General features: G+C 35.0%; 18 non-coding genes across 18 annotated transcripts; all 18 read right to left on the bottom strand.

Annotated features, from left to right (window-relative positions):
- Nucleotides 1-2,526: 2,526 nt before the first annotated feature.
- On the bottom strand, nucleotides 2,527-2,608 carry TRNAS-GCU (transfer RNA serine (anticodon GCU)). The gene has a single exon. It is a non-coding gene; the product is annotated as a tRNA-Ser (tRNA).
- Nucleotides 2,609-3,660: 1,052 nt separating this feature from the next.
- On the bottom strand, nucleotides 3,661-3,742 carry TRNAS-GCU (transfer RNA serine (anticodon GCU)). Its single transcript has one exon. It is a non-coding gene; the product is annotated as a tRNA-Ser (tRNA).
- A 16,001-nt stretch (nucleotides 3,743-19,743) lies between these two features.
- TRNAS-GCU (transfer RNA serine (anticodon GCU)) lies at nucleotides 19,744-19,825 on the bottom strand. The gene has a single exon. It is a non-coding gene; the product is annotated as a tRNA-Ser (tRNA).
- A 2,203-nt stretch (nucleotides 19,826-22,028) lies between these two features.
- On the bottom strand, nucleotides 22,029-22,110 carry TRNAS-GCU (transfer RNA serine (anticodon GCU)). Its single transcript has one exon. It is a non-coding gene; the product is annotated as a tRNA-Ser (tRNA).
- Nucleotides 22,111-23,162: 1,052 nt separating this feature from the next.
- TRNAS-GCU (transfer RNA serine (anticodon GCU)) lies at nucleotides 23,163-23,244 on the bottom strand. The gene has a single exon. It is a non-coding gene; the product is annotated as a tRNA-Ser (tRNA).
- Nucleotides 23,245-27,641: 4,397 nt separating this feature from the next.
- TRNAS-GCU (transfer RNA serine (anticodon GCU)) lies at nucleotides 27,642-27,723 on the bottom strand. The gene has a single exon. It is a non-coding gene; the product is annotated as a tRNA-Ser (tRNA).
- A 1,052-nt stretch (nucleotides 27,724-28,775) lies between these two features.
- On the bottom strand, nucleotides 28,776-28,857 carry TRNAS-GCU (transfer RNA serine (anticodon GCU)). Its single transcript has one exon. It is a non-coding gene; the product is annotated as a tRNA-Ser (tRNA).
- Nucleotides 28,858-32,159: 3,302 nt separating this feature from the next.
- On the bottom strand, nucleotides 32,160-32,241 carry TRNAS-GCU (transfer RNA serine (anticodon GCU)). Its single transcript has one exon. It is a non-coding gene; the product is annotated as a tRNA-Ser (tRNA).
- Nucleotides 32,242-32,674: 433 nt separating this feature from the next.
- On the bottom strand, nucleotides 32,675-32,756 carry TRNAS-GCU (transfer RNA serine (anticodon GCU)). Its single transcript has one exon. It is a non-coding gene; the product is annotated as a tRNA-Ser (tRNA).
- A 3,955-nt stretch (nucleotides 32,757-36,711) lies between these two features.
- On the bottom strand, nucleotides 36,712-36,793 carry TRNAS-GCU (transfer RNA serine (anticodon GCU)). The gene has a single exon. It is a non-coding gene; the product is annotated as a tRNA-Ser (tRNA).
- A 433-nt stretch (nucleotides 36,794-37,226) lies between these two features.
- TRNAS-GCU (transfer RNA serine (anticodon GCU)) lies at nucleotides 37,227-37,308 on the bottom strand. Its single transcript has one exon. It is a non-coding gene; the product is annotated as a tRNA-Ser (tRNA).
- A 1,584-nt stretch (nucleotides 37,309-38,892) lies between these two features.
- TRNAS-GCU (transfer RNA serine (anticodon GCU)) lies at nucleotides 38,893-38,974 on the bottom strand. Its single transcript has one exon. It is a non-coding gene; the product is annotated as a tRNA-Ser (tRNA).
- A 2,823-nt stretch (nucleotides 38,975-41,797) lies between these two features.
- TRNAS-GCU (transfer RNA serine (anticodon GCU)) lies at nucleotides 41,798-41,879 on the bottom strand. Its single transcript has one exon. It is a non-coding gene; the product is annotated as a tRNA-Ser (tRNA).
- Nucleotides 41,880-46,368: 4,489 nt separating this feature from the next.
- On the bottom strand, nucleotides 46,369-46,450 carry TRNAS-GCU (transfer RNA serine (anticodon GCU)). The gene has a single exon. It is a non-coding gene; the product is annotated as a tRNA-Ser (tRNA).
- A 6,234-nt stretch (nucleotides 46,451-52,684) lies between these two features.
- On the bottom strand, nucleotides 52,685-52,766 carry TRNAS-GCU (transfer RNA serine (anticodon GCU)). Its single transcript has one exon. It is a non-coding gene; the product is annotated as a tRNA-Ser (tRNA).
- A 5,083-nt stretch (nucleotides 52,767-57,849) lies between these two features.
- Nucleotides 57,850-57,931, bottom strand: TRNAN-GUU (transfer RNA asparagine (anticodon GUU)). The gene has a single exon. It is a non-coding gene; the product is annotated as a tRNA-Asn (tRNA).
- Nucleotides 57,932-60,043: 2,112 nt separating this feature from the next.
- TRNAN-GUU (transfer RNA asparagine (anticodon GUU)) lies at nucleotides 60,044-60,125 on the bottom strand. The gene has a single exon. It is a non-coding gene; the product is annotated as a tRNA-Asn (tRNA).
- A 3,749-nt stretch (nucleotides 60,126-63,874) lies between these two features.
- TRNAS-GCU (transfer RNA serine (anticodon GCU)) lies at nucleotides 63,875-63,956 on the bottom strand. Its single transcript has one exon. It is a non-coding gene; the product is annotated as a tRNA-Ser (tRNA).
- Between the last annotated feature and the right edge of the window lie 8,133 nt (nucleotides 63,957-72,089).

Below are 72,089 nucleotides of genomic sequence, written 5' to 3'. Positions count from 1 at the left end.
CACAAATGACAAAAAATGATAACATACACATTTGGCCAATGACATGACTTCTACTATAACAGTAATGGTAGATTTTCACTAAATGTGTTCTATGTATGTCTTTAATGAAAAGCATTGTTCATTGACGTAGATTTCTTAATTGAATTAGTTTATTTTTGACATTTGAGTGTCAGCTTCACTTAAGAAGCATTATTTGCAAAATTCCATTTCCAAGGAAAAAATTCCAAACCAACAAGATTTGAACCCATGCGTGCAGAACACAATGGATTAGCAGTCCATCGCCTTAACCACTCGGCCACCTCGTCTTTCTGGCACAAATAAAGATGAGTTGTCTGACACCACTTGTCATATTTTAAATCATTTCTTTATACATTGTTGGTTGTGTTCTCAGCAATATCACAGGCTTGTTAGCAAGTCCTCTTTCAAGTGAGCCTTTGCTTAAATTACATTTATTTTACATTAAACGTAACCTATATTTGTGAACTACTACACCATCATGTTGATCCATCACAAACGACAAAAAATCATAACACACATTTGGCTTAGATTTTCACTAAATGACATGACTTCTACGACTTCTACTATAACAGTAATGGTAGATTTTCACTAAGTGTGTTCTATGTATGTCTTTAATGAAAAGCATTGTTCATTGAAGTAGATTTCTTTATTGAATTAGTTAATTTTTTACATTTCAGTGTCATCTTCACTTATGAAGCATTATTTGCAAAAATTCCATTTCCAAGCAAACAATTCCAAACCGACGAGGATGGGATTGGAACCCATGAATGCAAAACACAATGGATTGTGCTCTGCACACATGGGTTCAAATCCAATCCTCGTCGGTTTGGAATTGTTTGCTTGGAAAAGGAATTTTTACATATAATGCTTCATAAGTAAAGTGAAGTGAAGTGAAGTCAATCGCCTTAACCACTCGGCCACCTCATCTTTCTGGCACAAATAAAGAAGGATTTTCTGTCACCACTTGTCTTGTTTTAAATCAATTCTTTATACATTATTGGTTGTGTTCTCATCAATATCACAGGCTTGTTAGCATGTCCACTTTCAAGTGAGCCTTTGCTTAAAGAACATTTATTTTACTTTAGACATAACCTATATTTGTGAACTACTACACCATCATGTTGATCCATCACAAACGACAAAAAATCATAACATACACATTTGGCCAATGACATGACTTCTACTATAACAGTAATGGTAGATTTTCCTTAAATGTGTTCTATGTATGTCTTTAATGAAAAGCATTGTTCATTGACGTAGATTTCTTAATTGAATTAGTTTATTTTTGACATTTGAGTGTCAGCTTCACTTAAGAAGCATTATTTGCAAAATTCCATTTCCAAGGAAAAAATTCCAAACCAACAAGATTTGAACCCATGCGTGCAGAACACAATGGATTAGCAGTCCATCGCCTTAACCACTCGGCCACCTAGTCTTTCTGGCACAAATAAAGATGAGTTGTCTGACACCACTTGTCATATTTTAAATGATTTCTTTATACATTGTTGGTTGTGTTCTCAGCAATATCACAGGCTTGTTAGCAAGTCCTCTTTCAAGTGAGCCTTTGCTTAAATTACATTTATTTTACATTAAACGTAACCTATATTTGTGAACTACTACACCATCATGTTGATCCATCACAAACGACAAAAAATCATAACACACATTTGGCTTAGATTTTCACTAAATGACATGACTTCTACGACTTCTACTATAACAGTAATGGTAGATTTTCACTAAGTGTGTTCTATGTATGTCTTTAATGAAAAGCATTGTTCATTGAAGTAGATTTCTTAATTGAATTAGTTTATTTTTGACATTTCAGTGTCAGCTTCACTTATGAAGCATTATTTGCAAAAATTCGATTTCCAAGCAAACAATTCCAAACCAACGAGGATGGGATTGGAACCCATGAATGCAGAGCACAATGGTTTGTGCTCTGCACGCATGTGTTCAAATCCAATCCTCGTCGGTTTGGAATTGTTTGCTTGGAAAAGGAATTTTTACATATAATGCTTCATAAGTAAAGTGAAGTGAAGTGAAGTCAATCGCCTTAACCACTCGGCCACCTCATCTTTCTGGCACAAATAAAGAAGGATTTTCTGACACCACTTGTCTTGTTTTAAATCAATTCTTTATACATTATTGGTTGTGTTCTCATCAATATCACAGGCTTGTTAGCATGTCCACTTTCAAGTGAGCCTTTGCTTAAAGAACATTTATTTTACTTTAGACATAAACTATATTTGTGAACTACTACACCATCTTGTTGATCCATCACAAACGACAAAAAATCATAACATACACATTTGGCCAATGACATGACTTCTACTATAACAGTAATGGTAGATTTTCACTAAATGTGTGCTATGTATGTGTTTAATGAAAAGCATTGTTCATTGAAGTAGATTTCTTAATTGAATTAGTTTATTTTTGACATTTAAGTGTTAGCTTCACTTATGAAGCATTATTTGCAAAAATTCCATTTCCAAGCAAAGAACTCCAAACCGACGAGGATGGGATTTGAACCCATGCGTGCAGAGCACAATGGATTAGCAGTCCATCGCCTTAACCACTCGGCCACCTCGTCTTTCTGGCACAAATGAAGAAGGGTTTTCTGACACCACTTGTCATATTTTAAATCATTTCTTTATACATTGTTGGTTGTGTTCTCAGCAATATCACAGGCTTGTTAGCAAGTCCACTTTCAAGTGAGCTTTTGCTTAAAGAACATTTATTTTACTTTAAACTTAACCTATATTTGTGAACTACTACACCATCATGTTGATCCATCACAAACGACAAAAAATCATAACATACACATCTGGCCAATGACATGACTACTACTATAACAGTAATGGTAGATTTTCACTAAATGTGTTCTATGTATGTCTTTAATGAAAAGTATTGTTCATTGAAGTAGATTTCTTAATTGAATTAGGTTTTTTTTTACATTTGAGTGTCAGCTTCACTTATGAAGCATTATTTGCAAAAATTCCATTTCCAAGCAAACAATTCCAAACCGACGAGGATGGGATTGGAACCCATTAATGCAGAGCACAATGGACTGTGATCTGCATGCATGGGTTCCAATCCCATCCTCGTCGGTTTGGAATTGTTTGCTTGGAAATGGAATTTTTGCAAATAATGCTTCATAAGTAAAGTGAAGTGAAGTGAAGTCCATCGCCTTAACCACTCGGCCACCTCATCTTTCTGGCACAAATAAAGAAGGGTTTTCTAACACCAGTTGTCATATTTGTAATCAATTCTTTATACATTGTTGGTTGTGTTCTCAGCAATATCACAGGCTTGTTAGCAAGTCCACTTTCAAGTGAGCTTTTGCTTAAAGAACATTTATTTCACTTTAAACGTAACCTATATTTGTGAACTACTACACCATCATGTTGATCCATCACAAATGACAAAAAATCATAACTTACAGATCTGGCCAATTACATCACTTCTACTATAACAGTAATGGTAGATTTCACTAAATGTGTGCTATGTATGTCTTTAATGAAAAGCATTGTTCTTTGAAGTAGATTTCTTCATTGAATTAGTTTATTTTTGACATTTGAGTGTTAGCTTCACTTATGAAGCATTATTTGCAAAAATTCCATTTCCAAGCAAACAACTCCAAACCGACAAGGATGGGATTTGAACCCATGCGTGCAGAGCACAATGGATTAGCAGTCCATCGCCTTAACCACTCGGCCACCTCGTCTTTCTGGCACAAATAAAGAAGGGTTTTCTAACACCACTTGTCTTGTTTTAAATCAATTCTTTATACATTGTTGGTTGTGTTCTCATCAATATCACAGGCTTGTTAGCAAGTCCACTTTCAAGTGAGCTTTTGCTTAAAGAACATTTATTTTACTTTAAACTTAACCTATATTTGTGAACTACTACACCATCATGTTGATCCATCACAAACGACAAAAAATCATAACATACACATCTGGCCAATGACATGACTACTACTATAACAGTAATGGTAGATTTTCACTAAATGTGTTCTATGTATGTCTTTAATGAAAAGTATTGTTCATTGACGTAGATTTCTTAATTGAATTAGTTTTTTTTTGACATTTGAGTGTCAGCTTCACTTAAGAAGCATTATTTGCAATATTCCATTTCCAAGGAAAAAATTCCAAACCAACAAGATTTGAACCCATGCGTGCAGAACACAATGGATTAGCAGTCCATCGCCTTAACCACTCGGCCACCTCGTCTTTCTGGCACAAATAAAGATGAATTGTCTGACACCACTTGTCATATTTTAAATCATTTCTTTATACATTGTTGGTTGTGTTCTCAGCAATATCACAGGCTTGTTAGCAAGTCCTCTTTCAAGTGAGCCTTTGCTTAAATTACATTTATTTTACTTTAAACGTAACCTATATTTGTGAACTACTACACCATCATGTTGATCCATCACAAACGACAAAAAATCATAACACACACATTTGGCTTAGATTTTCACTAAATGACATGACTTCTACGACTTCTACTATAACAGTAATGGTAGATTTTCACTAAGTGTGTTCTATGTATGTCTTTAATGAAAAGCATTGTTCATTGAAGTAGATTTCTTAATTGAATTAGTTTCTTTTTGACATTTCAGTGTCAGCTTCACTTATGAAGCATTATTTGCAAAAATTCCATTTCCAAGCAAACAATTCCAAACCGACGAGGATGGGATTGGAACCCATGAATGCAGAGCACAATGGATTAGCAGTCCATCGCCTTAACCACTCGGCCACCTCGTCTTTCTGGCACAAATAAAGAAGGGTTTTCTAACACCAGTTGTCTTGTTTTAAATCAATTCTTTATACATTATTGGTTGTGTTCTCATCAATATCACAGGCTTGTTAGCATGTCCCCTTTCAAGTGAGCCTTTGCTTAAAGAACATTTATTTTACTTTAGACATAACCTATATTTGTGAACTACTACAAGATCATGTTGATCCATCACAAACGACAAAAAATCATAACATACACATTTGGCCAATGACATGACTTCTACTATAACAGTAATGGAAGATTTTCCTTAAATGTGTTCTATGTATGTCTTTAATGAAAAGCATTGTTCATTGACGTAGATTTCTTAAATGAATTAGTTTATTTTTGACATTTGAGTGTCAGCTTCACTTAAGAAGCATTATTTGCAAAATTCCATTTCCAAGGAAAAAATTCCAAACCAACAAGATTTGAACCCATGCGTGCAGAACACAATGGATTAGCAGTCCATCGCCTTAACCACTCGGCCACCTCGTCTTTCTGGCACAAATAAAGATGAGTTGTCTGACACCACTTGTCATATTTTAAATCATTTCTTTATACATTGTTGGTTGTGTTCTCAGCAATATCACAGGCTTGTTAGCAAGTCCTCTTTCAAGTGAGCCTTTGCTTAAATTACATTTATTTTACATTAAACGTAACCTATATTTGTGAACTACTACACCATCATGTTGATCCATCACAAACGACAAAAAATCATAACACACATTTGGCTTAGATTTTCACTAAATGACATGACTTCTACGACTTCTACTATAACAGTAATGGTAGATTTTCACTAAGTGTGTTCTATGTATGTCTTTAATGAAAAGCATTGTTCATTGAAGTAGATTTCTTAATTGAATTAGTTTATTTTTGACATTTCAGTGTCAGCTTCACTTATGAAGCATTATTTGCAAAAATTCCATTTCCAAGCAAACAATTCCAAACCGACGAGGATGGGATTGGAACCCATGAATGCAGAACACAATGGATTGTGCTCTGCACGCATGGGTTCAAATCCAATCCTCGTCGGTTTGGAATTGTTTGCTTGGAAAAGGAATTTTTACATATAATGCTTCATAAGTAAAGTGAAGTGAAGTCAATCGCCTTAACCACTCGGCCACCTCATCTTTCTGGCACAAATAAAGAAGGATTTTCTGTCACCACTTGTCTTGTTTTAAATCAATTCTTTATACATTATTGGTTGTGTTCTCATCAATATCACAGGCTTGTTAGCATGTCCACTTTCAAGTGAGCCTTTGCTTAAAGAACATTTATTTTACTTTAGACATAAACTATATTTGTGAACTACTACACCATCTTGTTGATCCATCACAAACGACAAAAAATCATAACATACACATTTGGCCAATGACATGACTTCTACTATAACAGTAATGGTAGATTTTCAATAAATGTGTGCTATGTATGTCTTTAATGAAAAGCATTGTTCATTGAAGTAGATTTCTTAATTGAATTAGTTTATTTTTGACATTTAAGTGTTAGTTTCACTTATGAAGCATTATTTGCAAAAATTCCATTTCCAAGCAAACAATTCCAAACCAACAAGATTTGAACTCATGCGTGCATAACACAATGGATTAGCAGTCCATCGCCTTAACCACTCGGCCACCTCGTCTTTCTGGCACAAATAAAGATGAATTGTCTGACACCACTTGTCATATTTTAAATCATTTCTTTATACATTGTTGGTTGTGTTCTCAGCAATATCACAGGCTTGTTAGCAAGTCCTCTTTCAAGTGAGCCTTTGCTTAAATTACATTTATTTTACTTTAAACGTAACCTATATTTGTGAACTACTACACCATCATGTTGATCCATCACAAACGACAAAAAATCATAACACACACATTTGGCTTAGATTTTCACTAAATGACATGACTTCTACGACTTCTACTATAACAGTAATGGTAGATTTTCACTAAGTGTGTTCTATGTATGTCTTTAATGAAAAGCATTGTTCATTGAAGTAGATTTCTTAATTGAATTAGTTTATTTTTGACATTTCAGTGTCAGCTTCACTTATGAAGCATTATTTGCAAAAAATCCATTTCCAAGCAAACAATTCCAAACCGACGAGGATGGGATTGGAACCCATGAATGCAGAACACAATGGATTGTGCTCTGCACGCATGGGTTCAAATCCAATCCTCGTCGGTTTGGAATTGTTTGCTTGGAAAAGGAATTTTTACATATAATGCTTCATAAGTAAAGTGAAGTGAAGTGAAGTCAATCGCCTTAACCACTCGGCCACCTCATCTTTCTGGCACAAATAAAGAAGGATTTTCTGTCACCACTTGTCTTGTTTTAAATCAATTCTTTATACATTATTGGTTGTGTTCTCATCAATATCACAGGCTTGTTAGCATGTCCACTTTCAAGTGAGCCTTTGCTTAAAGAACATTTATTTTACTTTAGACATAAACTATATTTGTGAACTACTACACCATCTTGTTGATCCATCACAAACGACAAAAAATCATAACATACACATTTGGCCAATGACATGACTTCTACTATAACAGTAATGGTAGATTTTCACTAAATGTGTGCTATGTATGTCTTTAATGAAAAGCATTGTTCATTGAAGTAGATTTCTTAATTGAATTAGTTTATTTTTGACATTTAAGTGTTAGTTTCACTTATGAAGCATTATTTGCAAAAATTCCATTTCCAAGCAAACAATTCCAAACCAACAAGATTTGAACCCATGCGTGCATAACACAATGGATTAGCAGTCCATCGCCTTAACCACTCGGCCACCTCGTCTTTCTGGCACAAATAAAGATGAATTGTCTGACACCACTTGTCATATTTTAAATCATTTCTTTATACATTGTTGGTTGTGTTCTCAGCAATATCACAGGCTTGTTAGCAAGTCCTCTTTCAAGTGAGCCTTTGCTTAAATTACATTTATTTTACTTTAAACGTAACCTATATTTGTGAACTACTACACCATCATGTTGATCCATCACAAACGACAAAAAATCATAACACACACATTTGGCTTAGATTTTCACTAAATGACATGACTTCTACGACTTCTACTATAACAGTAATGGTAGATTTTCACTAAGTGTGTTCTATGTATGTCTTTAATGAAAAGCATTGTTCATTGAAGTAGATTTCTTAATTGAATTAGTTTATTTTTGACATTTCAGTGTCAGCTTCACTTATGAAGCATTATTTGCAAAAAATCCATTTCCAAGCAAACAATTCCAAACCGACGAGGATGGGATTGGAACCCATGAATGCAGAGCACAATGGATTAGCAGTCCATCGCCTTAACCACTCGGCCACCTCGTCTTTCTGGCACAAATAAAGAAGGGTTTTCTAACACCACTTGTCTTGTTTTAAATCAATTCTTTATACATTATTGGTTGTGTTCTCATCAATATCACAGGCTTGTTAGCATGTCCCCTTTCAAGTGAGCCTTTGCTTAAAGAACATTTATTTTACTTTAGACATAACCTATATTTGTGAACTACTACACGATCATGTTGATCCATCACAAACGACAAAAAATCATAACATACACATTTGGCCAATGACATGACTTCTACTATAACAGTAATGGAAGATTTTCCTTAAATGTGTTCTATGTATGTCTTTAATGAAAAGCATTGTTCATTGACGTAGATTTCTTAATTGAATTAGTTTATTTTTGACATTTGAGTGTCAGCTTCACTTAAGAAGCATTATTTGCAAAATTCCATTTCCAAGGAAAAAATTCCAAACCAACAAGATTTGAACCCATGCGTGCAGAACACAATGGATTAGCAGTCCATCGCCTTAACCACTCGGCCACCTCGTCTTTCTGGCACAAATAAAGATGAGTTGTCTGACACCACTTGTCATATTTTAAATAATTTCTTTATACATTGTTGGTTGTGTTCTCAGCAATATCACAGGCTTGTTAGCAAGTCCACTTTCAAGTGAGCCTTTGCTTAAAGAACATTTATTTTACTTTAAATGTAACCTATATTTGTGAACTACTACACGATCATGTTGATCCATCACAAACGACAAAAAATCATAACACACACATTTGGCTTTGATTTTCACTAAATGACATGACTTCTACGACTTCTACTATAACAGTAATGGTAGATTTTCACTAAGAGTGTTCTATGTATGTCTTTAATGAAAAGCATTGTTCATTGAAGTAGATTTCTTAATTGAATTAGTTTATTTTTGACATTTCAGTGTCAGCTTCACTTATGAAGCATTATTTGCAAAAATTCGATTTCCAAGCAAACAATTCCAAACCGACGAGGATGGGATTGGAACCCATGAATGCAGAGCACAATGGATTGTGCTCTGCACGCATGGGTTCAAATCCAATCCTCGTCTGTTTGGAATTGTTTGCTTGGAAAAGGAATTTTTACAAATAATGCTTCATAAGTAAAGTGAAGTGAAGTGAAGTCAATCGCCTTAACCACTCGGCCACCTCATCTTTCTGGCACAAATAAAGAAGGATTTTCTGACACCACTTGTCTTGTTTTAAATCAATTCTTTATACATTATTGGTTGTGTTCTCATCAATATCACAGGCTTGTTAGCAAGTCCTCTTTCAAGTGAGCCTTTGCTTAAAGAACATTTATTTTACTTTAGACATAAACTACATTTGTGAACTACTACACCATCTTGTTGATCCATCACAAACGACAAAAAATCATAACATACACATTTGGCCAATGACATGACTTCTACAATAACAGTAATGGTAGATTTTCACTAAATGTGTGCTATGTATGTCTTTAATGAAAAGCATTGTTCATTGAAGTAGATTTCTTATTGAATTAGTTTATTTTTGACATTTAAGTGTTAGCTTCACTTATGAAGCATTATTTGCAAAAATTCCATTTCCAAGCAAACAATTCCAAACCAACAAGATTTGAACCCATGCGTGCAGAACACAATGGATTAGCAGTCCATCGCCTTAACCACTCGGCCACCTCGTCTTTCTGGCACAAATAAAGATGAGTTGTCTGACACCACTTGTCATATTTTAAATCATTTCTTTATACATTGTTGGTTGTGTTCTCAGCAATATCACAGGCTTGTTAGCAAGTCCTCTTTCAAGTGAGCCTTTGCTTAAATTACATTTATTTTACATTAAACGTAACCTATATTTGTGAACTACTACACCATCATGTTGATCCATCACAAACGACAAAAAATCATAACACACATTTGGCTTAGATTTTCACTAAATGACATGACTTCTACGACTTCTAATATAACAGTAATGGTAGATTTTCACTAAGTGTGTTCTATGTATGTCTTTAATGAAAAGCATTGTTCATTGAAGTAGATTTCTTAATTGAATTAGTTAATTTTTGACATTTCAGTGTCAGCTTCACTTATGAAGCATTATTTGCAAAAATTCCATTTCCAAGCAAACAGTTCCAAACCGACGAGGATGGGATTGGAACCCATGAATGCAGAACACAATGGATTGTGCTCTGCACGCATGGGTTCAAATCCAATCCTCGTCGGTTTGGAATTGTTTGCTTGGAAAAGGAATTTTTACATATAATGCTTCATAAGTAAAGTGAAGTGAAGTGAAGTCAATCGCCTTAACCACTCGGCCACCTCATCTTTCTGGCACAAATAAAGAAGGATTTTCTGTCACCACTTGTCTTGTTTTAAATCAATTCTTTATACATTATTGGTTGTGTTCTCATCAATATCACAGGCTTGTTAGCATGTCCACTTTCAAGTGAGCCTTTGCTTAAAGAACATTTATTTTACTTTAGACATAAACTATATTTGTGAACTACTACACCATCTTGTTGATCCATCACAAACGACAAAAAATCATAACATACACATTTGGCCAATGACATGACTTCTACTATAACAGTAATGGTAGATTTTCACTAAATGTGTGCTATGTATGTCTTTAATGAAAAGCATTGTTCATTGAAGTAGATTTCTTAATTGAATTAGTTTATTTTTGACATTTAAGTGTTAGTTTCACTTATGAAGCATTATTTGCAAAAATTCCATTTCCAAGCAAACAATTCCAAACCAACAAGATTTGAACCCATGCGTGCATAACACAATGGATTAGCAGTCCATCGCCTTAACCACTCGGCCACCTCGTCTTTCTGGCACAAATAAAGATGAATTGTCTGACACCACTTGTCATATTTTAAATCATTTCTTTATACATTGTTGGTTGTGTTCTCAGCAATATCACAGGCTTGTTAGCAAGTCCTCTTTCAAGTGAGCCTTTGCTTAAATTACATTTATTTTACTTTAAACGTAACCTATATTTGTGAACTACTACACCATCATGTTGATCCATCACAAACGACAAAAAATCATAACACACACATTTGGCTTAGATTTTCACTAAATGACATGACTTCTACGACTTCTACTATAACAGTAATGGTAGATTTTCACTAAGTGTGTTCTATGTATGTCTTTAATGAAAAGCATTGTTCATTGAAGTAGATTTCTTAATTGAATTAGTTTATTTTTGACATTTCAGTGTCAGCTTCACTTATGAAGCATTATTTGCAAAAAATCCATTTCCAAGCAAACAATTCCAAACCGACGAGGATGGGATTGGAACCCATGAATGCAGAACACAATGGATTGTGCTCTGCACGCATGGGTTCAAATCCAATCCTCGTCGGTTTGGAATTGTTTGCTTGGAAATGGAATTTTTACATATAATGCTTCATAAGTAAAGTGAAGTGAAGTGAAGTCAATCGCCTTAACCACTCGGCCACCTCATCTTTCTGGCACAAATAAAGAAGGATTTTCTGTCACCACTTGTCTTGTTTTAAATCAATTCTTTATACATTATTGGTTGTGTTCTCATCAATATCACAGGCTTGTTAGCATGTCCACTTTCAAGTGAGCCTTTGCTTAAAGAACATTTATTTTACTTTAGACATAAACTATATTTGTGAACTACTACACCATCTTGTTGATCCATCACAAACGACAAAAAATCATAACATACACATTTGGCCAATGACATGACTTCTACTATAACAGTAATGGTAGATTTTCACTAAATGTGTGCTATGTATGTCTTTAATGAAAAGCATTGTTCATTGAAGTAGATTTCTTAATTGAATTAGTTTATTTTTGACATTTAAGTGTTAGTTTCACTTATGAAGCATTATTTGCAAAAATTCCATTTCCAAGCAAACAATTCCAAACCAACAAGATTTGAACCCATGCGTGCATAACACAATGGATTAGCAGTCCATCGCCTTAACCACTCGGCCACCTCGTCTTTCTGGCACAAATAAAGATGAATTGTCTGACACCACTTGTCATATTTTAAATCATTTCTTTATACATTGTTGGTTGTGTTCTCAGCAATATCACAGGCTTGTTAGCAAGTCCTCTTTCAAGTGAGCCTTTGCTTAAATTACATTTATTTTACTTTAAACGTAACCTATATTTGTGAACTACTACACCATCATGTTGATCCATCACAAACGACAAAAAATCATAACACACACATTTGGCTTAGATTTTCACTAAATGACATGACTTCTACGACTTCTACTATAACAGTAATGGTAGATTTTCACTAAGTGTGTTCTATGTATGTCTTTAATGAAAAGCATTGTTCATTGAAGTAGATTTCTTAATTGAATTAGTTTATTTTTGACATTTCAGTGTCAGCTTCACTTATGAAGCACTATTTGCAAAAAATCCATTTCCAAGCAAACAATTCCAAACCGACGAGGATGGGATTGGAACCCATGAATGCAGAACACAATGGATTAGCAGTCCATCGCCTTAACCACTCGGCCACCTCGTCTTTCTGGCACAAATAAAGAAGGGTTTTCTAACACCAGTTGTCTTGTTTTAAATCAATTCTTTATACATTATTGGTTGTGTTCTCATCAATATCACAGGCTTGTTAGCATGTCCCCTTTCAAGTGAGCCTTTGCTTAAAGAACATTTATTTTACTTTAGACATAACCTATATTTGTGAACTACTACACGATCATGTTGATCCATCACAAACGACAAAAAATCATAACATACACATTTGGCCAATGACATGACTTCTACTATAACAGTAATGGAAGATTTTCCTTAAATGTGTTCTATGTATGTCTTTAATGAAAAGCATTGTTCATTGACGTAGATTTCTTAATTGAATTAGTTTATTTTTGACATTTGAGTGTCAGCTTCACTTAAGAAGCATTATTTGCAAAATTCCATTTCCAAGGAAAAAATTCCAAACCAACAAGATTTGAACCCATGCGTGCAGAACACAATGGATTAGCAGTCCATCGCCTTAACCACTCGGCCACCTCGTCTTTCTGGCACAAATAAGGATGAGTTGTCTGACACCACTTGTCATATTTTAAATAATTTCTTTATACATTGTTGGTTGTGTTCTCAGCAATATCACAGGCTTGTTAGCAAGTCCACTTTCAAGTGAGCCTTTGCTTAAAGAACATTTATTTTACTTTAAATGTAACCTATATTTGTGAACTACTACACGATCATGTTGATCCATCACAAACGACAAAAAATCATAACACACACATTTTTCTTTGATTTTCACTAAATGACATGACTTCTACGACTTCTACTATAACAGTAATGGTAGATTTTCACTAAGAGTGTTCTATGTATGTCTTTAATGAAAAGCATTGTTCATTGAAGTAGATTTCTTAATTGAATTAGTTTATTTTTGACATTTCAGTGTCAGCTTCACTTATGAAGCATTATTTGCAAAAATTCGATTTCCAAGCAAACAATTCCAAACCGACGAGGATGGGATTGGAACCCATGAATGCAGAGCACAATGGATTGTGCTCTGCACGCATGGGTTCAAATCCAATCCTCGTCTGTTTGGAATTGTTTGCTTGGAAAAGGAATTTTTACAAATAATGCTTCATAAGTAAAGTGAAGTGAAGTGAAGTCAATCGCCTTAACCACTCGGCCACCTCATCTTTCTGGCACAAATAAAGAAGGATTTTCTGACACCACTTGTCTTGTTTTAAATCAATTCTTTATACATTATTGGTTGTGTTCTCATCAATATCACAGGCTTGTTAGCAAGTCCTCTTTCAAGTGAGCCTTTGCTTAAAGAACATTTATTTTACTTTAGACATAAACTACATTTGTGAACTACTACACCATCTTGTTGATCCATCACAAACGACAAAAAATCATAACATACACATTTGGCCAATGACATGACTTCTACAATAACAGTAATGGTAGATTTTCACTAAATGTGTGCTATGTATGTCTTTAATGAAAAGCATTGTTCATTGAAGTAGATTTCTTATTGAATTAGTTTATTTTTGACATTTAAGTGTTAGCTTCACTTATGAAGCATTATTTGCAAAAATTCCATTTCCAAGCAAACAATTCCAAACCAACAAGATTTGAACCCATGCGTGCATAACACAATGGATTAGCAGTCCATCGCCTTAACCACTCGGCCACCTCGTCTTTCTGGCACAAATAAAGATGAGTTGTCTGACACCACTTGTCATATTTTAAATCATTTCTTTATACATTGTTGGTTGTGTTCTCAGCAATATCACAGGCTTGTTAGCAAGTCCTCTTTCAAGTGAGCCTTTGCTTAAATTACATTTATTTTACATTAAACGTAACCTATATTTGTGAACTACTACACCATCATGTTGATCCATCACAAACGACAAAAAATCATAACACACATTTGGCTTAGATTTTCACTAAATGACATGACTTCTACGACTTCTACTATAACAGTAATGGTAGATTTTCACTAAGTGTGTTCTATGTATGTCTTTAATGAAAAGCATTGTTCATTGAAGTAGATTTCTTAATTGAATTAGTTAATTTTTGACATTTCAGTGTCAGCTTCACTTATGAAGCATTATTTGCAAAAATTCCATTTCCAAGCAAACAGTTCCAAACCGACGAGGATGGGATTGGAACCCATGAATGCAGAACACAATGGATTGTGCTCTGCACGCATGGGTTCAAATCCAATCCTCGTCGGTTTGGAATTGTTTGCTTGGAAAAGGAATTTTTACATATAATGCTTCATAAGTAAAGTGAAGTGAAGTGAAGTCAATCGCCTTAACCACTCGGCCACCTCATCTTTCTGGCACAAATAAAGAAGGATTTTCTGTCACCACTTGTCTTGTTTTAAATCAATTCTTTATACATTATTGGTTCTGTTCTCATCAATATCACAGGCTTGTTAGCATGTCCACTTTCAAGTGAGCCTTTGCTTAAAGAACATTTATTTTACTTTAGACATAAACTATATTTGTTAAATATTACACCATCTTGTTGATCCATCACAAACGACAAAAAATCATAACATACACATTTGGCCAATGACATGACTTCTACTATAACAGTAATGGTAGATTTTCACTAAATGTGTGCTATGTATGTCTTTAATGAAAAGCATTGTTCATTGAAGTAGATTTCTTAATTGAATTAGTTTATTTTTGACATTTAAGTGTTAGTTTCACTTATGAAGCATTATTTGCAAAAATTCCATTTCCAAGCAAACAATTCCAAACCAACAAGATTTGAACCCATGCGTGCATAACACAATGGATTAGCAGTCCATCACCTTAACCACTCGGCCACCTCGTCTTTCTGGCACAAATAAAGATGAATTGTCTGACACCACTTGTCATATTTTAAATCATTTCTTTATACATTGTTGGTTGTGTTCTCAGCAATATCACAGGCTTGTTAGCAAGTCCTCTTTCAAGTGAGCCTTTGCTTAAATTACATTTATTTTACTTTAAACGTAACCTATATTTGTGAACTACTACACCATCATGTTGATCCATCACAAACGACAAAAAATCATAACACACACATTTGGCTTAGATTTTCACTAAATGACATGACTTCTACGACTTCTACTATAACAGTAATGGTAGATTTTCACTAAGTGTGTTCTATGTATGTCTTTAATGAAAAGCATTGTTCATTGAAGTAGATTTCTTAATTGAATTAGTTTATTTTTGACATTTCAGTGTCAGCTTCACTTATGAAGCATTATTTGCAAAAAATCCATTTCCAAGCAAACAATTCCAAACCGACGAGGATGGGTTTGGAACCCATGAATGCAGAGCACAATGGATTAGCAGTCCATCGCCTTAACCACTCGGCCACCTCGTCTTTCTGGCACAAATAAAGAAGGGTTTTCTAACACCAGTTGTCTTGTTTTAAATCAATTCTTTATACATTATTGGTTGTGTTCTCATCAATATCACAGGCTTGTTAGCATGTCCCCTTTCAAGTGAGCCTTTGCTTAAAGAACATTTATTTTACTTTAGACATAACCTATATTTGTGAACTACTACACGATCATGTTGATCCATCACAAACGACAAAAAATCATAACATACACATTTGGCCAATGACATGACTTCTACTATAACAGTAATGGAAGATTTTCCTTAAATGTGTTCTATGTATGTCTTTAATGAAAAGCATTGTTCATTGACGTAGATTTCTTAATTGAATTAGTTTATTTTTGACATTTGAGTGTCAGCTTCACTTAAGAAGCATTATTTGCAAAATTCCATTTCCAAGGAAAAAATTCCAAACCAACAAGATTTGAACCCATGCGTGCAGAACACAATGGATTAGCAGTCCATCGCCTTAACCACTCGGCCACCTCGTCTTTCTGGCACAAATAAAGATGAGTTGTCTGACACCACTTGTCATATTTTAAATAATTTCTTTATACATTGTTGGTTGTGTTCTCAGCAATATCACAGGCTTGTTAGCAAGTCCACTTTCAAGTGAGCCTTTGCTTAAAGAACATTTATTTTACTTTAAATGTAACCTATATTTGTGAACTACTACACGATCATGTTGATCCATCACAAACGACAAAAAATCATAACACACACATTTGGCTTTGATTTTCACTAAATGACATGACTTCTACGACTTCTACTATAACAGTAATGGTAGATTTTCACTAAGAGTGTTCTATGTATGTCTTTAATGAAAAGCATTGTTCATTGAAGTAGATTTCTTAATTGAATTAGTTTATTTTTGACATTTCAGTGTCAGCTTCACTTATGAAGCATTATTTGCAAAAATTCGATTTCCAAGCAAACAATTCCAAACCGACGAGGATGGGATTGGAACCCATGAATGCAGAGCACAATGGATTGTGCTCTGCACGCATGGGTTCAAATCCAATCCTCGTCTGTTTGGAATTGTTTGCTTGGAAAAGGATTTTTTACAAATAATGCTTCATAAGTAAAGTGAAGTGAAGTGAAGTCAATCGCCTTAACCACTCGGCCACCTCATCTTTCTGGCACAAATAAAGAAGGATTTTCTGACACCACTTGTCTTGTTTTAAATCAATTCTTTATACATTATTGGTTGTGTTCTCATCAATATCACAGGCTTGTTAGCAAGTCCTCTTTCAAGTGAGCCTTTGCTTAAAGAACATTTATTTTACTTTAGACATAAACTACATTTGTGAACTACTACACCATCTTGTTGATCCATCACAAACGACAAAAAATCATAACATACACATTTGGCCAATGACATGACTTCTACAATAACAGTAATGGTAGATTTTCACTAAATGTGTGCTATGTATGTCTTTAATGAAAAGCATTGTTCATTGAAGTAGATTTCTTATTGAAATAGTTTATTTTTGACATTTAAGTGTTAGCTTCACTTATGAAGCATTATTTGCAAAAATTCCATTTCCAAGCAAACAATTCCAAACCAACAAGATTTGAACCCATGCGTGCATAACACAATGGATTAGCAGTCCATCGCCTTAACCACTCGGCCACCTCGTCTTTCTGGCACAAATAAAGATGAATTGTCTGACACCACTTGTCATATTTTAAATCATTTCTTTATACATTGTTGGTTGTGTTCTCAGCAATATCACAGGCTTGTTAGCAAGTCCTCTTTCAAGTGAGCCTTTGCTTAAATTACATTTATTTTACTTTAAACGTAACCTATATTTGTGAACTACTACACCATCATGTTGATCCATCACAAACGACAAAAAATCATAACACACACATTTGGCTTAGATTTTCACTAAATGACATGACTTCTACGACTTCTACTATAACAGTAATGGTAGATTTTCACTAAGTGTGTTCTATGTATGTCTTTAATGAAAAGCATTGTTCATTGAAGTAGATTTCTTAATTGAATTAGTTTATTTTTGACATTTCAGTGTCAGCTTCACTTATGAAGCATTATTTGCAAAAAATCCATTTCCAAGCAAACAATTCCAAACCGACGAGGATGGGATTGGAACCCATGAATGCAGAGCACAATGGATTAGCAGTCCATCGCCTTAACCACTCGGCCACCTCGTCTTTTTGGCACAAATAAAGAAGGGTTTTCTAACACCAGTTGTCTTGTTTTAAATCAATTCTTTATACATTATTGGTTGTGTTCTCATCAATATCACAGGCTTGTTAGCATGTCCCCTTTCAAGTGAGCCTTTGCTTAAAGAACATTTATTTTACTTTAGACATAACCTATATTTGTGAACTACTACACGATCATGTTGATCCATCACAAACGACAAAAAATCATAACATACACATTTGGCCAATGACATGACTTCTACTATAACAGTAATGGAAGATTTTCCTTAAATGTGTTCTATGTATGTCTTTAATGAAAAGCATTGTTCATTGACGTAGATTTCTTAATTGAATTAGTTTATTTTTGACATTTGAGTGTCAGCTTCACTTAAGAAGCATTATTTGCAAAATTCCATTTCCAAGGAAAAAATTCCAAACCAACAAGATTTGAACCCATGCGTGCAGAACACAATGGATTAGCAGTCCATCGCCTTAACCACTCGGCCACCTCGTCTTTCTGGCACAAATAAAGATGAGTTGTCTGACACCACTTGTCATATTTTAAATCATTTCTTTATACATTGTTGGTTGTGTTCTCAGCAATATCACAGGCTTGTTAGCAAGTCCACTTTCAAGTGAGCCTTTGCTTAAAGAACATTTATTTTACTTTAAATGTAACCTATATTTGTGAACTACTACACGATCATGTTGATCCATCACAAACGACAAAAAATCATAACACACACATTTGGCTTTGATTTTCACTAAATGACATGACTTCTACGACTTCTACTATAACAGTAATGGTAGATTTTCACTAAGAGTGTTCTATGTATGTCTTTAATGAAAAGCATTGTTCATTGAAGTAGATTTCTTAATTGAATTAGTTTATTTTTGACATTTCAGTGTCAGCTTCACTTATGAAGCATTATTTGCAAAAATTCCATTTCCAAGCAAACAATTCCAAACCGACGAGGATGGGATTGGAACCCATGAAGGCAGAGCACAATGGATTGTGCTCTGCACGCATGGGTTCAAATCCAATCCTCGTCTGTTTGGAATTGTTTGCTTGGAAAAGGAATTTTTACAAATAATGCTTCATAAGTAAAGTGAAGTGAAGTGAAGTCAATCGCCTTAACCACTCGGCCACCTCATCTTTCTGGCACAAATAAAGAAGGATTTTCTGACACCACTTGTCTTGTTTTAAATCAATTCTTTATACATTATTGGTTGTGTTCTCATCAATATCACAGGCTTGTTAGCAAGTCCTCTTTCAAGTGAGCCTTTGCTTAAAGAACATTTATTTTACTTTAGACATAAACTACATTTGTGAACTACTACACCATCTTGTTGATCCATCACAAACGACAAAAAATCATAACATACACATTTGGCCAATGACATGACTTCTACTATAACAGTAATGGTAGATTTTCACTAAATGTGTGCTATGTATGTCTTTAATGAAAAGCATTGTTCATTGAAGTAGATTTCTTATTGAATTAGTTTATTTTTGACATTTAAGTGTTAGCTTCACTTATGAAGCATTATTTGCAAAAATTCCATTTCCAAGCAAACAACTCCAAACCGACGAGGATGGGATTTGAACCCATGCGTGCAGAGCACAATGGATTAGCAGTCCATCGCCTTAACCACTCGGCCACCTCGTCTTTCTGGCACAAATGAGGAAGGGTTTTCTGACACCACTTGTCATATTTTAAATCATTTCTTTATACATTGTTGGTTGTGTTCTCAGCAATATCACAGGCTTGTTAGCAAGTCCACTTTCAAGTGAGCTTTTGCTTAAAGAACATTTATTTTACTTTAAACTTAACCTATATTTGTGATCTACTACACCATCATGTTGATCCATCACAAACGACAAAAAATCATAACATACACATTTGGCCAATGACATGACTACTACTATAACAGTAATGGTAGATTTTCACTAAATGTGTTCTATGTATGTCTTTAATGAAAAGCATTGTTCATTGAAGTAGATTTCTTAATTGAATTAGTTTTTTTTTTACATTTGATTGTCAGCTTCACTTATGAAGCATTATTTGCAAAAATTCCATTTCCAAGCAAACAATTCCAAACCGACGAGGATGTGATTGGAACCTATGAATGCAGAGCACAATGGATTGTGCTCTGCATGCATGGGTTCCAATCCCATCCTTGTCGGTTTGGAATTGTTTGCTTGGAAATGGAATTTTTGCAAATAATGCTTCATAAGTAAAGTGAAGTGAAGTGAAGTCCATCGCCTTAACAACTCGGCCACCTCATCTTTCTGGCACAAATAAAGAAGGGTTTTCTAACACCAGTTGTCATAATTTAAATCAATTCTTTATACATTGTTGGTTGTGTTCTCAGCAATATCACAGGCTTGTTAGCAAGTCCATTTTCAAGTGAGCTTTTGCTTAAAGAACATTTATTTTACTTTAAACGTAACCTATATTTGTGAACTACTACACCATCATGTTGATCCATCACAAACGACAAAAAATCATAACATACACATTTGGCCAATGACATCACTTCTACTATAACAGTAATGGTAGATTTTCCTTAAATGTGTTCTATGTATGTCTTTAATGAAAAGCATTGTTCATTGACATAGATTTCTTAATTGAATTAGTTTATTTTTGACATTTGAGTGTCAGCTTGACTTATGAAGCATTATTTGCAAAATTCCGTTTCCAAGGAAAAAATTCCAAACTGACAAGATTTGAACCCATGCGTGCAGAACACAATGGATTAGCAGTCCATCGCCTTAACCACTCGGCCACCTCGTCTTTCTGGCACAAATAAAGATGAGTTGTCTCACACCACTTGTCATATTTTAAATAATTTCTTTATACATTGTTGGTTGTGTTCTCAGCAATATCACAGGCTTGTTAGCAAGTCCTCTTTCAAGTGAGCCTTTGCTTAAAGAACATTTATTTTACTTTAAACATAACCTATATTTGTGAACTACTACACCATCATGTTGATCCATCACAAACGACAAAAAATCATAACACACACATTTCGCTTAGATTTTCACTAAATGACATGACTTCTACGACTTCTACTATAACAGTAATGGTAGATTTTCACTAAGTGTGTTCTATGTATGTCTTTAATGAAAAGCATTGTTCATTGAAGTAGATTTCTTAATTGAATTAGTTTATTTTTGACATTTCATTGTCAGCTTCACTTATGAAGCATTATTTGCAAAAATTCCATTTCCAAGCAAACAATTCCAAACCGACGAGGATGGGTTTGGAACCCATGAATGCAGAGCACAATGGATTGTGCTCTGCACGCATGGGTTCCAATCCCATCCTCGTCGGTTTGGAATTGTTTGCTTGGAAAAGGAATTTTTACAAATAATGCTTCATAAGTAAAGTGAAGTGAAGTGAAGTCAATCGCCTTAACCACTCGGCCACCTCATCTTTCTGGCACAAATAAAGAAGGATTTTCTGATACCACTTGTCTTGTTTTAAATCAATTCTTTATACATTATTGGTTGTGTTCTCATCAATATCACAGGCTTGTTAGCATGTCCACTTTCAAGTGAGCCTTTGCTTAAAGAACATTTATTTTACTTTAGACATAAACTATATTTGTGAACTACTACACCATCTTGTTGATCCATCACAAACGACAAAAAATCATAACATACACATTTGGCCAATGACATGACTTCTACTATAACAGTAATGGTAGATTTTCACTAAATGTGTGCTATGTATGTCTTTAATGAAAAGCATTGTTCATTGAAGTAGATTTCTTAATTGAATTAGTTTATTTTTGACATTTAAGTGTTAGCTTCACTTATGAAGCATTATTTGCAAAAATTCCATTTCCAAGCAAACAACTCCAAACCAACGAGGATGGGATTTGAACCCATGCATGCAGAGCACAATGGATTAGCAGTCCATCGCCTTAACCACTCGGCCACCTCGTCTTTCTGGCACAAATGAAGAAGGGTTTTCTGACACCACTTGTCATATTTTAAATCATTTCTTTATATATTGTTGGTTGTGTTCTCAGCAATATCACATGCTTGTTAGGAAGTCCACTTTCAAGTGAGCTTTTGCTTAAAGAACATTAATTTTACTTTAAACTTAACCTATATTTGTGAACTACTACACCATCATGTTGATCCATCACAAACGACAAAAAATCATAACATACACATCTGGCCAATGACATGACTACTACTATAACAGTAATGGTAGATTTTCACTAAATGTGTTCTATGTATGTCTTTAATGAAAAGCATTGTTCATTGAAGTAGATTTCTTAATTGAATTAGTTTTTTTTTTACATTTGAGTGTCAGCTTCACTTATGAAGCATTATTTGCAAAAATTCCATTTCCAAGCAAACAATTCCAAACCGACGAGGATGGGATTGGAACCCATGCATGCAGAGTACAATGGATTGTGCTCTGCATGCATGGGTTCCAATCCCATCCTCGTCGGTTTGGAATTGCTTGCTTGGAAATGGAATTTTTGCAAATAATGCTTCATAAGTAAAGTGAAGTGAAGTGAAGTCCATCGCCTTAACCACTCGGCCACCTCATCTTTCTGGCACAAATAAAGAAGGGTTTTCTGACACCACTTGTCATATTTTAAATCATTTCTTTATACATTGTTGGTTGTGTTCTCAGCAATATCACATGCTTGTTAGCAAGTCCACTTTCAAGTGAGCTTTTGCTTAAAGAACATTTATTTTACTTTAAACGTAACCTATATTTGTGAACTACTACACCATCATGTTGATCCATCACAAATGACAAAAAATCATAACTTACAGATCTTGCCAATGACATCACTTCTACTATAACAGTAATGGTAGATTTCACTAAATGTGTGCTATGTATGTCTTTAATGAAAAGCATTGTTCTTTGAAGTAGATTTCTTAATTGAATTAGTTTATTTTTGACATTTGAGTGTTAGCTTCACTTATGAAGCATTATTTGCAAAAATTCCATTTCCAAGCAAACAACTCCAAAACGACGAGGATGGGATTTGAACCCATGCGTGCAGAGCACAATGGATTAGCAGTCCATCGCCTTAACCACTCAGCCACCTCGTCTTTCTGGCACAAATGAAGAAGGGTTTTCTGACACCACTTGTCATATTTTAAATCATTTCTTTATACATTGTTGGTTGTGTTCTCAGCAATATCACAGGCTTGTTAGCAAGTCCACTTTCAAGTGAGCTTTTGCTTAAAGAACATTTATTTTACTTTAAACTTAACCTATATTTGTGAACTACTACACCATCATGTTGATCCATTACAAACGACAAAAAATCATAACATACACATCTGGCCAATGACATGACTACTACTATAACAGTAATGGTAGATTTTCACTAAATGTGTTCTATGTATGTCTTTAATGAAAAGAATTGTTCATTGAAGTAGATTTCTTAATTGAATTAGTTTTTTTTTTACATTTGAGTGTCAGCTTCACTTATGAAGCATTATTTGCAAAAATTCCATTTCCAAGCAAACAATTCCAAACCGACGAGGATGTGATTGGAACCTATGAATGCAGAGCACAATGGATTGTGCTCTGCATGCATGGGTTCCAATCCCATCCTTGTCGGTTTGGAATTGTTTGCTTGGAAATGGAATTTTTGCAAATAATGCTTCATAAGTAAAGTGAAGTGAAGTGAAGTCCATCGCCTTAACAACTCGGCCACCTCATCTTTCTGGCACAAATAAAGAAGGGTTTTCTAACACCAGTTGTCATAATTTAAATCAATTCTTTATACATTGTTGGTTGTGTTCTCAGCAATATCACAGGCTTGTTAGCAAGTCCATTTTCAAGTGAGCTTTTGCTTAAAGAACATTTATTTTACTTTAAACGTAACCTATATTTGTGAACTACTACACCATCATGTTGATCCATCACAAACGACAAAAAATCATAACATACACATTTGGCCAATGACATGACTTCTACTATAACAGTAATGGTAGATTTTCCTTAAATGTGTTCTATGTATGTCTTTAATGAAAAGCATTGTTCATTGAAGTAGATTTCTTAATTGAATTAGTTTATTTTTGACATTTGAGTGTCAGCTTCACTTATGAAGCATTATTTGCAAAATTCCATTTCCAAGGAAAAAATTCCAAACTGACAAGATTTGAACCCATGCGTGCAGAACACAATGGATTATCAGTCCATTGCCTTAACCACTCGGCCACCTCGTCTTTCTGGCACAAATAAAGATGAGTTGTCTCACACCACTTGTCATATTTTAAATAATTTCTTTATACATTGTTGGTTGTGTTCTCAGCAATATCACAGGCTTGTTAGCAAGTCCTCTTTCAAGTGAGCCTTTGCTTAAAGAACATTTATTTTACTTTAAACGTAACCTATATTTGTGAACTACTACACCATCATGTTGATCCATCACAAACGACAAAAAATCATAACACACACATTTCGCTTAGATTTTCACTAAATGACATGACTTCTACGACTTCTACTATAACAGTAATGGTAGATTTTCACTAAGTGTGTTCTATGTATGTCTTTAATGAAAAGCATTGTTCATTGAAGTAGATTTCTTAATTGAATTAGTTTATTTTTGACATTTCAGTGTCAGCTTCACTTATGAAGCATTATTTGCAAAAATTCCATTTCCAAGCAAACAATTCCAAACCGACGAGGATGGGTTTGGAACCCATGAATGCAGAGCACAATGGATTGTGCTCTGCACGCATGGGTTCCAATCCCATCCTTGTCGGTTTGGAATTGTTTGCTTGGAAAAGGAATTTTTACAAATAATGCTTCATAAGTAAAGTGAAGTGAAGTGAAGTCAATCGGCTTAACCACTCGGCCACCTCATCTTTCTGGCACAAATAAAGAAGGATTTTCTGATACCACTTGTCTTGTTTTAAATCAATTCTTTATACATTATTGGTTGTGTTCTCATCAATATCACAGGCTTGTTAGCAAGTCCTCTTTCAAGTGAGCCTTTGCTTAAAGAACATTTATTTTACTTTAGACATAAACTACATTTGTGAACTACTACACCATCTTGTTGATCCATCACAAACGACAAAAAATCATAACATACACATTTGGCCAATGACATGACTTCTACAATAACAGTAATGGTAGATTTTCACTAAATGTGTGCTATGTATGTCTTTAATGAAAAGCATTGTTCATTGAAGTAGATTTCTTATTGAATTAGTTTATTTTTGACATTTAAGTGTTAGCTTCACTTATGAAGCATTATTTGCAAAAATTCCATTTCCAAGCAAACAATTCCAAACCAACAAGATTTGAACCCATGCGTGCATAACACAATGGATTAGCAGTCCATCGCCTTAACCACTCGGCCACCTCGTCTTTCTGGCACAAATAAAGATGAATTGTCTGACACCACTTGTCATATTTTAAATCATTTCTTTATTCATTGTTGGTTGTGTTCTCAGCAATATCACAGGCTTGTTAGCAAGTCCTCTTTCAAGTGAGCCTTTGCTTAAATTACATTTATTTTACTTTAAACGTAACCTATATTTGTGAACTACTACACCATCATGTTGATCCATCACAAACGACAAAAAATCATAACACACACATTTGGCTTAGATTTTCACTAAATGACATGACTTCTACGACTTCTACTATAACAGTAATGGTAGATTTTCACTAAGTGTGTTCTATGTATGTCTTTAATGAAAAGCATTGTTCATTGAAGTAGATTTCTTAATTGAATTAGTTTATTTTTGACATTTCAGTGTCAGCTTCACTTATGAAGCATTATTTGCAAAAAATCCATTTCCAAGCAAACAATTCCAAACCGACGAGGATAGGATTGGAACCCATGAATGCAGAGCACAATGGATTAGCAGTCCATCGCCTTAACCACTCGGCCACCTCGTCTTTCTGGCACAAATAAAGAAGGGTTTTCTAACACCAGTTGTCTTGTTTTAAATCAATTCTTTATACATTATTGGTTGTGTTCTCATCAATATCACAGGCTTGTTAGCATGTCCCCTTTCAAGTGAGCCTTTGCTTAAAGAACATTTATTTTACTTTAGACATAACCTATATTTGTGAACTACTACATGATCATGTTGATCCATCACAAACGACAAAAAATCATAACATACACATTTGGCCAATGACATGACTTCTACTATAACAGTAATGGAAGATTTTCCTTAAATGTGTTCTATGTATGTCTTTAATGAAAAGCATTGTTCATTGACGTAGATTTCTTAATTGAATTAGTTTATTTTTGACATTTGAGTGTCAGCTTCACTTAAGAAGCATTATTTGCAAAATTCCATTTCCAAGGAAAAAATTCCAAACCAACAAGATTTGAACCCATGCGTGCAGAACACAATGGATTAGCAGTCCATCGCCTTAACCACTCGGCCACCTCGTCTTTCTGGCACAAATAAAGATGAGTTGTCTGACACCACTTGTCATATTTTAAATCATTTCTTTATACATTCTTGGTTGTGTTCTCAGCAATATCACAGGCTTGTTAGCAAGTCCACTTTCAAGTGAGCCTTTGCTTAAAGAACATTTATTTTACTTTAAATGTAACCTATATTTGTGAACTACTACACGATCATGTTGATCCATCACAAACGACAAAAAATCATAACACACACATTTGGCTTTGATTTTCACTAAATGACATGACTTCTACGACTTCTACTATAACAGTAATGGTAGATTTTCACTAAGAGTGTTCTATGTATGTCTTTAATGAAAAGCATTGTTCATTGAAGTAGATTTCTTAATTGAATTAGTTTATTTTTGACATTTCAGTGTCAGCTTCACTTATGAAGCATTATTTGCAAAAATTCCATTTCCAAGCAAACATTTCCAAACCGACGAGGATGGGATTGGAACCCATGAAGGCAGAGCACAATGGATTGTGCTCTGCACGCATGGGTTCAAATCCAATCCTCGTCTGTTTGGAATTGTTTGCTTGGAAAAGGAATTTTTACAAATAATGCTTCATAAGTAAAGTGAAGTGAAGTGAAGTCAATCGCCTTAACCACTCGGCCACCTCATCTTTCTGGCACAAATAAAGAAGGATTTTCTGACACCACTTGTCTTGTTTTAAATCAATTCTTTATACATTATTGGTTGTGTTCTCATCAATATCACAGGCTTGTTAGCAAGTCCTCTTTCAAGTGAGCCTTTGCTTAAAGAACATTTATTTTACTTTAGACATAAACTACATTTGTGAACTACTACACCATCTTGTTGATCCATCACAAACGAAAAAAAATCATAACATACACATTTGGCCAATGACATGACTTCTACTATAACAGTAATGGTAGATTTTCACTAAATGTGTGCTATGTATGTCTTTAATGAAAAGCATTGTTCATTGAAGTAGATTTCTTATTGAATTAGTTTATTTTTGACATTTAAGTGTTAGCTTCACTTATGAAGCATTATTTGCAAAAATTCCATTTCCAAGCAAACAACTCCAAACCGACGAGGATGGGATTTGAACCCATGCGTGTAGAGCACAATGGATTAGCAGTCCATCGCCTTAACCACTCGGCCACCTCGTCTTTCTGGCACAAATGAGGAAGGGTTTTCTGACACCACTTGTCATAGTTTAAATCATTTCTTTATACATTGTTGGTTGTGTTCTCAGCAATATCACAGGCTTGTTAGCAAGTCCACTTTCAAGTGAGCTTTTGCTTAAAGAACATTTATTTTACTTTAAACTTAACCTATATTTGTGATCTACTACACCATCATGTTGATCCATCACAAACGACAAAAAATCATAACATACACATCTGGCCAATGACATGACTACTACTATAACAGTAATGGTAGATTTTCACTAAATGTGTTCTATGTATGTCTTTAATGAAATGCATTGTTCATTGAAGTAGATTTCTTAATTGAATTAGTTTTTTTTTTACATTTGAGTGTCAGCTTCACTTATGAAGCATTATTTGCAAAAATTCCATTTCCAAGCAAACAATTCCAAACCGACGAGGATGGGATTGGAACCCAAGCATGCAGAGTACAATGGATTGTGCTCTGCATGCATGGGTTCCAATCCCATCCTCGTCGGTTTGGAATTGCTTGCTTGGAAATGGAATTTTTGCAAATAATGCTTCATAAGTAAAGTGAAGTGAACTGAAGTCCATCGCCTTAACCACTCGGCCACCTCATCTTTCTGGCACAAATAAAGAAGGGTTTTCTGACACCACTTGTCATATTTTAAATCATTTCTTTATACATTGTTGGTTGTGTTCTCAGCAATATCACATGCTTGTTAGCAAGTCCACTTTCAAGTGAGCTTTTGCTTAAAGAACATTTATTTTACTTTAAACGTAACCTATATTTGTGAACTACTACACCATCATGTTGATCCATCACAAATGACAAAAAATCATAACTTACAGATCTTGCCAATGACATCACTTCTACTATAACAGTAATGGTAGATTTCACTAAATGTGTGCTATGTATGTCTTTAATGAAAAGCATTGTTCTTTGAAGTAGATTTCTTAATTGAATTAGTTTATTTTTGACATTTGAGTGTTAGCTTCACTTATGAAGCATTATTTGCAAAAATTCCATTTCCAAGCAAACAACTCCAAACTGACGAGGATGGGATTTGAACCCATGCGTGCAGAGCACAATGGATTAGCAGTCCATCGCCTTAACCACTCAGCCACCTCGTCTTTCTGGCACAAATGAAGAAGGGTTTTCTGACACCACTTGTCATATTTTAAATCATTTCTTTATACATTGTTGGTTGTGTTCTCAGCAATATCACAGGCTTGTTAGCAAGTCCACTTTCAAGTGAGCTTTTGCTTAAAGAACAATTATTTTACTTTAAACTTAACCTATATTTGTGAACTACTACACCATCATGTTGATCCATTACAAACGACAAAAAATCATAACATACACATCTGGCCAATGACATGACTACTACTATAACAGTAATGGTAGATTTTCACTAAATGTGTTCTATGTATGTCTTTAATGAAAAGAATTGTTCATTGAAGTAGATTTCTTAATTGAATTAGTTTTTTTTTTACATTTGAGTGTCAGCTTCACTTATGAAGCATTATTTGCAAAAATTCCATTTCCAAGCAAACAATTCCAAACCGACGAGGATGTGATTGGAACCTATGAATGCAGAGCACAATGGATTGTGCTCTGCATGCATGGGTTCCAATCCCATCCTTGTTGGTTTGGAATAGTTTGCTTGGAAATGGAATTTTTGCAAATAATGCTTCATAAGTAAAGTGAAGTGAAGTGAAGTCCATCGCCTTAACAACTCGGCCACCTCATCTTTCTGGCACAAATAAAGAAGGGTTTTCTAACACCAGTTGTCATAATTTAAATCAATTCTTTATACATTGTTGGTTGTGTTCTCAGCAATATCACAGGCTTGTTAGCAAGTCCATTTTCAAGTGAGCTTTTGCTTAAAGAACATTTATTTTACTTTAAACGTAACCTATATTTGTGAACTACTACACCATCATGTTGATCCATCACAAACGACAAAAAATCATAACATACACATTTGGCCAATGACATGACTTCTACTATAACAGTAATGGTAGATTTTCCTTAAATGTGTTCTATGTATGTCTTTAATGAAAAGCATTGTTCATTGAAGTAGATTTCTTAATTGAATTAGTTTATTTTTGACATTTGAGTGTCAGCTTCACTTATGAAGCATTATTTGCAAAATTCCGTTTCCAAGGAAAAAATTCCAAACTGACAAGATTTGAACCCATGCGTGCAGAACACAATGGATTAGCAGTCCATCGCCTTAACCACTCGGCCACCTCGTCTTTCTGGCACAAATAAAGATGAGTTGTCTCACACCACTTGTCATATTTTAAATAATTTCTTTATACATTGTTGGTTGTGTTCTCAGCAATATCACAGGCTTGTTAGCAAGTCCTCTTTCAAGTGAGCCTTTGCTTAAAGAACATTTATTTTACTTTAAACGTAACCTATATTTGTGAACTACTACACCATCATGTTGATCCATCACAAACGACAAAAAATCATAACACACACATTTCGCTTAGATTTTCACTAAATGACATGACTTCTACGACTTCTACTATAACAGTAATGGTAGATTTTCACTAAGTGTGTTCTATGTATGTCTTTAATGAAAAGCATTGTTCATTGAAGTAGATTTCTTAATTGAATTAGTTTATTTTTGACATTTCAGTGTCAGCTTCACTTATGAAGCATTATTTGCAAAAATTCCATTTCCAAGCAAACAATTCCAAACCGACGAGGATGGGTTTGGAACCCATGAATGCAGAGCACAATGGATTGTGCTCTGCACGCATGGGTTCCAATCCCATCCTTGTCGGTTTGGAATTGTTTGCTTGGAAAAGGAATTTTTACAAATAATGCTTCATAAGTAAAGTGAAGTCAATCGCCTTAACCACTCGGCCACCTCATCTTTCTGGCACAAATAAAGAAGGATTTTCTGATACCACTTGTCTTGTTTTAAATCAATTCTTTATACATTATTGGTTGTGTTCTCATCAATATCACAGGCTTGTTAGCATGTCCACTTTCAAGTGAGCCTTTGCTTAAAGAACATTTATTTTACTTTAGACATAAACTATATTTGTGAACTACTACACCATCTTGTTGATCCATCACAAACGACAAAAAATCATAACATACACATTTGGCCAATGACATGACTTCTACTATAACAGTAATGGTAGATTTTCACTAAATGTGTGCTATGTATGTCTTTAATGAAAAGCATTGTTCATTGAAGTAGATTTCTTAATTGAATTAGTTTAGTTTATGAAGCATTATTTGCAAAAATTCCATTTCCAAGCAAACAACTCCAAACCGACGAGGATGGGATTTGAACCCATGCATGCAGAGCACAATGGATTAGCAGTCCATCCCCTTAACCACTCGGCCACCTCGTCTTTCTGGAACAAATGAAGAAGGGTTTTCTGACACCACTTGTCATATTTTAAATCATTTCTTTATATATTGTTGGTTGTGTTCTCAGCAATATCACATGCTTGTTAGGAAGTCCACTTTCAAGTGAGCTTTTGCTTAAAGAACATTAATTTTACTTTAAACTTAACCTATATTTGTGAACTACTACACCATCATGTTGATCCATCACAAACGACAAAAAATCATAACATACACATCTGGCCAATGACATGACTACTACTATAACAGTAATGGTAGATTTTCACTAAATGTGTTCTATGTATGTCTTTAATGAAAAGCATTGTTCATTGAAGTAGATTTCTTAATTGAATTAGTTTTTTTTTTACATTTGAGTGTCAGCTTCACTTATGAAGCATTATTTGCAAAAATTCCATTTCCAAGCAAACAATTCCAAACCGACGAGGATGGGATTGTAACCCATGCATGCAGAGTACAATGGATTGTGCTCTGCATGCATGGGTTCCAATCCCATCCTCGTCGGTTTGGAATTGCTTGCTTGGAAATGGAATTTTTGCAAATAATGCTTCATAAGTAAAGTGAAGTGAAGTGAAGTCCATCACCTTAACCACTCGGCCACCTCATCTTTCTGGCACAAATAAAGAAGGGTTTTCTGACACCACTTGTCATATTTTAAATCATTTCTTTATACATTGTTGGTTGTGTTCTCAGCAATATCACATGCTTGTTAGCAAGTCCACTTTCAAGTGAGCTTTTGCTTAAAGAACATTTATTTTACTTTAAACGTAACCTATATTTGTGAACTACTACACCATCATGTTGATCCATCACAAATGACAAAAAATCATAACTTACAGATCTTGCCAATGACATCACTTCTACTATAACAGTAATGGTAGATTTCACTAAATGTGTGCTATGTATGTCTTTAATGAAAAGCATTGTTCTTTGAAGTAGATTTCTTAATTGAATTAGTTTATTTTTGACATTTGAGTGTTAGCTTCACTTATGAAGCATTATTTGCAAAAATTCCATTTCCAAGCAAACAACTCCCAACCGACGAGGATGGGATTTGAACCCATGCGTGCAGAGCACAATGGATTAGCAGTCCATCGCCTTAACCACTCAGCCACCTCGTCTTTCTGGCACAAATGAAGAAGGGTTTTCTGACACCACTTGTCATATTTTAAATCATTTCTTTATACATTGTTGGTTGTGTTCTCAGCAATATCACAGGCTTGTTAGCAAGTCCACTTTCAAGTGAGCTTTTGCTTAAAGAACATTTATTTTACTTTAAACTTAACCTATATTTGTGAACTACTACACCATCATGTTGATCCATTACAAACGACAAAAAATCATAACATACACATCTGGCCAATGACATGACTACTACTATAACAGTAATGGTAGATTTTCACTAAATGTGTTCTATGTATGTCTTTAATGAAAAGAATTGTTCATTGAAGTAGATTTCTTAATTGAATTAGTTTTTTTTTTACATTTGAGTGTCAGCTTCACTTATGAAGCATTATTTGCAAAAATTCCATTTCCAAGCAAACAACTCCAAACCAACGAGGATGGGATTTGAACCCATGCGTGCAGAGCACAATGGATTAGCAGTCCATCACCTTAACCACTCGGCCACCTTGTCTTTCTGGCACAAATAAAGAAGGGTTTTCTAACACCACTTGTCTTGTTTTAAATCAATTCTTTATACATTATTGGTTGTGTTCTCATCAATATCACAGGCTTGTTAGCAAGTCCTCTTTCAAGTGAGCCTTTGCTTAAAGAACATTTATTTTACTTTAAACGTAACCTATATTTGTGAACTACTACACCATCATGTTGATCCATCACAAACGACAAAAAATCATAACACACACATTTCGCTTAGATTTTCACTAAATGACATGACTTCTACGACTTCTACTATAACAGTAATGGTAGATTTTCACTAAGTGTGTTCTATGTATGTCTTTAATGAAAAGCATTGTTCATTGAAGTAGATTTCTTAATTGAATTAGTTTATTTTTGACATTTGAGTGTCAGCTTCACTTATGAAGCATTATTTGCAAAAATTCCATTTCCAAGCAAACAATTCCAAACCGACGAGGATGGGTTTGGAACCCATGAATGCAGAGCACAATGGATTGTGCTCTGCACGCATGGGTTCCAATCCCCAACCTCGTCGGTTTAGAATTGTTTGCTTGGAAAAGGAATTTTTACAAATAATGCTTCATAAGTAAAGTGAAGTGAAGTGAAGTCAATCGCCTTAACCACTCGGCCACCTCATCTTTCTGGCACAAATGAAGAAGGATTTTCTGACACCACTTGTCTTGTTTTAAATAAATTCTTTATACTTTATTGGTTGTGTTCTCATCAATATCACAGGCTTGTTAGCATGTCCACTTTCAAGTGAGCCTTTGCTTAAAGAACATTTATTTTACTTTAGACATAAACTATATTTGTGAACTACTACACCATCTTGTTGATCCATCACAAACGACAAAAAATCATAACATACACATTTGGCCAATGACATGACTTCTACTATAACAGTAATGGTAGATTTTCACTAAATGTGTGCTATGTATGTCTTTAATGAAAAGAATTGTTCATTGAAGTAGATTTCTTAATTGAATTAGTTTTTTTTTTACATTTGAGTGTCAGCTTCACTTATGAAGCATTATTTGCAAAAATTCCATTTCCAAGCAAACAATTCCAAACCGACGAGGATGTGATTGGAACCTATGAATGCAGAGCACAATGGATTGTGCTCTGCATGCATGGGTTCCAATCCCATCCTTGTTGGTTTGGAATAGTTTGCTTGGAAATGGAATTTTTGCAAATAATGCTTCATAAGTAAAGTGAAGTGAAGTGAAGTCCATCGCCTTAACAACTCGGCCACCTCATCTTTCTGGCACAAATAAAGAAGGGTTTTCTAACACCAGTTGTCATAATTTAAATCAATTCTTTATACATTGTTGGTTGTGTTCTCAGCAATATCACAGGCTTGTTAGCAAGTCCATTTTCAAGTGAGCTTTTGATTAAAGAACATTTATTTTACTTTAAACGTAACCTATATTTGTGAACTACTACACCATCATGTTGATCCATCACAAACGACAAAAAATCATAACATACACATTTGGCCAATGACATGACTTCTACTATAACAGTAATGGTAGATTTTCCTTAAATGTGTTCTATGTATGTCTTTAATGAAAAGCATTGTTCATTGAAGTAGATTTCTTAATTGAATTAGTTTATTTTTGACATTTGAGTGTCAGCTTCACTTATGAAGCATTATTTGCAAAATTCCGTTTCCAAGGAAAAAATTCCAAACTGACAAGATTTGAACCCATGCGTGCAGAACACAATGGATTAGCAGTCCATCGCCTTAACCACTCGGCCACCTCGTCTTTCTGGCACAAATAAAGATGAGTTGTCTCACACCACTTGTCATATTTTAAATAATTTCTTTATACATTGTTGGTTGTGTTCTCAGCAATATCACAGGCTTGTTAGCAAGTCCTCTTTCAAGTGAGCCTTTGCTTAAAGAACATTTATTTTACTTTAAACGTAACCTATATTTGTGAACTACTACACCATCATGTTGATCCATCACAAACGACAAAAAATCATAACACACACATTTCGCTTAGATTTTCACTAAATGACATGACTTCTACGACTTCTACTATAACAGTAATGGTAGATTTTCACTAAGTGTGTTCTATGTATGTCTTTAATGAAAAGCATTGTTCATTGAAGTAGATTTCTTAATTGAATTAGTTTATTTTTGACATTTCAGTGTCAGCTTCACTTATGAAGCATTATTTGCAAAAATTCCATTTCCAAGCAAACAATTCCAAACCGACGAGGATGGGTTTGGAACCCATGAATGCAGAGCACAATGGATTGTGCTCTGCACGCATGGGTTCCAATCCCATCCTTGTCGGTTTGGAATTGTTTGCTTGGAAAAGGAATTTTTACTAATAATGCTTCATAAGTAAAGTGAAGTGAAGTGAAGTCAATCGCCTTAACCACTCGGCCACCTCATCTTTCTGGCACAAATAAAGAAGGATTTTCTGATACCACTTGTCTTGTTTTAAATCAATTCTTTATACATTATTGGTTGTGTTCTCATCAATATCACAGGCTTGTTAGCATGTCCACTTTCAAGTGAGCCTTTGCTTAAAGAACATTTATTTTACTTTAGACATAAACTATATTTGTGAACTACTACACCATCTTGTTGATCCATCACAAACGACAAAAAATCATAACATACACATTTGGCCAATGACATGACTTCTACTATAACAGTAATGGTAGATTTTCACTAAATGTGTGCTATGTATGTCTTTAATGAAAAGCATTGTTCATTGAAGTAGATTTCTTAATTGAATTAGTTTAGTTTATGAAGCATTATTTGCAAAAATTCCATTTCCAAGCAAACAACTCCAAACCGACGAGGATGGGATTTGAACCCATGCATGCAGAGCACAATGGATTAGCAGTCCATCCCCTTAACCACTCGGCCACCTCGTCTTTCTGGAACAAATGAAGAAGGGTTTTCTGACACCACTTGTCATATTTTAAATCATTTCTTTATATATTGTTGGTTGTGTTCTCAGCAATATCACATGCTTGTTAGGAAGTCCACTTTCAAGTGAGCTTTTGCTTAAAGAACATTAATTTTACTTTAAACTTAACCTATATTTGTGAACTACTACACCATCATGTTGATCCATCACAAACGACAAAAAATCATAACATACACATCTGGCCAATGACATGACTACTACTATAACAGTAATGGTAGATTTTCACTAAATGTGTTCTATGTATGTCTTTAATGAAAAGCATTGTTCATTGAAGTAGATTTCTTAATTGAATTAGTTTTTTTTTTACATTTGAGTGTCAGCTTCACTTATGAAGCATTATTTGCAAAAATTCCATTTCCAAGCAAACAATTCCAAACCGACGAGGATGGGATTGTAACCCATGCATGCAGAGTACAATGGATTGTGCTCTGCATGCATGGGTTCCAATCCCATCCTCGTCGGTTTGGAATTGCTTGCTTGGAAATGGAATTTTTGCAAATAATGCTTCATAAGTAAAGTGAAGTGAAGTGAAGTCCATCGCCTTAACCACTCGGCCACCTCATCTTTCTGGCACAAATAAAGAAGGGTTTTCTGACACCACTTGTCATATTTTAAATCATTTCTTTATACATTGTTGGTTGTGTTCTCAGCAATATCACATGCTTGTTAGCAAGTCCACTTTCAAGTGAGCTTTTGCTTAAAGAACATTTATTTTACTTTAAACGTAACCTATATTTGTGAACTACTACACCATCATGTTGATCCATCACAAATGACAAAAAATCATAACTTACAGATCTTGCCAATGACATCACTTCTACTATAACAGTAATGGTAGATTTCACTAAATGTGTGCTATGTATGTCTTTAATGAAAAGCATTGTTCTTTGAAGTAGATTTCTTAATTGAATTAGTTTATTTTTGACATTTGAGTGTTAGCTTCACTTATGAAGCATTATTTGCAAAAATTCCATTTCCAAGCAAACAACTCCCAACCGACGAGGATGGGATTTGAACCCATGCGTGCAGAGCACAATGGATTAGCAGTCCATCGCCTTAACCACTCAGCCACCTCGTCTTTCTGGCACAAATGAAGAAGGGTTTTCTGACACCACTTGTCATATTTTAAATCATTTCTTTATACATTGTTGGTTGTGTTCTCAGCAATATCACAGGCTTGTTAGCAAGTCCACTTTCAAGTGAGCTTTTGCTTAAAGAACATTTATTTTACTTTAAACTTAACCTATATTTGTGAACTACTACACCATCATGTTGATCCATTACAAACGACAAAAAATCATAACATACACATCTGGCCAATGACATGACTACTACTATAACAGTAATGGTAGATTTTCACTAAATGTGTTCTATGTATGTCTTTAATGAAAAGAATTGTTCATTGAAGTAGATTTCTTAATTGAATTAGTTTTTTTTTTACATTTGAGTGTCAGCTTCACTTATGAAGCATTATTTGCAAAAATTCCATTTCCAAGCAAACAACTCCAAACCAACGAGGATGGGATTTGAACCCATGCGTGCAGAGCACAATGGATTAGCAGTCCATCACCTTAACCACTCGGCCACCTTGTCTTTCTGGCACAAATAAAGAAGGATTTTCTAACACCACTTGTCTTGTTTTAAATCAATTCTTTATACATTATTGGTTGTGTTCTCATCAATATCACAGGCTTGTTAGCATGTCCCCTTTCAAGTGAGCCTTTGCTTAAAGAACATTTATTTTACTTTAGACATAACCTATATTTGTGAACTACTACACCATCATGTTGATCCATCACAAACGACAAAAAATCATAACATACACATTTGGCCAATGACATGACTTCTACTATAACAGTAATGGTAGATTTTCCTTAAATGTGTTCTATATATGTCTTTAATGAAAAGCATTGTTCATTGACATAGATTTCTTAATTGAAATAGTTTATTTTTGACATTTGAGTGTCAGCTTCACTTATGAAGCATTATTTGCAAAATTCCCTTTCCAAGGAAAAAATTCCAAACTGACAAGATTTGAACCCATGCGTGCAGAACACAATTGATTAGCAGTCCATCACCTTAACCACTTGGCCACATCGTCTTTCTGGCACAAATAAAGATGAGTTGTCTCACACCACTTGTCATATTTTAAATCATTTCTTTATACATTGTTGGTTGTGTTCTCAGCAATATCACAGGCTTGTTAGCAAGTCCTCTTTCAAGTGAGCCTTTGCTTAAAGAACATTTATTTTACTTTAAACGTAACCTATATTTGTGAACTACTACACCATCATGTTGATCCATCACAAACGACAAAAAATCATAACACACACATTTCGCTTAGATTTTCACTAAATGACATGACTTCTACGACTTCTACTATAACAGTAATGGTAGATTTTCACTAAGTGTGTTCTATGTATGTCTTTAATGAAAAGCATTGTTCATTGAAGTAGATTTCTTAATTGAATTAGTTTATTTTTGACATTTGAGTGTCAGCTTCACTTATGAAGCATTATTTGCAAAAATTCCATTTCCAAGCAAACAATTCCAAACCGACGAGGATGGGTTTGGAACCCATGAATGCAGAGCACAATGGATTGTGCTCTGCACGCATGGGTTCCAATCCCCAACCTCGTCGGTTTAGAATTGTTTGCTTGGAAAAGGAATTTTTACAAATAATGCTTCATAAGTAAAGTGAAGTGAAGTGAAGTCAATCGCCTTAACCACTCGGCCACCTCATCTTTCTGGCACAAATGAAGAAGGATTTTCTGACACCACTTGTCTTGTTTTAAATAAATTCTTTATACTTTATTGGTTGTGTTCTCATCAATATCACAGGCTTGTTAGCATGTCCACTTTCAAGTGAGCCTTTGCTTAAAGAACATTTATTTTACTTTAGACATAAACTATATTTGTGAACTACTACACCATCTTGTTGATCCATCACAAACGACAAAAAATCATAACATACACATTTGGCCAATGACATGACTTCTACTATAACAGTAATGGTAGATTTTCACTAAATGTGTGCTATGTAGGTCTTTAATGAAAAGCATTGTTCATTGAAGTAGATTTCTTAATTGAATTAGTTTATTTTTGACATTTAAGTGTTAGCTTCACTTATGAAGCATTATTTGCAAAAATTCCATTTCCAAGCAAGCAACTCCAAACCGACGAGGATGGGATTTGAACCCATGCGTGCAGCGCACAATGGATTAGCAATCCATCGCCTTAACCACTCGGCCACCTCGTCTTTCTTGCACAAATGAAGAAGGGTTTTCTGACACCACTTGTCATATTTTAAATCATTTCTTTATACATTGTTGGTTGTGTTCTCAGCAATATCACAGGCTTGTTAGCAAGTCCACTTTCAAGTGAGCTTTTGCTTAAAGAACATTTATTTTACTTTAAACTTAACCTATATTTGTGAACTACTACACCATCATGTTGATCCATCACAAACGACAAAAAATCATAACATACACATCTGGCCAATGACATGACTACTACTATAACAGAAATGGTAGATTTTCACTAAATGTGTTCTATGTATGTCCTTAATGAAAAGCATTGTTCATTGAACTAGATTTCTTAATTGAATTAGTTTTTTTTTTACATTTGAGTGTCAGCTTCACTTATGAAGCATTATTTGCAAAAATTCCATTTCCAAGCAAACAATTCCAAACCGACGAGGATGGGATTGGAACCCATGAATGCAGAGCACAATGGATTGTGCTCTGCATGCATGGGTTCCAATCCCATCCTCGTCGGTTTGGAATTGTTTGCTTGGAAATGGAATTTTTGCAAATAATGCTTCATAAGTAAAGTGAAGTGAAGTGAAGTCCATCGCCTTAACCACTCGGCCACCTCATCTTTCTGGCACAAATAAAGAAGGGTTTTCTTACACCAGTTGTCATATTTTAAATCAATTCTTTATACATTGTTGGTTGTGTTCTCAGCAATATCACAGGCTTGTTAGCATGTCCACTTTCAAGTGAGCCTTTGCTTAAAGAACATTTATTTTACTTTAGACATAAACTATATTTGTGAACTACTACACCATCATGTTGATCCATCACAAACGACAAAAAATCATAACATACACATTTGGCCAATGACATGACTTCTACTATAACAGTAATGGTAGATTTTCCTTAAATGTGTTCTATGTATGTCTTTAATGAAAAGCATTGTTCATTGACGTAGATTTCTTAATTGAATTAGTTTATTTTTGACATTTGAGTGTCAGCTTCACTTATGAAGCATTATTTGCAAAATTCCATTTCCAAGGAAAAAATTCCAAACTGACAAGATTTGAACCCATGCGTGCAGAACACAATGGATTAGCAGTCCATCGCCTTAACCACTCGGCCACCTCGTCTTTCTGGCACATATAAAGATGAGTTGTCTCACACCACTTGTCATATTTTAAATCATTTCTTTATACATTGTTGGTTGTGTTCTCAGCAATATCACAGGCTTGTTAGCAAGTCCACTTTCAAGTGAGCCTTTGCTTAAAGAACATTTATTTTACTTTAAATGTAACCTATATTTGTGAACTACTACACGATCATATTGATCCATCACAAATGACAAAAAATCATAACACACACATTTGGCTTTGATTTTCACTAAATGACATGACTTCTACGACTTCTACTATAACAGTAATGTTAGATTTTCACTAAATGTGTTCTATGTATGTCTTTAATGAAAAGCATTGTTCATTGAAGTAGATTTCTTAATTGAATTAGTTTATTTTTGACATTTGAGTGTCAGCTTCACTTATGAAGCATTATTTGCAAAAATTCCATTTCCAAGCAAACAATTCCAAACTGACGAGGATGGGATTGGAACCCATGAATGCAGAGCACAATGGATTGTGCTCTGCACGCATGAGTTCAAATCCAATCCTCGTCGGTTTGGAATTGTTTGCTTGGAAAAGGAATTTTAACAAATAATGCTTCATAAGTAAAGTGAAGTGAAGTGAAGTCAATCGCCTTAACCACTCGGCCACCTCATCTTTCTTGCACAAATAAAGAAGGATTTTCTGACACCACTTGTCTTGTTTTAAATCAATTATTTGTACATTATTGGTTGTGTTCTCATCAATATCACAGGCTTGTTAGCATGTCCACTTTCAAGTGAGCCTTTGCTTAAAGAACATTTATTTTACTTTAGACATAAACTATATTTGTGAACTACTACACCATCTTGTTGATCCATCACAAACGACAAAAAATCATAACATACACATTTGGCTAATGACATGACTTCTACTATACCAGTAATGGTAGATTTTCACTAAATGTGTTCTATGTATGTCTTTAATGAAAAGCATTGTTCATTGAAGTAGATTTCTTAATTTAATTAGTTGATTTTTGACATTTGAGTGTCAGCTTCACTTATGAAGCATTATTTGCAAAAATTCCATTTCCAAGCAAACAATTCCAAACCGACGAGGATGGGATTGGAACCCATGCATGCAGAGTACAATGGATTGTGCTCTGCATGCATGGGATCCAATCCCATCCTCGTCGGTTTGGAATTGCATGCTTGGAAATGGAATTTTTGCAAATAATGCTTCATAAGTAAAGTGAAGTGAAGTGAAGTCCATCGCCTTAACCACTCGGCCACCTCATCTTTCTGGCACAAATAAAGAAGGGTTTTCTGACACCACTTGTCATATATTAAATCATTTCTTTATACTTTATTGGTTGTGTTCTCATCAATATCACAGGCTTGTTAGCATGTCCACTTTCAAGTGAGCCTTTGCTTAAAGAACATTTATTTTACTTTAGACATAAACTATATTTGTGAACTACTACACCATCTTGTTGATCCATCACAAATGACAAAAAATCATAACATACACATTTGGCAAATGACATGACTTCTACTATAACAGTAATGGTAGATTTTCACTAAATGTGTGCTATGTAGGTCTTTAATGAAAAGCATTGTTCATTGAAGTAGATTTCTTAATCGAATTAGTTTATTTTTGACATTTAAGTGTTAGCTTCACTTATGAAGCATTATTTGCAAAAATTCCATTTCCAAGCAAGCAACTCCAAACCGATGAGGATGGGATTTGAACCCATGCGTGCAGCGCACAATGGATTAGCAATCCATCGCCTTAACCACTCGGCCACCTCGTCTTTCTTGCACAAATGAAGAAGGGTTTTCTGACACCACTTGTCATATTTTAAATCATTTCTTTATACATTGTTGGTTGTGTTCTCAGCAATATCACAGGCTTGTTAGCAAGTCCACTTTCAAGTGAGCTTTTGCTTAAAGAACATTTATTTTACTTTAAACTTAACCTATATTTGTGAACTACTACACCATCATGTTGATCCATCACAAACGACAAAAAATCATAACATACACATCTGGCCAATGACATGACTACTACTATAACAGAAATGGTAGATTTTCACTAAATGTGTTCTATGTATGTCCTTAATGAAAAGCATTGTTCATTGAACTAGATTTCTTAATTGAATTAGTTTTTTTTTTACATTTGAGTGTCAGCTTCACTTATGAAGCATTATTTGCAAAAATTCCATTTCCAAGCAAACAATTCCAAACCGACGAGGATGGGATTGGAACCCATGAATGCAGAGCACAATGGATTGTGCTCTGCATGCATGGGTTCCAATCCCATCCTCGTCGGTTTGGAATTGTTTGCTTGGAAATGGAATTTTTGCAAATAATGCTTCATAAGTAAAGTGAAGTGAAGTGAAGTCCATCGCCTTAACCACTCGGCCACCTCATCTTTCTGGCACAAATAAAGAAGGGTTTTCTTACACCAGTTGTCATATTTTAAATCAATTCTTTATACATTGTTGGTTGTGTTCTCAGCAATATCACAGGCTTGTTAGCATGTCCACTTTCAAGTGAGCCTTTGCTTAAAGAACATTTATTTTACTTTAGACATAAACTATATTTGTGAACTACTACACCATCATGTTGATCCATCACAAACGACAAAAAATCATAACATACACATTTGGCCAATGACATGACTTCTACTATAACAGTAATGGTAGATTTTCCTTAAATGTGTTCTATGTATGTCTTTAATGAAAAGCATTGTTCATTGACGTAGATTTCTTAATTGAATTAGTTTATTTTTGACATTTGAGTGTCAGCTTCACTTATGAAGCATTATTTGCAAAATTCCATTTCCAAGGAAAAAATTCCAAACTGACAAGATTTGAACACATGCGTGCAGAACACAATGGATTAGCAGTCCATCGCCTTAACCACTCGGCCACCTCGTCTTTCTGGCACATATAAAGATGAGTTGTCTCACACCACTTGTCATATTTTAAATCATTTCTTTATACATTGTTGGTTGTGTTCTCAGCAATATCACAGGCTTGTTAGCAAGTCCACTTTCAAGTGAGCCTTTGCTTAAAGAACATTTATTTTACTTTAAATGTAACCTATATTTGTGAACTACTACACGATCATATTGATCCATCACAAACGACAAAAAATCATAACACACACATTTGGCTTTGATTTTCACAAAATGACATGACTTCTACGACTTCTACTATAACAGTAATGTTAGATTTTCACTAAATGTGTTCTATGTATGTCTTTAATGAAAAGAATTGTTCATTGAAGTAGATTTCTTAATTGAATTAGTTTTTTTTTTACATTTGAGTGTCAGCTTCACTTATGAAGCATTATTTGCAAAAATTCCATTTCCAAGCAAACAACTCCAAACCAACGAGGATGGGATTTGAACCCATGCTTGCAGAGCACAATGGATTAGCAGTCCATCACCTTAACCACTCGGCCACCTTGTCTTTCTGGCACAAATAAAGAAGGGTTTTCTAACACCACTTGTCTTGTTTTAAATCAATTCTTTATACATTATTGGTTGTGTTCTCATCAATATCACAGGCTTGTTAGCATGTCCCCTTTCAAGTGAGCCTTTGCTTAAAGAACATTTATTTTACTTTAGACATAACCTATATTTGTGAACTACTACACCATCATGTTGATCCATCACAAATGACAAAAAATCATAACATACACATTTGGCCAATGACATGACTTCTACTATAACAGTAATGGTAGATTTTCCTTAAATGTGTTCTATATATGTCTTTAATGAAAAGCATTGTTCATTGACATAGATTTCTTAATTGAAATAGTTTATTTTTGACATTTGAGTGTCAGCTTCACTTATGAAGCATTATTTGCAAAATTCCCTTTCCAAGGAAAAAATTCCAAACTGACAAGATTTGAACCCATGCGTGCAGAACACAATTGATTAGCAGTCCATCACCTTAACCACTTGGCCACATCGTCTTTCTGGCACAAATAAAGATGAGTTGTCTCACACCACTTGTCATATTTTAAATCATTTCTTTATACATTGTTGGTTGTGTTCTCAGCAATATCACAGGCTTGTTAGCAAGTCCTCTTTCAAGTGAGCCTTTGCTTAAAGAACATTTATTTTACTTTAAACGTAACCTATATTTGTGAACTACTACACCATCATGTTGATCCATCACAAACGACAAAAAATCATAACACACACATTTCGCTTAGATTTTCACTAAATGACATGACTTCTACGACTTCTACTATAACAGTAATGGTAGATTTTCACTAAGTGTGTTCTATGTATGTCTTTAATGAAAAGCATTGTTCATTGAAGTAGATTTCTTAATTGAATTAGTTTATTTTTGACATTTGAGTGTCAGCTTCACTTATGAAGCATTATTTGCAAAAATTCCATTTCCAAGCAAACAATTCCAAACCGACGAGGATGGGTTTGGAACCCATGAATGCAGAGCACAATGGATTGTGCTCTGCACGCATGGGTTCCAATCCCCAACCTCGTCGGTTTAGAATTGTTTGCTTGGAAAAGGAATTTTTACAAATAATGCTTCATAAGTAAAGTGAAGTGAAGTGAAGTCAATCGCCTTAACCACTCGGCCACCTCATCTTTCTGGCACAAATGAAGAAGGATTTTCTGACACCACTTGTCTTGTTTTAAATCAATTCTTTATACTTTATTGGTTGTGTTCTCATCAATATCACAGGCTTGTTAGCATGTCCACTTTCAAGTGAGCCTTTGCTTAAAGAACATTTATTTTACTTTAGACATAAACTATATTTGTGAACTACTACACCATCTTGTTGATCCATCACAAACGACAAAAAATCATAACATACACATTTGGCCAATGACATGACTTCTACTATAACAGTAATGTTAGATTTTCACTAAATGTGTTCTATGTATGTCTTTAATGAAAAGCATTGTTCATTGAAGTAGATTTCTTAATTGAATTAGTTTATTTTTGACATTTGAGTGTCAGCTTCACTTATGAAGCATTATTTGCAAAAATTCCATTTCCAAGCAAACAATTCCAAACTGACGAGGATGGGATTGGAACCAATGAATGCAGAGCACAATGGATTGTGCTCTGCACGCATGAGTTCAAATCCAATCCTCGTCGGTTTGGAATTGTTTGCTTGGAAAAGGAATTTTAACAAATAATGCTTCATAAGTAAAGTGAAGTGAAGTGAAGTCAATCGCCTTAACCACTCGGCCACCTCATCTTTCTTGCACAAATAAAGAAGGATTTTCTGACACCACTTGTCTTGTTTTAAATCAATTATTTGTACATTATTGGTTGTGTTCTCATCAATATCACAGGCTTGTTAGCATGTCCACTTTCAAGTGAGCCTTTGCTTAAAGAACATTTATTTTACTTTAGACATAAACTATATTTGTGAACTACTACACCATCTTGTTGATCCATCACAAACGACAAAAAATCATAACATACACATTTGGCTAATGACATGACTTCTACTATACCAGTAATGGTAGATTTTCACTAAATGTGTTCTATGTATGTCTTTAATGAAAAGCATTGTTCATTGAAGTAGATTTCTTAATTGAATTAGTTTATTTTTGACATTTGAGTGTCAGCTTCACTTATGAAGCATTATTTGCAAAAATTCCATTTCCAAGCAAACAATTCCAAACCGACGAGGATGGGATTGGAACCCATGCATGCAGAGTACAATGGATTGTGCTCTGCATGCATGGGATCCAATCCCATCCTCGTCGGTTTGGAATTGCATGCTTGGAAATGGAATTTTTGCAAATAATGCTTCATAAGTAAAGTGAAGTGAAGTGAAGTCCATCGCCTTAACCACTCGGCCACCTCATCTTTCTGGCACAAATAAAGAAGGGTTTTCTGACACCACTTGTCATATTTTAAATCATTTCTTTATACTTTATTGGTTGTGTTCTCATCAATATCACAGGCTTGTTAGCATGTCCACTTTCAAATGAGCCTTTGCTTAAAGAACATTTATTTTACTTTAGACATAAACTATATTTGTGAACTACTACACCATCTTGTTGATCCATCACAAACGACAAAAAATCATAACATACACATTTGGCCAATGACATGACTTCTACTATAACAGTAATGGTAGATTTTCACTAAATGTGTGCTATGTAGGTCTTTAATGAAAAGCATTGTTCATTGAAGTAGATTTCTTAATCGAATTAGTTTATTTTTGACATTTAAGTGTTAGCTTCACTTATGAAGCATTATTTGCAAAAATTCCATTTCCAAGCAAGCAACTCCAAACCGATGAGGATGGGATTTGAACCCATGCGTGCAGCGCACAATGGATTAGCAATCCATCGCCTTAACCACTCGGCCACCTCGTCTTTCTTGCACAAATGAAGAAGGGTTTTCTGACACCACTTGTCATATTTTAAATCATTTCTTTATACATTGTTGGTTGTGTTCTCAGCAATATCACAGGCTTGTTAGCAAGTCCACTTTCAAGTGAGCTTTTGCTTAAAGAACATTTATTTTACTTTAAACTTAACCTATATTTGTGAACTACTACACCATCATGTTGATCCATCACAAACGACAAAAAATCATAACATACACATCTGGCCAATGACATGACTACTACTATAACAGAAATGGTAGATTTTCACTAAATGTGTTCTATGTATGTCCTTAATGAAAAGCATTGTTCATTGAACTAGATTTCTTAATTGAATTAGTTTTTTTTTTACATTTGAGTGTCAGCTTCACTTATGAAGCATTATTTGCAAAAATTCCATTTCCAAGCAAACAATTCCAAACCGACGAGGATGGGATTGGAACCCATGAATGCAGAGCACAATGGATTGTGCTCTGCATGCATGGGTTCCAATCCCATCCTCGTCGGTTTGGAATTGTTTGCTTGGAAATGGAATTTTTGCAAATAATGCTTCATAAGTAAAGTGAAGTGAAGTGAAGTCCATCGCCTTAACCACTCGGCCACCTCATCTTTCTGGCACAAATAAAGAAGGGTTTTCTTACACCAGTTGTCATATTTTAAATCAATTCTTTATACATTGTTGGTTGTGTTCTCAGCAATATCACAGGCTTGTTAGCATGTCCACTTTCAAGTGAGCCTTTGCTTAAAGAACATTTATTTTACTTTAGACATAAACTATATTTGTGAACTACTACACCATCATGTTGATCCATCACAAACGACAAAAAATCATAACATACACATTTGGCCAATGACATGACTTCTACTATAACAGTAATGGTAGATTTTCCTTAAATGTGTTCTATGTATGTCTTTAATGAAAAGCATTGTTCATTGACGTAGATTTCTTAATTGAATTAGTTTATTTTTGACATTTGAGTGTCAGCTTCACTTATGAAGCATTATTTGCAAAATTCCATTTCCAAGGAAAAAATTCCAAACTGACAAGATTTGAACCCATGCATGCAGAACACAATGGATTAGCAGTCCATCGCCTTAACCACTCGGCCACCTCGTCTTTCTGGCACATATAAAGATGAGTTGTCTCACACCACTTGTCATATTTTAAATCATTTCTTTATACATTGTTGGTTGTGTTCTCAGCAATATCACAGGCTTGTTAGCAAGTCCACTTTCAAGTGAGCCTTTGCTTAAAGAACATTTATTTTACTTTAAATGTAACCTATATTTGTGAACTACTACACGATCATATTGATCCATCACAAACGACAAAAAATCATAACACACACATTTGGCTTTGATTTTCACAAAATGACATGACTTCTACGACTTCTACTATAACAGTAATGTTAGATTTTCACTAAATGTGTTCTATGTATGTCTTTAATGAAAAGCATTGTTCATTGAAGTAGATTTCTTATTTGAATTAGTTTATTTTTGACATTTGAGTGTCAGCTTCACTTATGAAGCATTATTTGCAAAAATTCCATTTCCAAGCAAACAATTCCAAACTGACGAGGATGGGATTGGAACCCATGAATGCAGAGCACAATGGATTGTGCTCTGCACGCATGAGTTCAAATCCAATCCTCGTCGGTTTGGAATTGTTTGCTTGGAAAAGGAATTTTTACAAATAATGCTTCATAAGTAAAGTGAAGTGAAGTGAAGTCAATCGCCTTAACCACTCGGCCACCTCATCTTTCTTGCACAAATAAAGAAGGATTTTCTGACACCACTTGTCTTGTTTTAAATCAATTATTTGTACATTATTGGTTGTGTTCTCATCAATATCACAGGCTTGTTAGCATGTCCACTTTCAAGTGAGCCTTTGCTTAAAGAACATTTATTTTACTTTAGACATAAACTATATTTGTGAACTACTACACCATCTTGTTGATCCATCACAAACGACAAAAAATCATAACATACACATTTGGCTAATGACATGACTTCTACTATACCAGTAATGGTAGATTTTCACTAAATGTGTTCTATGTATGTCTTTAATGAAAAGCATTGTTCATTGAAGTAGATTTCTTAATTGAATTAGTTTTTTTTTTACATTTGAGTGTTAGCTTCACTTATGAAGCATTATTTGCAAAAATTCCATTTCCAAGCAAACAATTCCAAACCGACGAGGATGGGATTGGAACCCATGCATGCAGAGTACAATGGATTGTGCTCTGCATGCATGGGATCCAATCCCATCCTCGTCGGTTTGGAATTGTTTGCTTGGAAATGGAATTTTTGCAAATAATGCTTCATAAGTAAAGTGAAGTGAAGTGAAGTCCATCGCCTTAACAACTCGGCCACCTCATCTTTCTGGCACAAATAAAGAAGGGTTTTCTAACACCAGTTGTCATAATTTAAATCAATTCTTTATACATTGTTGGTTGTGTTCTCAGCAATATCACAGGCTTGTTAGCAAGTCCATTTTCAAGTTAGCTTTTGCTTAAAGAACATTTATTTTACTTTAAACGTAACCTATATTTGTGAACTACTACACCATCATGTTGATCCATCACAAATGACAAAAAATCATAACTTACAGATCTGGCCAATGACATCACTTCTACTATAACAGTAATGGTAGATTTCACTAAATGTGTGCTATGTATGTCTTTAATGAAAAGCATTGTTCTTTGAAGTAGATTTCTTAATTGAATTAGTTTATTTTTGACATTTGAGTGTTAGCTTCACTTATGAAGCATTATTTGCAAAAATTCCATTTCCAAGCAAACAACTCCAAACTGACGAGGATGGGATTTGAACCCATGCGTGCAGAGCACAATGGATTAGCAGTCCATCACCTTAAACACTCGGCCACCTTGTCTTTCTGGCACAAATAAAGAAGGGTTTTCTAACACCACTTGTCTTGTTTTAAATCAATTCTTTATACATTATTGGTTGTGTTCTCATCAATATCACAGGCTTGTTAGCATGTCCCCTTTCAAGTGAGCCTTTGCTTAAAGAACATTTATTTTACTTTAGACATAACCTATATTTGTGAACTACTACACCATCATGTTGATCCATCACAAACGACAAAAAATCATAACATACACATTTGGCCAATGACATGACTTCTACTATAACAGTAATGGTAGATTTTCCTTAAATGTGTTCTATATATGTCTTTAATGAAAAGCATTGTTCATTGACATAGATTTCTTAATTGAAATAGTTTATTTTTGACATTTGAGTGTCAGCTTCACTTATGAAGCATTATTTGCAAAATTCCCTTTCCAAGGAAAAAAATCCAAACTGACAAGATTTGAACCCACGCTTGCAGAACACAATGGATTAGCAGTCCATCGCCTTAACCACTTGGCCACCTCGTCTTTCTGGCACAAATAAAGATGAGTTGTCTCACATCACTTGTCATATTTTAAATCATTTCTTTATACATTGTTGGTTGTGTTCTCAGCAATATCACAGGCTTGTTAGCAAGTCCTCTTTCAAGTGAGCCTTTGCTTAAAGAACATTTATTTTACTTTAAACGTAACCTATATTTGTGAACTACTACACCATCATGTTGATCCATCACAAATGACAAAAAATCATAACACACACATTTCGCTTAGATTTTCACTAAATGACATGACTTCTACGACTTCTACTATAACAGTAATGGTAGATTTTCACTAAGTGTGTTCTATGTATGTCTTTAATGAAAAGCATTGTTCATTGAAGTAGATTTCTTAATTGAATTAGTTTATTTTTGACATTTGAGTGTCAGCTTCACTTATGAAGCATTATTTGCAAAAATTCCATTTCCAAGCAAACAATTCCAAACTGACGAGGATGGGATTGGAACCCATGAATGCAGAGCACAATGGATTGTGCTCTGCACGCATGAGTTCAAATCCAATCCTCGTCGGTTTGGAATTGTTTGCTTGGAAAAGGAATTTTTACAAATAATGCTTCATAAGTAAAGTGAAGTGAAGTGAAGTCAATCGCCTTAACCACTCGGCCACCTCATCTTTCTTGCACAAATAAAGAAGGATTTTCTGACACCACTTGTCTTGTTTTAAATCAATTATTTGTACATTATTGGTTGTGTTCTCATCAATATCACAGGCTTGTTAGCATGTCCACTTTCAAGTGAGCCTTTGCTTAAAGAACATTTATTTTACTTTAGACATAAACTATATTTGTGAACTACTACACCATCTTGTTGATCCATCACAAACGACAAAAAATCATAACATACACATTTGGCTAATGACATGACTTCTACTATACCAGTAATGGTAGATTTTCACTAAATGTGTTCTATGTATGTCTTTAATGAAAAGCATTGTTCATTGAAGTAGATTTCTTAATTGAATTAGTTTATTTTTGACATTTGAGTGTCAGCTTCACTTATGAAGCATTATTTGCAAAAATTCCATTTCCAAGCAAACAATTCCAAACCGACGAGGATGGGATTGGAACCCATGCATGCAGAGTACAATGGATTGTGCTCTGCATGCATGGGATCCAATCCCATCCTCGTCGGTTTGGAATTGCTTGCTTGGAAATGGAATTTTTGCAAATAATGCTTCATAAGTAAAGTGAAGTGAAGTGAAGTCCATCGCCTTAACCACTCGGCCACCTCATCTTTCTGGCACAAATAAAGAAGGGTTTTCTGACACCACTTGTCATATTTTAAATCATTTCTTTATACATTGTTGGTTGTGTTCTCAGCAATATCACATGCTTGTTAGCAAGTCCACTTTCAAGTGAGCTTTTGCTTAAAGAACATTTATTTTACTTTAAACGTAACCTATATTTGTGAACTACTACACCATCATGTTGATCCATCACAAATGACAAAAAATCATAACTTACAGATCTTGCCAATGACATCACTTCTACTATAACAGTAATGGTAGATTTCACTAAATGTGTGCTATGTATGTCTTTAATGAAAAGCATTGTTCTTTGAAGTAGATTTCTTAATTGAATTAGTTTATTTTTGACATTTGAGTGTCAGCTTCACTTAAGAAGCATTATTTGCAAAATTCCATTTCCAAGGAAAAAATTCCAAACCAACAAGATTTGAACCCATGCGTGCAGAACACAATGGATTAGCAGTCCATCGCCTTAACCACTCGGCCACCTCATCTTTCTGGCACAAATGAAGAAGGGTTTTCTGACACCACTTGTCATATTTTAAATCATTTCTTTATACATTGTTGGTTGTGTTCTCAGCAATATCACAGGCTTGTTAGCAAGTCCACTTTCAAGTGAGCTTTTGCTTAAAGAACATTTATTTTACTTTAAACTTAACCTATATTTGTGAACTACTACACCATCATGTTGATCCATTACAAACGACAAAAAATCATAACATACACATCTGGCCAATGACATGACTACTACTATAACAGTAATGGTAGATTTTCACTAAATGTGTTCTATGTATGTCTTTAATGAAAAGCATTGTTCATTGAAGTAGATTTCTTAATTGAATTAGTTTTTTTTTTACATTTGAGTGTCAGCTTCACTTATGAAGCATTAATTGCAAAAATTCCATTTCCAAGCAAACAATTCCAAACCGATGAGGATGTGATTGGAACCCATGAATGCAGAGCACAATGGATTGTGCTCTGCATGCATGGGTTCCAATCCCATCCTCGTCGGTTTGGAATTGTTTGCTTGGAAATGGAATTTTTGCAAATAATGCTTCATAAGTAAAGTGAAGTGAAGTGAAGTCCATCGCCTTAACAACTCGGCCACCTCATCTTTCTGGCACAAATAAAGAAGGGTTTTCTAACACCAGTTGTCTTGTTTTAAATCAATTCTTTATACATTATTGGTTGTGTTCTCAGCAATATCACAGGCTTGTTAGCATGTCCACTTTCAAGTGAGCCTTTGCTTAAAGAACATTTATTTTACTTTAGACATAAACTATATTTGTGAACTACTACACCATCTTGTTGATCCATCACAAACGACAAAAAATCATAACATACACATTTGGCCAATGACATGACTTCTACTATAACAGTAATGGTAGATTTTTACTAAATGTGTGCTATGTATGTCTTTAATGAAAAGCATTGTTCATTGAAGTAGATTTCTTAATTGAATTAGTTTATTTTTGACATTTAAGTGTTAGCTTCACTTATGAAGCATTATTTGCAAAAATTCTATTTCCAAGCAAACAACTCCAAACCGACGAGGATGGGATTTGAACCCATGCATGCAGAGCACAATGGATTAGCAGTCCATCGCCTTAACCACTCGGCCACCTCGTCTTTCTGGCACAAATGAAGAAGGGTTTTCTGACACCACTTGTCATATTTTAAATCATTTCTTTATACATTGTTGGTTGTGTTCTCAGCAATATCACATGCTTGTTAGCAAGTCCACTTTCAAGTGAGCTGTTGCTTAAAGAACATTTATTTTACTTTAAACTTAACCTATATTTGTGAACTACTACACCATCATGTTGATCCATCACAAACGACAAAAAATCATAACATACACATCTGGCCAATGACATGACTACTACTATAACAGTAATGGTAGATTTTCACTAAATGTGTTCTATGTATGTCTTTAATGAAAAGCATTGTTCATTGAAGTAGATTTCTTAATTGAATTAGTTTTTTTTTTACATTTGAGTGTCAGCTTCACTTATGAAGCATTATTTGCAAAAATTCCATTTCCAAGCAAACAATTCCAAACCGACGAGGATGGGATTGGAACCCATGCATGCAGAGTACAATGGATTGTGCTCTGCATGCATGGGATCCAATCCCATCCTCGTCGGTTTGGAATTGTTTGCTTGGAAATGGAATTTTTGCAAATAATGCTTCATAAGTAAAGTGAAGTGAAGTGAAGTCCATCGCCTTAACAACTCGGCCACCTCATCTTTCTGGCACAAATAAAGAAGGGTTTTCTAACACCAGTTGTCATAATTTAATTCAATTCTTTATACATTGTTGGTTGTGTTCTCAGCAATATCACAGGCTTGTTAGCAAGTCCATTTTCAAGTGAGCTTTTGCTTAAAGAACATTTATTTTACTTTAAACGTAACCTATATTTGTGAACTACTACACCATCATGTTGATCCATCACAAATGACAAAAAATCATAACTTACAGATCTGGCCAATGACATCACTTCTACTATAACAGTAATGGTAGATTTCACTAAATGTGTGCTATGTATGTCTTTAATGAAAAGCATTGTTCTTTGAAGTAGATTTCTTAATTGAATTAGTTTATTTTTGACATTTGAGTGTTAGCTTCACTTATGAAGCATTATTTGCAAAAATTCCATTTCCAAGCAAACAACTCCAAACTGACGAGGATGGGATTTGAACCCATGCGTGCAGAGCACAATGGATTAGCAGTCCATCACCTTAAACACTCGGCCACCTTGTCTTTCTGGCACAAATAAAGAAGGGTTTTCTAACACCACTTGTCTTGTTTTAAATCAATTCTTTATACATTATTGGTTGTGTTCTCATCAATATCACAGGCTTGTTAGCATGTCCCCTTTCAAGTGAGCCTTTGCTTAAAGAACATTTATTTTACTTTAGACATAACCTATATTTGTGAACTACTACACCATCATGTTGATCCATCACAAACGACAAAAAATCATAACATACACATTTGGCCAATGACATGACTTCTACTATAACAGTAATGGTAGATTTTCCTTAAATGTGTTCTATATATGTCTTTAATGAAAAGCATTGTTCATTGACATAGATTTCTTAATTGAAATAGTTTATTTTTGACATTTGAGTGTCAGCTTCACTTATGAAGCATTATTTGCAAAATTCCCTTTCCAAGGAAAAAAATCCAAACTGACAAGATTTGAACCCACGCGTGCAGAACACAATGGATTAGCAGTCCATCGCCTTAACCACTTGGCCACCTCGTCTTTCTGGCACAAATAAAGATGAGTTGTCTCACATCACTTGTCATATTTTAAATCATTTCTTTATACATTGTTGGTTGTGTTCTCAGCAATATCACAGGCTTGTTAGCAAGTCCTCTTTCAAGTGAGCCTTTGCTTAAAGAACATTTATTTTACTTTAAACGTAACCTATATTTGTGAACTACTACACCATCATGTTGATCCATCACAAATGACAAAAAATCATAACACACACATTTCGCTTAGATTTTCACTAAATGACATGACTTCTACGACTTCTACTATAACAGTAATGGTAGATTTTCACTAAGTGTGTTCTATGTATGTCTTTAATGAAAAGCATTGTTCATTGAAGTAGATTTCTTAATTGAATTAGTTTATTTTTGACATTTGAGTGTCAGCTTCACTTATGAAGCATTATTTGCAAAAATTCCATTTCCAAGCAAACAATTCCAAACTGACGAGGATGGGATTGGAACCCATGAATGCAGAGCACAATGGATTGTGCTCTGCACGCATGAGTTCAAATCCAATCCTCGTCGGTTTGGAATTGTTTGCTTGGAAAAGGAATTTTTACAAATAATGCTTCATAAGTAAAGTGAAGTGAAGTGAAGTCAATCGCCTTAACCACTCGGCCACCTCATCTTTCTTGCACAAATAAAGAAGGATTTTCTGACACCACTTGTCTTGTTTTAAATCAATTATTTGTACATTATTGGTTGTGTTCTCATCAATATCACAGGCTTGTTAGCATGTCCACTTTCAAGTGAGCCTTTGCTTAAAGAACATTTATTTTACTTTAGACATAAACTATATTTGTGAACTACTACACCATCTTGTTGATCCATCACAAACGACAAAAAATCATAACATACACATTTGGCTAATGACATGACTTCTACTATACCAGTAATGGTAGATTTTCACTAAATGTGTTCTATGTATGTCTTTAATGAAAAGCATTGTTCATTGAAGTAGATTTCTTAATTGAATTAGTTTATTTTTGACATTTGAGTGTCAGCTTCAATTATGAAGCATTATTTGCAAAAATTCCATTTCCAAGCAAACAATTCCAAACCAACGAGGATGGGATTGGAACCCATGCATGCAGAGTACAATGGATTGTGCTCTGCATGCATGGGATCCAATCCCATCCTCGTCGGTTTGGAATTGCTTGCTTGGAAATGGAATTTTTGCAAATAATGCTTCATAAGTAAAGTGAAGTGAAGTGAAGTCCATCGCCTTAACCACTCGGCCACCTCATCTTTCTGGCACAAATAAAGAAGGGTTTTCTGACACCACTTGTCATATTTTAAATCATTTCTTTATACATTGTTGGTTGTGTTCTCAGCAATATCACATGCTTGTTAGCAAGTCCACTTTCAAGTGAGCTTTTGCTTAAAGAACATTTATTTTACTTTAAACGTAACCTATATTTGTGAACTACTACACCATCATGTTGATCCATCACAAATGACAAAAAATCATAACTTACAGATCTTGCCAATGACATCACTTCTACTATAACAGTAATGGTAGATTTCACTAAATGTGTGCTATGTATGTCTTTAATGAAAAGCATTGTTCTTTGAAGTAGATTTCTTAATTGAATTAGTTTATTTTTGACATTTGAGTGTCAGCTTCACTTAAGAAGCATTATTTGCAAAATTCCATTTCCAAGGAAAAAATTCCAAACCAACAAGATTTGAACCCATGCGTGCAGAACACAATGGATTAGCAGTCCATCGCCTTAACCACTCGGCCACCTCATCTTTCTGGCACACATGAAGAAGGGTTTTCTGACACCACTTGTCATATTTTAAATCATTTCTTTATACATTGTTGGTTGTGTTCTCAGCAATATCACAGGCTTGTTAGCAAGTCCACTTTCAAGTGAGCTTTTGCTTAAAGAACATTTATTTTACTTTAAACTTAACCTATATTTGTGAACTACTACACCATCATGTTGATCCATTACAAACGACAAAAAATCATAACATACACATCTGGCCAATGACATGACTACTACTATAACAGTAATGGTAGATTTTCACTAAATGTGTTCTATGTATGTCTTTAATGAAAAGCATTGTTCATTGAAGTAGATTTCTTAATTGAATTAGTTTTTTTTTTACATTTGAGTGTCAGCTTCACTTATGAAGCATTAATTGCAAAAATTCCATTTCCAAGCAAACAATTCCAAACCGATGAGGATGTGATTGGAACCCATGAATGCAGAGCACAATGGATTGTGCTCTGCATGCATGGGTTCCAATCCCATCCTCGTCGGTTTGGAATTGTTTGCTTGGAAATGGAATTTTTGCAAATAATGCTTCATAAGTAAAGTGAAGTGAAGTGAAGTCCATCGCCTTAACAACTCGGCCACCTCATCTTTCTGGCACAAATAAAGAAGGGTTTTCTAACACCAGTTGTCTTGTTTTAAATCAATTCTTTATACATTATTGGTTGTGTTCTCAGCAATATCACAGGCTTGTTAGCATGTCCACTTTCAAGTGAGCCTTTGCTTAAAGAACATTTATTTTACTTTAGACATAAACTATATTTGTGAACTACTACACCATCTTGTTGATCCATCACAAACGACAAAAAATCATAACATACACATCTGGCCAATGACATGACTACTACTATAACAGTAATGGTAGATTTTCACTAAATGTGTTCTATGTATGTCTTTAATGAAAAGCATTGTTCATTGAAGTAGATTTCTTAATTTAATTAGTTTTTTTTTTACATTTGAGTGTCAGCTTCACTTATGAAGCATTATTTGCAAAAATTCCATTTCCAAGCAAACAATTCCAAACCGACGAGGATGGGATTGGAACCCATGCATGCAGAGCACAATGGATTGTGCTCTGCATGCATGGGTTCCAATCCCATTCTCGTCGGTTTGGAATTGCTTGCTTGGAAATGGAATATTTGCAAATAATGCTTCATAAGTAAAGTGAAGTGAAGTGAAGTCCATCGCCTTAACCACTCGGCCACCTCATCTTTCTGGCACAAATAAAGAAGGGTTTTTTAACACCAGTTGTCATCTTTTAAATCAATTCTTTATACATTGTTGGTTGTGTTCTCAGCAATATCACAGGCTTGTTAGCAAGTCCACTTTCAAGTGAGCTTTTGCTTAAAGAACATTTATTTTACTTTAAACGTAACCTATATTTGTGAACTACTACACCATCATGTTGATCCATCACAAATGACAAAAAATCATAACTTACAGATCTTGCCAATGACATCACTTCTACTATAACAGTAATGGTAGATTTCACTAAATGTGTGCTATGTATGTCTTTAATGAAAAGCATTGTTCTTTGAAGTAGATTTCTTAATTGAATTAGTTTATTTTTGACATTTGAGTGTTAGCTTCACTTATGAAGCATTATTTGCAAAAATTCCATTTCCAAGCAAACAACTCCAAACCGACGAGGATGTGATTTGAACCCATGCGTGCAGAGCACAATGGATTAACAGTCCATCGCCTTAACCACTCGGCCACCACATCTTTCTGGCACAAATAAAGAAGGGTTTTCTAACACCACTTGTCTTGCTTTGAATCAATTCTTTATACATTATTGGTTGTGTTCTCATCAATATCACAGGCTTGTTAGCATGTCCCCTTTCAAGTGAGCCTTTGCTTAAAGAACATTTATTTTACTTTAGACATAACCTATATTTGTGAACTACTACACCATCATGTTGATCCATCACAAACGACAAAAAATCATAACATACACATTTGGCCAATGACATGACTTCTACTATAACAGTAATGGTAGATTTTCCTTAAATGTGTTCTATGTATGTCTTTAATGAAAAGCATTGTTCATTGACGTAGATTTCTTAATTGAATTAGTTTATTTTTGACATTTGAGTGTCAGCTTCACTTATGAAGCATTATTTGCAAAATTCCATTTCCAAGGAAAAAATTCCAAACTGACAAGATTTGAACCCATGCGTGCAGAACACAATGGATTAGCAGTCCATCGCCTTAACCACTCGGCAACCTCATGTTTCTGGCACAAATAAAGATGAGATGTCTGACACCACTTGTCATATTTTAAATCATTTCTTTATACATTGTTGGTTGTGTTCTCAGCAATATCACAGGCTTGTTAGCAAGTCCACTTTCAAGTGAGCCTTTGCTTAAAGACCATTCACTTTACTTTAAACGTAACCTATATTTGTGAGCTACTACACCATCATGTTGATCCATCACAAACGACAAAAAATCATAACACACACATTTGGCTTAGATTTTCACTAAATGACATGACTTCTACGACTTCTACTATAACAGTAATGGTAGATTTTCCTTAAATGTGTTCTATGTATGTCTTTAATGAAAAGCATTGTTCATTGACGTAGATTTCTTAATTGAATTAGTTTATTTTTGACATTTGAGTGTCAGCTTCACTTATGAAGCATTATTTGCAAAATTCCATTTCCAAGGAAAAAATTCCAAACTGACAAGATTTGAACCCATGCGTGCAGAACACAATGGATTAGCAGTCCATCGCCTTAACCACTCGGCCACCTCATCTTTCTGGCACTTATAAAGATGAGTTGTCTCACACCACTTGTCATATTTTAAATCATTTCTTTATACATTGTTGGTTGTGTTCTCAGCAATATCACAGGCTTGTTAGCAAGTACACTTTCAAGTGAGCCTTTGCTTAAAGAACATTTATTTTACTTTAAATGTAACCTATATTTGTGAACTACTACACGATCATATTGATCCATCACAAACGACAAAAAATCATAACACACACATTTGGCTTTGATTTTCACAAAATGACATGACTTCTACGACTTCTACTATAACAGTAATGTTAGATTTTCACTAAATGTGTTCTATGTATGTCTTTAATGAAAAGCATTGTTCATTGAAGTAGATTTCTTAATTGAATTAGTTTATTTTTGACATTTGAGTGTCAGCTTCACTTATGAAGCATTATTTGCAAAAATTCCATTTCCAAGCAAACAATTCCAAACTGACGAGGATGGGATTGGAACCCATGAATGCAGAGCACAATGGATTGTGCTCTGCACGCATGAGTTCAAATCCAATCCTCGTCGGTTTGGAATTGTTTGCTTGGAAAAGGAATTTTTACAAATAATGCTTCATAAGTAAAGTGAAGTGAAGTGAAGTCAATCGCCTTAACCACTCGGCCACCTCATCTTTCTTGCACAAATAAAGAAGGATTTTCTGACACCACTTGTCTTGTTTTAAATCAATTATTTGTACATTATTGGTTGTGTTCTCATCAATATCACAGGCTTGTTAGCATGTCCACTTTCAAGTGAGCCTTTGCTTAAAGAACATTTATTTTACTTTAGACATAAACTATATTTGTGAACTACTACACCATCTTGTTGATCCATCACAAACGACAAAAAATCATAACATACACATTTGGCTAATGACATGACTTCTACTATACCAGTAATGGTAGATTTTCACTAAATGTGTTCTATGTATGTCTTTAATGAAAAGCATTGTTCATTGAAGTAGATTTCTTAATTGAATTAGTTTTTTTTTTACATTTGAGTGTCAGCTTCACTTATGAAGCATTATTTGCAAAAATCCATTTCCAAGCAAACAACTCCAAACCGACGAGGATGTGATTTGAACCCATGCGTGCAGAGCACAATGGATTAACAGTCCATCGCCTTAACCACTCGGCCACCACATCTTTCTGGCACAAATACTACTACACCATCTTGTTGATCCATCACAAACGACAAAAAATCATAACATACACATTTGGCTAATGACATGACTTCTACTATAACAGTAATGGTAGATTTTCACTAAATGTGTTCTATGTATGTCTTTAATGAAAAGCATTGTTCATTGAAGTAGATTTCTTAATTGAATTAGTTTATTTTTGACATTTGAGTGTCAGCTTCACTTATGAAGCATTATTTGCAAAAATTCCATTTCCAAGCAAACAATTCCAAACCGACGAGGATGGGATTGGAACCCATGAATGCAAAGCACAATGGATTGTGCTCTGCATGCATGGGTTCCAATCCCATCCTCGTCGGTTTGGAATTGTTTGCTTGGAAATGGAATTTTTGCAAATAATACTTCATAAGTAAAGTGAAGTGAAGTCAATCGCCTTAACCTCTCGGCCACCTCATCTTTCTGGCACAAATAAAGAAGGATTTTCTGACACCACTTGTCTTGTTTTAAATCAATTCTTTATACATTGTTGGTTGTGTTCTCATCAATATCACAGGCTTGTTAGCATGTCCACTTTCAAGTGAGCCTTTGCTTAAAGAACATTTATTTTACTTTAAACGTAACCTATATTTGTGAACTACTACACCATCATGTTGATCCATCACAAATGACAAAAAATCATAACATACACATCTGGCCAATTACATGACTACTACTATAACAGTAATGGTAGATTTTCACTAAAAGTGTTCTATGTATGACTTTAATGAAAAGCATTGATCATTGAAGTAGATTTCTTAATTGAATTAGTTTATTTTTGACACTTGAGTGTCAGCTTCACTTATGAAGCATTACTTGCAAAATTCCATTTCCAAGCAAACAATTCCAATCCGACAAGGATGGGATTTGAACCCATGCGTGCAGAGCACAATGGATTAGCAGTCCATCGCCTTAACCACTCGGCCACTTCGTCTTTCTGGCACAATAAAGAAGGGTTTTCTGACACCACTTGTCATATTTTAAATCATTTCTTTATACATTGTTGGTTGTGTTCTCAGCAATATCACAGGCTTGTTAGCAAGTCCACTTTCAAGTGAGCTTTTGCTTAAAGAAAATTTATTTAACTTTAAACGTAACCTATATTTGTGAACTACTACACCATCATGTTGATCCATCACAAATGACAAAAAGTCATAACTTACAGATCTGGCCGATGACATGACTTCTACTATAACAGTAATGGTAGATTTTCACTAAATGTGTGCTATGTATGTCTTTAATGAAAAGCATTGTTCATTGAAGTAGATTTCTTAAATGAACGAGTTTATTTTTGACATTTGAGTGTCAGCTTTACTTATGAAGCATTATTTGCAAAAATTCCATTTCCAAGCAAACAATTCCAAACCGACAAGGATGGGATTTGAACCCATGCATGCAGAGCACAATGGATTGTGCTCTGCATGCATGGGTTCAAATACCATTCTCGTCGGTTTGGAATTGTTTGCTTGGAAATGGAATTTTTGCAAATAATGTTTCATAAGTGAAGTGAAGTCCATCGCCTTAACCACTCGGCCACCTCGTCTTTCTGGGACAAATAAAGAAGGATTTTCAGACACCACTTGTCTTGTTTTAAATCAATTCTTTATACATTATTGGTTGTGTTCTCATCAATATCACAGGCATGTTAGCATGTCCACTTTCAAGTGAGCCTTTGCTTTAAGAACATTTATTTTACTTTAGACATAACCTATATTTTTGAACTACTACACCATCATGTTGATCCATCACAAATGACAAAAAATCATAACATACACATTTGGCCAATGACATGACTTCTACTATAACAGTAATGGTAGCTTTTCACTAAATGTGTTCTATGTATGTCTTTAATGAAAAGCATTGTTCATTGAAGTAGATTTCTTAATTTAATTAGTTTATTTTTGACATTTGAGTGTCAGCTTCACTTATGAAGCATTATTTGCAAAATTTCAATTTCCAAGCAAACAATTCCAAACCGACGAGGATGGGATTTGAACCCACGCGTGCAGAGCACAATGGATTAGCAGTCCATCGCCTTAACCTCTCGGCCACCTCTCCTTTCTGGCACAAAAAAGAAGGGTTTTCTTACACCACTTGTCATATTTTAAATCAATTCTTTATACATTGTTGGTTGTGTTCTCATCAATATCACAGGTTTGTTAGCAAGTTCACTTTCAAGCGAGCCTTTGCTTAAAGAACATTTATTTTACTTTAAACGTAACCTATATTTGTGAACTACTACACCATCATGTTGATCCATCACAAACGACAAAAAATCATAATACACACATTTGGCTTAGATTTTCACTAAATGACATGACTTCTACGACTTCTGCTATAACAGTAATAGTAGATTTTCACTAAATGTGTTCTATGTATGTCTTTAATGAAAAGCATTGTTCATTGAAGTAGATTTCTTAATTGAATTAGTTTATTTTTGACTTTTGAGTGTCAGCTTCACTTATGAAGCATTATTTGCAAAAATTCCATTTCCAAGAAAACAATTCCAAACCAACGAGGATGGGATTGGAACCCATGAATGCAGTGGGTTCAAATCCAATCCTCTTCGGTTTGGAATTGTTTGCTTGGAAATGGAATTTTTACAAATAATGCTTCATAAGTAAATTGAAGTGAAGTGAAGTCAATCGCTTTATCCACTCGGCCAACTCATCTTTCTGGCACAAATAAAGAAGGATTTTCTGACACCACTTGTCTTGTTTTAAATCAATTCTTTACACATTATTGGTTGTGTTCTCATCAATATCACAGGCTTGTTAGCATGTCCACTTTCAAGTGAGCCTTTGCTTAATGAACATTTATTTTACTTTAGACATAACCTATATTTGTGAACTACTACACCATCTTGTTGATCCATCACAAACGACAAAAAATCATAACATACACATTTGGCCAATGACATGACTTCTACTATAACAGTAATGGTAGATTTTCACTAAATGTGTTCTATGTATGTCTTTAATGAAAAGCATTGTTCATTGAAGTAGATTTCTTAATTGAATTAGTTTATTTTTGACATTTGTGTGTCAGCTGCACTTATGAAGCTTTATTTGCAAAAATTCCATTTCCAAGCAAACAATTCCAAACCAACGAGGATGGGATTGGAACCCATGAATGCAGAGCACAATGGATTGTGCTCTGCATGCATGGGTTCCAATCCCATCCTCGTCGGTTTGGAATTGTTTGCTTGGAAATGGAACTTTTGCAAATAATGCTTCATAAGTAAAGTGAAGTGAAGTGAAGTCAGTCGCTTTAACCACTCGGCTACGTCATCTTTCTGGCACAAATAAAGAAGGGTTTTCAAACACCATTTGTCTTGTTTTAAATCAATTCTTTATACATTATTGGTTGTGTTCTCATCAACATCACAGGCTTGTTAGCATGTCCACTTTCAAGTGAGCCTTTGCTTAAAGAACATTTATTTTACTTTAGACTTAACCTATATTTGTGAACTACTACACCATCCTGTTGATCCATCACAAACGACAAAAAATTATAACATACACATCTAGTCAATGACATGACTATAACAGTAATGGTAGATTTTCACTAAATGTGTTCTATGTATGTCTTTAATGAAAAGCATTGTTCATTGAAGTAGATTTCTTAATTGAATTAGTTTATTTTGACATTTGAGTGTCAGCTTCACTTATGAAGCATTATTTGCAAAATTCTATTTCCAAGCAAACAATTCCAAACCGACGAGGATGGGATTTGAACCCATGCGTGCAGAGCACAATGGATTAGCAGTCCATCGCCTTAACCACTCGGCCACCTCGTCTTTCTGGCACAAAAGAGAAGGGTTTTCTGACACCACTTGTCATATTTTAAATCATTTCTTTATACATTAATGGTTGTGTTCTCATCAATATCACAGGCTTGTTAGCATGTCCACTTTCAAGTGAGCCTTTGCTTAAAGAACATTTATTTTACTTTAGACATAACCTATATTTGTGAACTACTACACCATCTTGTTGATCCATCACAAACGACAAAAAATCATAACATACACATTTGGCCAATGACATGACTTCTACTATAACAGTAATGGTAGATTTTCACAAAATGTGTTCTATGTATGTCTTTAATGAAAAGCATTGTTCATTGAAGTAGATTTCTTAATTGAATTAGTTTATTTTTGACATTTGAGTGTCAGCTTCACTTATGAAGCATTATTTGCAAAAATTCCATTTCCAAGCAAACAATTCCAAACCGACGAGGATGGGATTGGAACCCATGCATGCAGAGCACAATGGCTTGTGCTCTGCATGCATGGGTTCCAATCCCATCCTCGTCGGTTTGGAATTGTTTGCATGGAAATGGAATTTTTGCAAATAATGCTTCATAAGTAAAGTGAAGTGAAGTGAAGTCCATCGCCTTAACCACTCAGCCACCTCATCTTTCTGGCACAAATAAAGAAGGGTTTTCTAACACCAGTTGTCATATTTTAAATCAATTCTTTATACATTGTTGGTTGTGTTCTCAGCAATATCACAGGCTTGTTAGCAAGTCCACTTTCAAGTGAGCTTTTGCTTAAAGAATATTTATTTTAATTTAAAAGTAACCTACATTAGCGATCTACTACACCATCATGTTGATATATCACAAACAACAAAAAATTATAACATACACATCTGGTCAATGACATGACTGCTACTATAACAGTAATGGTAGATTTTCACTAAATGTGTTCTATGTATGTCTTTAATGAAAAGCATTGTTCATTGAAGTAGATTTCTTAATTGAACGAGTTTATTTTTGACATTTGAGTGTCAGCTTCACTTATGAAGCATTATTTGCAAAAATTACATTTCCAAGCAAACAATTCCAAACCGACGAGGATGGGATTTGAACCCATGCGTGCAGAGCACAACGGATTAGCAGTCCATCGCCTTAACCACTCAGACACCTCGTCTTTGTGGCACCTATAAAGAAGGGTTTTCTCACACCACTTGTCTTGTTTTAAATCAATTCTTTATACATTATTGGTTGTGTTCTCATCAATATCACAGGCGTGTTAGCATGTCCCCTTTCAAGTGAGCCTTTGCTTAAAGAACATTTATTTTACTTTAGACATAACCTATATTTGTGAACTGCTACACCATCATGTTGATCCATCACAAACGACAAAAAATCATAACATACACATTTGGCCAATGACATGACTTCTACTATAACAGTAATGTTAGATTTTCCTTAAATGTGTTCTATGTATGTCTTTAATGAAAAGCATTGTTCATTGAAGTAGATTTCTTAATTGAATTAGTTTATTTTTGACATTTGTGTGTCAGGTGCACTTATGAAGCATTATTTGCAAAAATTCCATTTCCAAGCAAACAATTCCAAACCGACGAGGATGGGATTGGAACCCATGAATGCAGAGCACAGTGGATTGTGCTCTGCATGCATGGGTTCCAATCCCATCCTCGTCGGTTTGGAATTGTTTGCTTGGAAATGGAACTTTTGCAAATAATGCTTCATAAGTAAAGTGAAGTGAAGTGAAGTCAGTCGCTTTAACCACTCGGCTACCTTATCTTTCTGGCACAAATAAATTAGGGTTTTCTAACACCAATTGTCTTGTTTTAAATCAATTCTTTATACATTATTGGTTGTGTTCTCATCAATATCACAGGCTTGTTAGCATGTCCACTTTCAAGTGAGCCTTTGCTTAAAGAACATTTATTTTTGTTTAGACTTAACCTATATTTGTGAACTACTACACCATCCTGTTGATCCATCACAAACAACAAAAAATTATAACAAACACATCTGGTCAATGACATGACTATAACAGTAATGGTAGATTTTCACTAAATGTGTGCTATGTATGTCTTTAATGAAAAGCATTGTTCATTGAAGTAGATTTCTTAATTGACTTAGTTTATTTTTGACATTTGAGTGTCAGTTTCACTTATGAAGCATTATTTGTTAAACCCCTTTTCCAAGCATACAATTCCCAAACCAACAAGGATGGGATTTGAACCCATGCGTGCAGAGTACAATGGATTAGCAGTTTATCGCCTTAACCACTCGGCCACCTCGTCTTTCTGGCACAAAAAAGAAGGGTTTTCTGACACCACTTGTAATATTTTAAATTAATTCTTTATACATTGTTGGTTGTGTTTTCATCAATATCACAGGCTTGGTAGCAAGTCCACTTTCAAGTGAGCCTTTGCTTAAAGAACATTTATTTTACTTGAAATGTAACCTATATTTGTGAACTACTGCACCATCATGTTGATCCATCTCAAATGACAAAAAATCATAACATACACATCTGGCCAATGACATGACTTCTACTATAACAATAATGGTAGATTTTCACTAAATGTGTGCTATGTATGTCTTTAATGAAAAGCATTGTTCATTGAAGTAGATTTCTTAATTGAACTAGTTTATTTTTGACATTTCAGTGTCAGCTTCACTTATGAAGCATTATTTGCAAAAATTCCATTTCCAAGCAAACAATTCCAAACCGACAAGGATGGGATTTGCACCCATGCATGGAGAGCACAATGGATTGTGCTCTGCACGCATGGGTTCAAATCCCATCCTCGTCGGTTTGGAATTGTTTGCTTGGAAATTGAATTATTGCAAATAATGCTTCATAAGTGAAGTGAAGTGAAGTCCATCGCCTTAACCACTCAGCCACCTCGTCTTTCTGGCACAAATAAAGAAGGGTTTTCTGACACTACTTGTCTTGTTTTAAATCAATTCTTTATACATTATTGGTTGTGTTCTCATCAATATCATAGGCTTGTTAGCATGTCCACTTTCAAGTGAGCCTCTGCTTATAGAACATTTATTTAACTTTAGACATAACCTATATTTGTGAACACCATCATGTTGATCCATCACAAACGACCAAAAATCATAACATACACATTTGGCCAATGACATGACTACTACTATAACAGTAATGTTAGATTTTCACTCAATGTGTTCTATGTATGTCTTTAATGAAAAGCATTGTTCATTGAAGTAGATTTTTTAATTGAATTAGATTATTTTTGACATTTGAGTGTCACTTCACTTATGAAGCATTATTTGTAAAATCCCATTTCCAAGCATACAATTCCAAACCGACAAGGATGGAATTTGAACCCATGCATGCAGAGCACAATGGATTAGCAGTCGATCGCCTTAACCACTCGGCCACCTCGTCTTTCTGGCACAAAAAAGAAGGGTTTTCTGACACCACTTGTCATATTTTAAATCAATTCTTTATACATTGTTGGTTGTGTTCTCATCAATATCACAGGCTTGTTAGCAAGTCCACTTTCAAGTGAGCCTTTGCTTAAAGAACATTTATTTTACTTGAAATGTAACCTATATTTGTGAACTACTGCACCATCATTTTGATCCATCACAAATGACAAAAAATCATAACATACACATCTGGCCAATGACATGACTTCTACTATAACAGTATTGGTAGATTTTCACTAAATGTGTGCTATGTATGTCTTTAATGAAAAGCATTGTTCATTAAAGTAGATTTCTTATTTGAATTAGTTTATTTTAGACATTTGAGTGTCACTTCACTTATGAAGCATTATTTGTAAAATTCCATTTCCAAGCATACAATTCCAAACCGACAAGGATGGGATTGGAACCCATGCATGCAGAGCACAATGGATTAGCAGTCCATCGCCTTAACCACTCGGCCACCTCGTCTTTCTGGCACAAATAATGAAGAGTTGTCTGACACCACTTGTCATATTTTTTTTTTTTTTAAATTGAGTAAATTTTTTTTTATTTTAGTTTAAAAACATATCATACAAGCATAAAATTACTTACATATTAAAATGTACATAACATGCATACATATCAAATAATATCAGTAGTAACAGGCATATACATATAGTTAGAGCAGATAACTCATCCTACTGATTTGAGTGATTACAAAAAAGGAACAGAGTATAGATATGCATATAAACAGATATAATTTTCTTACACATACATACTAACTAATAACAGTTTACAACTGTGATGTAGTTAGCACACTTAAAAAAAAAAAAAAACAGTGTTAATGTTGTTATTATTGATACTGACATTGCCGCATAATAGAAAACTTCCCAATAGAGCATTAGAGCCAATTATGAGTCACTGGGTGTCTCATAGAAACTAGATTGAAGCCATCTATTCCATATCTTCTCAAACTTAGACTCAGACTTTCGTGAGATATAAATATATTTCTCATGCATCACCGTAGAATTAAGAAGTGATTTCCATGTCGCATATTCAGGTCCCGTAGAAGCCAACCATGATCTAGCTATGACAACTTTTGCCAATGTACACAGATTAATAACGTATTGGGTAGTATGTTTATCCAAAAAATCACAAGGTATTATTCCTAGAACACATGCACTAGGTGTTAGTATAGAGATAGGGGCACCAGTAGTGGCCATAGTTTGTATAATTCTGTTCCAGAATGTACTTATGATGGAACACTCCCAAATCAAGTGTCAGAAAGTACCACTGAGTATAGCACACTTAGGACAGATATCATTTATCCTTCCAGCAAACTTCATAAGCCTAATGGGTGTGAGATAAGTCCTATGCAGAATGAATTGCTGTATCTGTTGAAATCTAATTGATGCAGTAGAGCATCTCGGAGACCCCATGGCAAGGCTCCAGGTCTCATCACTCACAGGACCCACATCAGAAATCCAACGTTCCCGAAGACCAGGAAGGTCCGAACAATGATGAGCGGACTTAAGATAAGAGTATATACTAGATATAATTTTACGGGACCCCGTAGATAACAATAACTTTTTAATAGGAGAGTCTAATATATTTGGCGAAGAGTACGAGAATTGGGCAGATAGCGCATGTCGCAATTGACGATATCGGTAAAAATAGGAGCTAGGTAAACAAAATTCATCCCTTAACTGAGTAAAGGATTTAAGAATACCATTATCATACAATTGTCCCAAAGAGAACAACCCTTTAGAACCCCAAACTCTATCTGTTTGTAAATAAGACAACTCATCTAATGATTTGGAGTTCCACAGTGAAGTGTCTGGGTCTATACCTTCATACTTGACCATTTTTGAAATTAGCCTCCAGATGTAAATAGCTTGATAAAACACAGGAGGATCATTTTTAGCGTATCCCTCTGCAAGTAATGCCCGTAGAGGGGAGTGTCCCGGCGAAGCCTGGGAGACCATTACATATATCAAGTCACCCACCGGGCCACCCTGCAACCATATTCTTAAATGCGACAATTGAGACACAAGATAATATAATCTAAAATGAGGGAGAGCGAGTCCACCCAAATTCTGGGATCTAGTTAGAATATTCAATTGAATCCTGGGACGCTTGTTCATCCAGACCAGAGAGGAGATCAAACTGTTTAGTTTCCTAAATATGGATAGTGGTATATAAATAGGAGGTTGTTGGAATACATATAGGAATTTAGGCTGCACGATCATTTTTACCAAATTAATTCTACCAGTCAGTGTCAAAGGAAGTTTAACCCAGGTGCGAGATTTCATTCGGAGATATTCCAATAATGGTTGGATATTCAGAGAGATATAATCCTGTGGAGAATTAGTAACCCAGATTCCCAAATATTTTAAATGGTCTACCCACTTAAGGGGAAGAGGTATACTGGGAGATGCGGGAGGGGACCCCTTAAGTGGAAGTATGTGGGATTTCCCCCAATTAATCTTTAGTCCAGAGTATATACCGAAGGCTGTAATAACCTGGAGCACCGCCGGCATGGAGAGAGCATAGTCAGCCAAAAACAATAAAAGGTAATCTGCGTATAAGGCCACAGTGTCATTTCCATTGTCAACCCGAAGACCCACTATATCAGGATGGGATCGCAGTACACACGCCAGCGGTTCCATTGCCAAAGCAAATAAGGCTGGAGACAAGGGGCAACCCTGTCTCATTCCCCTAGATAAATGGAAGGAGGGTGAAACATAACCATTTATTGAGATCCGTGCACTAGGGGCCATATATAGTAACTGGACCCATTTGATGAAGTGTGGACCTATCCCGAATGCTCGCATAACTTCCCATAAGAACTGCCATTCTATGGAATCGAAGGCTTTAGCCGTATCTAGTGACACTACAACTGATGATGATTCATCACCATGGGAGATCTGCAGATGTGTAAATAATCTCCTCAGATTCTCAGAAGTTGATTTCCCGGGCATAAATCCTGTCTGGTCTGGATGAACTATAGTAGCAATAACTCTATTAAGTCGCATAGACAGGAGTTTAGCTAGAATTTTAGCATCAGTGGATATCAGGGATATCGGTCTATATGACTCTGGAAATAGGGGATCTTTTCCAGGCTTCGGAAGTACCACTATCACCGCCTCAGACATGGAGGCAGGGAAGATCCCCTCCTCAAACAAAGCATTAAATATGTCCAGTAATTTGGGAGCAAAAAATAACACATGTTTTCTATAAACTTCAAGGGGAATACCATCAATTCCGGGAGCTTTGCCACTCGGAAATGATTTAATAGCTGTGTTAATCTCTTCAATAGTGATAGGGGCCTCCAATATGGCGCTGGCCTCAGTAGTAAGGATAGGAAGCTTGGCATTATTTACATAATTCCGCAGTTCTGCCTGGCTACATTTTAAATCAGATGAGTAGACATTCTTAAAAAATTTCAGGAACACATCCGCTATTTCAGGGGTTGTATCAACTACCAAGCCATCAGCTGATCTCAACTTTGCAATAGTGTTACTAGGTCTGTCTGAGTTAACCAAGTACGCTAAATAGCTTCCCGACCTGTCACTTTGAAAATATCTGGAATGTGAAGTAAATAATAATCGACGGCTAGTTCGGTCCTGTAAATGAGTAGTCCATTCTTTTTGAGCATGTAACCATGATGCCCTGGAGGATTCTAGCTTATCCACCAGATATGACAACTCTAAAGCTCAGCATCTGGCTTCCAATTCAAGTTCCCTTTTCCTATAGAATAGTTTCAGCTGTGCCACCCTCTTTATCAGTGATCCTCGCATAAAGGCCTTGAATGCATTCCATATCATATCAATAGGAGCAGAACCCAGGTTATTAGCAAAGTAGCCCTGCCATGCCGCCTCCAGTTCTGACCCCGCCCCCATTTTCAATAACCAGGAGGGATGTAGCTTCCAAAAATGCTGACCCTTATCTATTTTAATATCTAACTGCAAGAATAGCGGGGAATGGTCAGATATGCCCCTAGCCTTGTACTCTATACCAGAGATGCGGGGCAATAGGTTTCTGGAGACCAGGGCCAAGTCTATTCTGGAAAAAGAATGATGGGAATGGGAAAAACAAGAATATTGGTGTGTATTTGGATGTTTTTCCCACCAGGGGTCAATCCAGCCAATATCCGTCACAAAATTCGCCAGCCCTCTACCTGATGAGACGTGACAGGTGGAGGATTCACGCCACCTATCCATAGCAGGATTTAGTACATTGTTGAAGTCCCCAAGACACATAATTGGGGTATCAGGAGAGGAAGCTACAAATTCAGCTGCACGCTTCAAAACCTCATACAAGAAGGGTGGAGGAATATATACTGCTAAAATAAATATATTAAATTAATAAATGCTGCAATCTAAGAATACATATCTCCCTCCAGGGTCAATTTTAACGGTATTGCAGACAAATGGGACTGTTTTACTTATAAGAACAGACACTCCTCTAGAAGAGGAGGTAAATGGGGAATGAAATGCCCAACCCACCCACGGTCTCTTAAGTGATAAAAGTTTCCCACCCACCAGGTGCGTTTCTGTAAGGCAGGTAATCTCTGATCCATAGTGTCACAGCTGTCTAAGTACTAAGGAGCGTTTTATCCTATCATTAATACCCCTCACATTCCAAGTCAATATTTTAGTCATATATAGGGAAGTAAAAAGAGTTTCAGGATATCCCCCAGCAATTTACTAGAAACATTGTGCAG

This window comes from Taudactylus pleione, unplaced genomic scaffold (assembly GCF_031769625.1).
Source record: "Taudactylus pleione unplaced genomic scaffold, aTauple2 ptg000680l, whole genome shotgun sequence".
NCBI lineage: Eukaryota > Metazoa > Chordata > Amphibia > Anura > Myobatrachidae > Taudactylus > Taudactylus pleione.
Note: the sequence above shows the minus strand (reverse complement) of the source record. Positions and strands in the feature narration are given on the sequence as shown.